Source organism: Pteropus medius, unplaced genomic scaffold (assembly GCF_902729225.1).
Source record: "Pteropus medius unplaced genomic scaffold, Ma_sr-lr_union100, whole genome shotgun sequence".
In the NCBI taxonomy this organism is placed as follows: domain Eukaryota; kingdom Metazoa; phylum Chordata; class Mammalia; order Chiroptera; family Pteropodidae; genus Pteropus; species Pteropus medius.
In genome coordinates this window covers 2527291-2599379 of record NW_024352949.1, presented here as the reverse complement: position 1 = coordinate 2599379, position 72089 = coordinate 2527291, and the positions used below count along the sequence as shown (strand labels likewise).

At 33.6% G+C, this 72089-nt stretch overlaps 2 pseudogenes; one reads left to right on the top strand and one right to left on the bottom strand.

Annotated features, from left to right (window-relative positions):
• Window positions 1-35138: 35138 nt before the first annotated feature.
• On the top strand, window positions 35139-65613 carry LOC120592729 (60S ribosomal protein L14-like; annotated as a pseudogene).
• On the bottom strand, window positions 40126-40244 carry LOC120592747 (uncharacterized; annotated as a pseudogene).
• Window positions 65614-72089: the final 6476 nt, after the last annotated feature.

The window sequence follows — 72089 nt, the reverse complement described above, 5'->3', positions numbered from 1 at the left end:
TACACATTTAACCATAGTGAAAAATTTTACATATAAATACAGAAAGTTACATAGTTGTAAGAAAAGAAAATAATTTTCAGCTCTTTTGATAAAGAAAACAAGTTTTCTTAAGTAACTGAAGACCCGATAAAGACAACATGAAGCACAATAAATTGCTCTGATAAAACACAGAATCTTGGCTTTATAGGCTGATTACTTAAAAGATAAAGGAACTTCTTGTCTAGATGGCAGAGTAGATGGATACTGCATTTGCTGCCTATCATGACCACATTATAACTGCAAATAAATATGGAATATTCAACTGGATGAACCAACTAAAGATTAGATTAACAGAAGTCCTATTAACTCATGATATAAAGAAGCCATCCTGAGTCTAGTAGGAGGGGGAGAGATGCAGAATTGGTTGGCTCTGTACCCACAAGTGGTGGTCTTGAATTGAGTGAGATATCTCAGCTGCAGAGGTCCCTTCTGAGAAAGAGTGGTCTCAGCCTCACAGCAATCAAGGTTCAACTATAGGAGGAAGGCACAAACAACCTACACAAGAGACATTCCCAGAGCATTCAGCTCAGATAACCAGGGAGACGTCACCACTGGGCCCAAAGGACTACTCTACATAAGGAAACACTGCCAAAACTGGTAGATATAGCAGATAAATCTAACACACAGAAACAAATAGAGAGGCAGCCAAAATGAGAAAACAAAAAAACATACTCTAAATGAAAGAACAAAAGAAAACTCCAGAAAAAACAAACTAAATAGAATGGAACAAACAATCTACCAGATATGGAGTTTAAAAAATGGTTATAGAATGTTTTAAAAACTCATAAACACAGATAATATTTTAGTGATTACTGTAAAGAAGAGGAGAGGGGAAGAGGTAGATAAGGGTAAAGGGGCATAAATATATAGTGATGGAAAAAATTTAACTTTGGGTGGTGAACACACATTTCAATATACATATGAAATATTATTAAATTGTACACTTCAAACCTATATAATTTTATTAACCAGTCACCCTGGTAAATTTAATAAAGAAAAATTTCAAAAAGATGGAATTTTCCTAATCTCATTTTACAAGGTCACCATTTCCAGGCAAAGACATTACAAAAAAAAAAAAAAAAAAAAAAAAAAAAGAAAGAAAGAAAGAAAAAGAAAAGAAAGAAAGAGAGAAAAGAAAATAATAGGCCGTTATTTCTCACGAACATAGATGCAAAAATGCTTAACAAAATATTAGCAAACCAAATTCAGCAATACCTTAAAAAGATTATACACCATGACTAAGTAAGATTTATTACTGGGATGCAGGAATAAATTCAAGGTTGAATATTGAATTAAATTCAATCTTAAATATTGAATTCAAGGTTGATTCAATATTCATGAATCAATTAATGTAATACATTACATAAATAAAGTAAAGGATAAAAATATAATGATATCAATAGATGCAGAAAAAATCATTTGAGAAAATTCAGCATTTATTTATAATTAAAAAAAAAAACTCAACAAAGTGGAAATAGAGAGAACATACCTTAACATAGTAAAGGTTATACATGACAAACTCACAGCTAACATCATACTAAACAGTGAAAAGCTAAAAGTGTTTTCCTTATGGTAAAGAGCAAGAGAAGACTGTCCACTTTTATCACTTTAATTCAACATAATATTTGAAGTTCTACCACAGTAATCGGACAAAATAAAGAGACAAAGGGCATCTATTTGGGAAAGGAAGATATAAAACATTCATTACTTGCCAATGACATGATATTTTATAGAGAGAATTCTAAAGATCTTACCAAAAAATATTAGAGCTGATAAATGAATATTGTAAAGTAGTAGAATACAAAATTAATATTCAGAAATTGGTTGCATTTCTATACACCAAAAATGAATTATCAGAAAGAAAAATTAAGAAAACAATCCATTTACAATTGCATCAAAAATAAAATAAAATACCTAGGAATAAATTTAACCAAAGAGGTTAAGTCTTGTATTCAGAAAATTATAAGCCATTAAAGAAAGACATTGAAGAAGATGCAAATAAATGGAAGCATGGACTGTGCTCATGGATAGAAAGAATTAACATCATTACAATCTCCATACTACTCAAAACAATCTATAAATTCAATACAATCCCTATCAAAATACTGATGGCATTTTTCACAGAACTAGAACAAATAATCCTAAAATTTACATTGAGTCACAAAAGATCCTGAATAGCCACAGCAATTTTGAGAAGGAAGAACAAAGTTGAAGGTGTTATAATACCTGATATTAAACTATACTAAGGGGTTATAGTAATCCAAACATGGTAATGGCATAAAAACAGACGCACAAGATCAATGGACCCAAACAGAGAGCCCAGAAATAAACCCATGCCTATATGGTCAATTAATTGATGACAAAGGAGGCAAGCATATAAAATGGCATAAATATTATCTGTTTAATATATATATTTTTAAATTGGACAGATACATGAAACAAAATAAAATCTTATTACACCATATACAAAATAAATTCAAAATGGATTAAAAATGTAAATGTAAGACCCAAAACCATAAAACTCCTTGATAAAAACATAGGCAGTAAACTTTTCTGTTTATTGTGCCATTATTTACAATAGCCAAGTTATGGAACCAATCTAAGTGCACATCAAAAGAAAACTGTGGTACATATATACAATGGAATATTACTTGGCATAGAAATTAATGAAATATTACCATTTGAGACAGCATAGATAGCCTTGAGAAGTATTATACTAAATGAAATAAGTCATACAGAGCAAGAGAAATATCATTTAATCTCACTTATATGTGGAACCTAAAGAACAAAATAAACAAACAATACAGAAACAGACTCATAGATGCGGGGAATAAAACTGATGATTGTTGGATGAGAAGGGCATTGAGAATCAGGGTGTAAAAGGTGAAGGAATTAAGAAGTACAAATTGGTAGTTAAAAAATAGTAAAGGGGTTATAAAGTAAAGCATAGAGAATATAGTGAATAATATGATTATAACTCTGTATAGTTCCAGGTGGATACTAGACTAGTCAGGGGATCACTGTGCAAATTACATAAATGGCTAACCATTATGCTGTACACTTAAAACTAATATAAAGTAATATTGAATATCAACTGTAATTGAAAAATCAAAAAAAAAAAAAAAAAAAGGAGGAAAAGGTGAAAGGGGATAGAGGTTCAAACTTTCAAACTTCCAGGTCTAAAACAAATAAGTCATGGTGATGTGGTATACAGCATAGGAAATATAGTCAATAATATTTTGATAGCATTGTATGGTGTCAGATGGTTGCTAGACTTATCATGATGATTACTTCTTTAGGTATACAAGTATTGAATAACTATGGTATACACCTGAAAGTAATATAATACTGTATGTTGGCTATATTTTAATAAAAAGTTTTTTAAAAATTTAAAATTCAAAATCTCTTATTATCAAAAGCAGACTAATAGTCCAAGAAAAATTTATTCTTTTATCAGAGAAAATAAAAAATTCTAAATTTATACCAGTGTACTTTTAATATTAAAACTAATTTTTAAGAACTTACAATTGTTTTAATTTTAGCTAGCTAAATAAAGCATAAAATTTCTTTCCCAAGATTTCTTTTTTTACATATCTTCTACTATTTCGTCCTTTTTTCCCTCTCTCTTAGTTTTGAACAATTAATCATTCTATTTTCCTTAGCTATTTTTTTATCAACAGTTGTTATCTTTTACTCATATTTTTTCTAAATAGCTTTAATCACATATATTGATTAAAATTCTTACAGCTTAGACTCCTTAATTCCTAGTGGAAACTAAGAAGTACGCAATTGTGGACTGTTACACTAGCGTTTTGTGGACTGACAGATTTATAAATACATTTTATAATTTGTAGATGTACATATTCTTCTTCATAATGTTTTTTTCAATTTGGCGCAAAATGTGTTTACATGTTAATAGACCCAAATATATTTTAGTCTTTTGTAAAAGAAAACAAAAAGTAAATAAAAGTATGTTGAATGCTTAGTTTTTCAGTACTTTATTTTATTTAGAAATAATCTAGATATTCAATAAATATCCATCATTTATTTTAACTTAGCAAAACTCTCAGATTTTAAGTTACCAAAAAGATTTGTGGAAACTATTTAAATAGATGTACCATAAAATACAATTATTGCAAAATGTTTACCTAGAGACTTTTATCCCAATGACATGTATTTAATTTACATGTTTGGGGAAATTATGTTTAGATTACTCATGAAAATTTAGTCAAAGTATTTTTCTCAACAAATTTTGTATCAGAGATGATTTGAACTTATTTGACTTTTAATAAACTTAAGGAAGTATTACATTTAATGCTGATAAATCTTAAGGCATCCCTATTTTAATTAAACCAACAAACTAAAACTAACTTTAATACTGAGTATTTTCTCAAGTTACATGACCTTTAAAGATGTTTAGGTTAGTTTTAATTATATTTCTGAGAATTTTAAGACTTACTTCATATAAACACTTACTTCAAGCCAATTAAATAGAGCCATTTCTCAAATTAATTTTAGCAATACCATTCTGAGGCAGAAAATATAATGCATTTACTACGTACATATGTAGACAAACATACAAACAGACACAGAGACATAGTTTTCATTCTGACTTTAGCCATGAATCAGTATAATAATTCAAAACTCATTAGTTATAAAAAATGTATACAAATTGTGTTTTTGACAGATGTAATAAGTTAAAGGTGCCTGCTCAGATGGCTCAAGCTTTTTACTAACATTTGTAGAGAAAACACTTCAGATTTTTTATTTTCCTAAGTTTCAAATAATATTTTCCCATTTCATTTTTTCTGATTCAATTTTTCTCTCTAAAATTTACATTTCAAAGAGATGGCATAGAAAAGAGTTCTTGAAAAAAAAAACAGATAGAACACTTACATCTCAAAGTCACAGGGGAAAATCCAACTTACTCCAAGAAAATTTTTTTTTCCCTAGGGCCAGATTTTTTTTTAATATTTCAAGGCTTTTAAGCTAAATAAGCCAGGTTTTGAAATTTTGTTAAGAAAAAAAAAAAAAGAATAGATGGACTGAATTATTTCTAGAGCTGTATTACTGGTTTTGCAAAGATCTGTCAGATGAGGACAGTTGCTTTTAATTTATTTAAGAATTGGGTTACAGTCTAAATGATATCAATGGGCTGATCTTCTAATCTACCTACATTATCTTCAATCTGCTTGTTTATATCAGGGAAAATATTTCCAACTAAGATGGCAAAGATTTTTATGTTTTAGTTTTAGAGTTCTGTGTCTTTAAAATGTTTCAGTAAACCTTTCCGCAAAGGCTTCAGAAGGTTTTTCTTTTCCTCTGGATACATAGTTTTATTATAGTTGAGAGGAGAAAATCTTAAAAATGTACATATATTTCTACCTGATTCTGAATATCAGCTTCCAATTCAGCCAATTTCTGACCATGGAACTAGTAAAAAAAAAAATATATATATATATATAATCTTGTCAGGTTTCCGTCAGGACAAACTGTAAATATTCCTGATATTATTGAGTAACTTTTTCATACTCGAGAGGCATCCACGAAGAGGGTGCAAAGTATAGTTTATTGTTTCTCCTCTCTACTTGGGACCACAGAGATCTGGAAGAGCCGATTCTGGTGAGAATTCTCACCCTTAGCCGACTTCTTCCAGTTTTCCCAGAATTCCGTCTATGGGCTTTGAGTGGGTTAAAGCAGAGAGTATAGCTCCGATATCTATCAGAACTTGACAAGGTTTTTCATTAACTTTAACTTTAGTTTTCTCCTTAGCTATTTAAGGAAATAAAATAGCCATTTACCAGAAAGTTCCTCAGAGTCCTAATGACTCTGGGCGAGGGGCTAATGTGAGGGCCTTCCTTTGAAAGTAGATATGGAGGTGTCAAGATCACTAAACTTGTCAGACTTTTCAACATGTTTATGGTCATCTAGTCTCTTCAGAATAGGAAGACAATTTGGATAGAGGATTACTAGAATGAGTATTCAAGTAAACGAGGATAAATGGAGCGGTAAGAGTTTCATTAGTCATATAATCTTTTCTTTTAGGTACCCCTTGTGTTTAATTTTCCACTAGCTTTGCGCTAATCTTTCAATGAAGCAATTTTGAAATTGTGAAGAATTTGGAGGCTTCTGCATGTCAATTATAATAGATATTCCACTGCATTTGATTTAGGAAAACTTGAGTTGAAGTGCATTTCTTAAATGAACAATTTTGTCTAAATAAAACATTGGCCCATACTGTCAATCATACAATTTTCCTGAGAGCTGGCAACAGTTCAGTAGGAACCTAGCCACAAATGGAGTTCAACTCACATTTCTGTTTAGCTATATTCTGGGGCCTCCAACTTGATAGCAATTAAGCCATGTTCTCAGGAATAGATTTTGCCATGTTTCATAGATATTTATAGTTTCCAGGACCATAGTTCTTAGACACAAAATGAGCAGATGTACTGGGAAATGAGATGCTCAGTTCTTAAAATTTATGGATTGCATTTTTTTTAACTAAATCTTTGGGTCTTTCTGAGGGATGTACCACTGGGTGAGGATTGTGTGACTTTTTACAGTCTACCTTGTTGCATGGATATTTTGTTGATATTATTGGGTGACCCAGTGTCAATCTGTGCCTTTATCTTAACATAAGAGTCTTAGAATTAGATAGTAAGCACTCTAACAGCTTTTAAGTGCTCAATCCATGCCCACCAATTTTATAGCTTTTAGAGGCCGTAGGTGAGTACACTACCAGATCCCAATGTCGAATTATGGACTGAACTTGCAGACAAATGGGGACTGCGGGCTTAACAAAGGCTTAGGAACTGAAGGTCAGGTGAAACTGTCTGCCAGCTCAAGCTGACCCACTAAGCCATGGACTGCAAAGCAAATTAGATTGAGATTTCAACACAAAGAGAGTAGAGGTTAGAACCTAGATAAACTAAATTGTGGCCCTCAGAAATTATGAGAAAGACAGAGAACACTAAGGATTCATGGATATCATGCCTTTCTTTCAGGAATGGCACATCACAAGCTGCTACCACATGTTTTACTATAAGTAAAGGCATACAATTTGTTGATGTGAAGTTATATTGGTCAAGCTTGTTAGAAAAATAAATGTTGTTCCAACGATTAAATGGAAAAAAAAAATACACATAAAGCACTTAGCACCTGGTACTAAGTAAATGTTAAAAATATTACTTCTTGCCTTTTCTATTTTTACTATAAGTGTTTGGTATTCATTCATAAAGATATATTTGGCCTGTCAGCTGAGTGATAATAGGCAGATATCAAGAATATGCTTTGGTGTGAGTTTAGTGGAGAAGCCACATTACTTACAAGCTTCTTATAATGAAGCATAACTTGATAAGAATAACTTTATTATCATGAAGTTATGGACTTGTCAAGAGTCATATTTAATAATGCAAAAGAATGTATAAATAAAGCTGAAATAATTGGCTTTCTTTTTTTATTTTCTACTGTAGTAAAAAATACATAACATAAATTTACTATCTTAACCATTTTTAAGTGTACAGTACAGTCAGGTTAACTATATATGTATATTGTTTTTTGCAACAACTCTAGAACTTTTTCATCTTATAAAACTAAAACACCTGTTTGCATCCTCCTCCAAGTCTCAGGTCAACTCCATTCTAGTTTCTGTGTCTAAGAGTTTAGCTATTTTACCTCATCTATGTAGAATTATGCAGTATTTGTGACTGAATTATTTCACTTAGCATGATGTTCTTAGGTTCCACCTCTGTTCATCATATGAAAAGATTTCTTTTTCTTTTTTAAGATTTTATAATATATCACATTATTTTTATCCATTCATATATCAATAGACATTTAGGTTGTTTTCCTAGCTTGACTATTAATAATGTTGCAATACACATGAGTATAAAATATGTCTTTGAGATTTTGTTTTAAATTATTTTGAGTATATGTCCAAAAGTTGATTTTGTGAATCATATGTTAATTTTATTTTTAGTTGTTTGAGGCACATACCATCTGTGTGTTCTTCTAGGAATGTTACGGTTTCAGAGTCTACATTTAAATATTTAATTTATTTGGTTAATTTTTGTGAGTGATATAAGGTAGGGGTCTAGTTTTATTCTTTTACATGTGAGTATCCAATTTTCAACACTTTTCTCCGTTGAGTATTCTTGGTACTCTTTTCAGTATTTCAAATTTTAGTTTTAATATGCTTGGAATCAAGAAATGTTAGACTACTAGTTTTGTTTTTTCTTTCTCAAGATTGTTTTTGGTTTATGAGGTCTTTTGAGATTCAAAATAAATTTTAATATTTTCTTTCTGTATCTGCAAAAAAATACTACTGGGATATTGATAGAGAATACATTGAACCTATAGATTGCTTTGGGTAATATTGACATTTTAACAATATTGTTTTCTAATGTATGAACATGGAGGGTTGCTTGATTTATTTGTTTAATTATTTCAGCAATGTTTTATAGTTTTCAGTCCTTTACAGATTGTTTATTGTTACTGTACAGAAAGACAATTGATTTTTGTGTGTTGGTTTATATCCTGTAACTTTGCTAGATTTGTTTATAAGTTTTAGTAATTTTTGTTTTGTAGAAGCTTTAGGATTTTCTACATATAAAATTTTATCATCTGCAAATAAAGATCATTTTCATTTAGATGCCTTTTATTTATTTTTCTTATCTTATTGATTTGCTTAGGATTTCCAGTACTATGCTAAACAAAGTGCAGAGAGTGAGCCTTCTTGGACTCTTGAGGAAAAGCTTTCAGGTTTTCACAATAAAATATGATATTACCTATGAGTTTTTGGCATATGGCATTTATCATATTGACTTATTTTTCCTTTTATTACTAGTTTGTTGAGTATTTTTATAATAAAAGACATTGAATTTAAGAAGATTTATCTATTATTTCTTCATATAATCTCTCTGTCTGTTTCTTCTCTTTCTGAGACTCTTATGATTTATTTTCATTGTGTGAGTGTGTGTATGTGTGTGTGCTAGAAGTCTTTTTTGCTTTCTTCACTTTTCTTCATTCTTTTTTTTCTTTTTATTCTTCTGACTAAATAATCTCAAATTGCTCATCTGAGTTAACTGATTCTTTCTCCCACTTGATCAAGTCTTATGTTGAAGCTCTCTAGTGAATTTTTCAATTTAGTTATGCATTTTTCTCTATAATTTCTGTTTGGTACTTTTAATATTTTCTGTTTTTCTGTTGATATTCTCATTTTGGTCATGTATTATTTTCCTAATTTCATGTAGTTGTTTGTCTGTGTTCATATGTAGGTCACTGAGATTACTTAAGACAAAAATTTTAAATTATTCATCAGGTAATTTATAAATCTTCATTTCTTTTTTAAAATTAAAATTATTGGGGTGAGATTGGTTAATAAAATCAAATAGGTTTCAAGTGTACAATTCAATAATACTTCATATACATATTTAACCTCAAGTTAAATTCCCTTCTTTCACTAAATATTTGACCCCTTTACCCTTACCTACCTCCCTGTTTCCTCACTTTCTTCTGGTAACCACTAATGTGTCCATGAATCTCTATTTGTTCGCTACGTCTGTTTGTTACTTTCAGCTTTCCCCCCACCATCAGAAACAGAATTTGATTTTTTTTTAAGTTTATTGGGGTAATATCCGTTAATACCATTATATAATTTTCAGGTGTACTTTACAATTTGACACCTATTTATTCTATTGTGTTATTATTACCCAGAGTCCAGTTTCCTTCGGCTACCATATATTTGATCTCCTTTGCCCACTTCACCTTCCCCCAAACCCCCTATATTTGAACCCCTTTACCCTGTCTACCTCTTCCCTCCTCTGCCATCTCCTACCCTCTAGTAATCACTAGTCCATTGCCATGTCCCTGAGTCTCGGTTTGTCCTGTTCATTTGTTGCTTTTAGGTTTATATCCCACATATAAGTGATATCATGTGATTTTCAACTTTTTCAGTCTGGCTTACTTCACTTAGCATGATTATCTCGAGGTCCATTCAGGTTGTCACAAATGGCAGTATTTCATCTTTTCTTATGGCCAAGGAATATTTCATTGTATAATCCAATCATCCACCAAAAGACATCGGTTGTTTCCATGTGTTGGCCACTGTTAATGCTTCTATGAACATTGGAGTGCATATATAAATGTTTTCAAGTTTTTCTGGTAAATACCTAGAAAAAGGATTGCTCTAAAATTTTCATTTCTTTACATCTATTTTCTGAAAATTTATTTTAGTCCTTTGATTGGACCATGTTTTCCTGTCTCTTCATAGCTCTTGATACTTTTTACTAAGACTTAGGTATTTGAAAAACAGTCACCTTTCCTAGTCTTTAAAGATTGTCTTTATATAAGGGAAGACCTTTAACAATTAGCTTGGCTAGAAATCATGGAGACCTTTTTTTTGTAAGGAACTCTTGCTCTTCCTAGTATTTGTCTGCAGTACTGTAAGAAATTCAACAGAGTCTCTGGTGCTACAAAAAGCCTCTGAGCTCTTCTTTGTTCTCAGTGGCTCTCTGACATTCAAAATATGCTAGTTCTGTCAGCACTCTGAGTCAGATGAAAAAAAAACTAATCACTCGGTTGGCCCCCCTTAAAAGCCAGAACATTAGGTATATGTTCCACTCTTCTTTCCTCTAGGGTAGAAACCATGAGTTGGATATTTTCTCCTGATTACATTGAGTTGTACTATCTTGGGCAAGGGTTATTGCTGTGAAATACAACACAGCACATATCAGTGCAGTTGTGCACTTGCCTGTAGTACTTAGACTTTTTAACTTGTTTCTGAAGTTCTTATAGGCTTTTTAGACTGTCTATTGTCATATATCAGTGTCCCTGAGGGGGAATTAGATCTGGTAATTCCTATTCAACAATATTGTTCAAAATTTATTAATAAAAATGTCTTTCTTGTAGAGAGAGAATAATACTTGTGCTTTTTGGTTTCATATCAGAGGACACAATAGATAGTATATCTCAGGCTTCTAGGATAGCAGACATAAAAGAAACCTGTGTGATAGGAGACACCTAAGTGTGGAAAGAAAAAGTGAACTTCACCAAGACTTGTGCCATATTTTTGTTGCACTTCAGTTCTCTCATCTCTGTAATGGGAAGAATAATGGATACATATCACTGAGAAGTCATTACATGTCTAGAAAATATTTATAAAATATAACATTCTAATTTATTATAAGAAACATTGTTACAAATCTGAAATTAAAATCAGTTGTCTTTAAAGTGTAGCAACTGAATTACTAAAACATGATAGAAATCATTACCCAAGGCTTCAACAAATCAGGAAATTAATTATAGAAAAATTATGTGTAGAAAAAGGCAAAGTGATTTCACAAGCAATTTACCATAATTATCCACATCATTAAATGCAGGTGCTTGCAATGAAAATAGCTTTACTTAATGCTTTTCAATTCAGAAAAATATAAATTACTGAAGTTCATCTTAAATTGAAAAAACAATCTCCAGAATCCTCTATTACCTAGAATTATTACTTAGGTTACTGTAAGGAGTAAAAAAAAAAAAAATCATTCTGGGTACCATGGCAGGAGAAATATTTGTCACCCACATCATTTTTTTCTAACTACCAAGAAAATCATAGTCATTCATATAAAACATTTAATAGTATTCCCATAACTATTTCCACAGGAAGATACTTGAACATTTGAAAAAGTTTCTCTGTTTCTTGATTTTAGAAAAGGTACAATAGATAAATTTGCAAATGTTTGATACACACTGTAATTGGCAAGCGTACTGAGTATGAACTTGATTATTGACTTTTGTATTAAAATGTGAAGAATTTAATGTGGATTTTTTTTTACAAAAATGGCAAAATTATTCACTAAGTAGATGGTTAACTCAACAAAACTGTTAGTTTATTTTTAAATGCTTTGACTGAATGACATTTCACCTGAAGATAAAGTCTAACTTTTAAGCATTTGACTTTAGAAATTACATTCCTTCAACAGGGTTATAGACTCAGCCTTTTTCTGAATAATCTCATTGAATCTTTGCGTTTTAATAAATGACTATATAGTGATGACTTCTAGATCCACATTCTCAGGCACAGCCTTCAAACTTTAGATCCAAGCATTAGGTAACTAGTCAGACATGAATGACAGAGGAACGAAGGAATAGGGGCCAAGCCTAGAGATCACCCAAAGAACACCCTATTGGTAGTTAGAGAATCCCTGCTGCATCCCAGAAAAAAGGGACAGAAGGGCCATAATCTTAGCTGATTTAATCCAGCCATAGATGCCTCTGTAGAAGATACTACCCTAATCTGCTCACAATCTAATATTTATTATACTGTCATTTAACCTTGTTTATGCCTGGAATTTCATGAATCTAATTATAACAGACTGAAATCTGGGTAAGTGCATGCACACTAGGCAAAGTGTTATACAGCAGCCAAGTGTCAATCAAAATGATCTCACATGCCAATCATCTAGGAATTCCTTTGAAACTACCCATCATGGCCAAAATGTAACTCAGACATTCCCACTTCTTAGGTTGTTACAGCTCTCTTTGCTAAAACAATGTTTCCCCTTGGAGTGTGCTTTGTCTTCCTAAAATATACTTTTAATAAATCTTTTCTAAATCTCACCTATGATTCTTCACTGCATCGATGAGAAAGAACTATGGAAAAATGCTAATTACACTTCTGTGCCATTATCCGCCACCCCACCTCACCCCCGTCATTAGGGCAACACCAAAGTTAAAATCTCCCCCTAAGGTAACACAAAGGTTTTTTGGATATCTTTACTTGGATGTTACATAGTCTCTTTAAATTTCTTCTGTCCTTGTCTCCAATCTCAGGAAACTGGGACCTTATTACACACACACACATGCCCTCCCTCCTTATCTGAACAAAGCACTCTCAAATCCACTAGTTCTACCTACTAAATTCTGAAACTTTACCCTCACAGTTAGAGTTTAAGCCTTCCAGATTCCTTGTCAGAAAATTTTCAACTCTCACTAGTCTCCTTGCCTTGTCTGAACAGCTTCTTTCTATTGAAGGGAGGAGGCAAGAGAACTAAAATTTTAGATCAAGCTACATTTAGAGACTGTAATATGCTGATCAGCCCTGCAGCCAGGTCATGAGGACACCTTCAGAACAAAGGAAGATTTCTGCTGGGATTGCTAACAATCCATTTCCCACACCTGCGAAAGGGGAAACAAGAAAAACAGTCTTAAAGTGGTCCCCTACACAAATAAAATCCATTCATTTCCTATGGCTAAAACTATAGGGAACCTATGGATTAAAGGCTGGGAACTGCCAGCAGGCCTTTCACATTACATACTCTTCCCCTTCCTCACTGTATGCTCATATCAAAGGAAATGAGTAAACGAAAATGACAAACTTTAAACTATAACTCACAGGAACTAAAGAATGATGTATATATAAATTAGATCCCCTGACCTTCAGGGGCTATTTTTTTTGTATTAGGTTTTTGTCTTTGCTTTGGCGTGTGTATTGAATTCTTTCTATACTCTCCTCCGAAGAACCCTCTTCTCTCAGTGCAGGGCTTAGTTTCCCTCTACTTGGGGAAATTTGCCCTGTCCTACATCATTTCAAACTGCTGAGGAGTAAACAATTTGTATCTTTTGCCTGACCAGTGTACCCCCCGTCCACAAGAGCCAGTTAGGGCTCTGTCACTCAACTCTACTCTTTAAGGATGAGTGGTTAAGGGTTTCTGGAAACTACTTTTGATGACTCTGTTAGCTTGATCACCTGTTTGGTCCATGAATTTTATTCTACAGTGGTATATAACTGATGATACAAAACTCTTGCTGCTTTAAAAAAACAAACAAACAAACAAACAAACAAACAAAAAAACCTTTCTGCATCTTGTGCACATAATATTAACAGCATTAGTGCAAATTTGAAACTCACTCTTACCACTCCAACCTGCCCTCAAATTCTGTACCCTCATGCTTGAAATGACTTTCTCAATACTGATCAACCCCTGTTCCCCACATTATCTTCTCATTTGCACAGGAGAACTCAGAAACTTTCTAAATGGCTTCCTATTTAGGTTACTACTTTAAACCTTCTTCTAATAGCACCTCTTTGAATCAATTTTACTGCCTTTCTTTTCACAACTTATTGTAATTATTGGTCTATGTGTATTTTTAATATTAATAAAAATCCAATTATATTTCTCTTTTTATTACTTGAGACTGAGAATGATACCTGAATGATTTATCAAAAATTCTTATCACTGATTTTTAATTAAAAAAAAAAAGTTTTTTCTCTAAATTGCTGAGCATGATAATAGAATTCAGAATCATCAGATAGGCTTAAGAACAAAACATTTTCTACGCATCCAAGAAAATATTCATAACATGAAATGGATCTGGGTGACTAACATTTTGGGAAGAAAGCAAAAAAAAAACAAGAACTTCTTGAATCAGAGAGGAACTCGAGAAAGGTTGTAATGTCCATGATCATGAAGAGGCATTAAAAATAATTTTATTGGTTTTCTTGCTGTCATTGTAAATTTTTATGATTGTTTTCCCCAACTGATTGAGCCAAATGACTGTTAAAGGAAAATATACTAAAAGGCTTCGAAAATAACCATCACTTCCTAGACAGGTTTAATGTGCAGGAATTGTCATAAAGCCTGGATTTGTTAATCTATGATACACAGAGGTCCAAAGACTGAAAGCTTGATACATAAGTATGCAAAGCCTTTCTTAGAATATGTGTTTCTGAAAAGAATGTGGACTTTATTGACTATTTATTTTACCACCTTCTCTGATAATCAAAAAGAAATCTTTAAAGTTTACAAGATATAGCTTGAAGCTAATGGAAATGTCACCATTGGGGCAGATCAGAGTTCAATGTTGCCCCAACTATAAGGGGAAGGAGGAGGGATAATGATGGCGCAGATGTGTAGCCAGCATTTTCCTTGGTTCTTCCTCAAATGACATAGTGAAGGATCACAGCTCACTGAGATTTAATAGTTTTATTAAAAATATGTTTTAGAAAGACAAAGAAGGCTCCAAGAAGGCACATAGTCCCAGTGCTATAACCAAACAAAGGGGCTAAAATAGCCACCAAAAGGGCAAAAAGGCTACAAAAGGCCACTAAAAGGAGAGAGAACCCAGAAGGACAAAAAGGGCCTATAAGTGGGAATGTCTGCCTTACCTTTGGGCCGTGATGGGTGGTTCCAAAGGCAATCCTAGGTGTTTGGCAAGTGAGATCATTTTGATTTACACTTGGCTGCTATAACTTTGACCATTGGAGTGTTCATTGGGCGGCCTCTAAGATGGACTCCTATTCCTTTGTTCCCCCTTGTCACTCATGTCTGACTAGAAAGGAACAACATATATAATCAAATTTGACACATGGAGCTGATAAAAGAATGTGATTTACTTAAATTAAATATTATATTATCTAGTTCTCCTTTATGAATTTTTTTTTGTTGATTAATAAGAGCAGGTAAATATTAGAGATCTCGAATTTATTATAAGGTAATCATTTAAGATTGCATAAACATATGCCAAAAACATACAATACATTATTTGCTAGGAATATATAATACATTATTTAATTTAATATTTCCAAAACTCATTGAAGTTTAGAGTAAATAGTAACTATTAAAGTATCAGGAAAAAATAAAATCATGATCTCATAGAGTTATAAAAATGAACATATGTTAAAAATATGTTTATTCATATAATATGATGGAACCAGGAAAATGTTATTACATATTCAAAGCAAAAGTAAAAATATCAGAAATTTATATGGAGTAAAAGAATGTTAAAACAATTGCAGATAGGATAAAATTGGTTTTCTTCAAGTGGAGAATGTCAGTAAAAATCACTACCAGGCAAGACAGAATCTGCATATCTGCAATTTGTAAAGGTCATAAAATCATTCAAAGACTATAATCAGATTAGAATTTAGTAAGTCTAAAGGGGATACTTTAAAAAGTGCATAGTTTTACATTAAAAAATAAAAAAGTTTATTCCACATAACTAAAGAGATTATAGAGCTAGTACCTAGAGGTAAAGAGATGAACCCAGATTGAGCCTCCACTTTTGCCCAGATTATTCATCACCATGATTTACAAAAAATATATATATAAGTAGATGGTTCCTGTGATATTAATATAGTATCATGTCTTTTTTGTTAGTTTGTTTCCTCTTGTAACATTATTAAATTTTTGATAGATTTCTAAATGTATATCTTCTTAGATATAATCATATCCTTTATGTAGCTGAAATTAGTGACGTAAATGATTCTACAATTCCTGGTCTACATTAAACAAATATAGGAGAATAAAGGAAAGAACAAATCGAGGATAAAAAGTATGATGCAGATACTAAGTATTGCAAGAAGACCAGGGATGAAGAAGGCTAAAGATTTTCTAAGACTGTCAACTCAATTAAAAATGAAGCCTGCTTCATGCAGACTAGGGGCTTAAACTTGCCCTTCACAATTAATTACTTAGAGTGTGGGAGAACACACAGCAAGGACTGAAAGATAAACTGGGGAACACCAAAGTATATAGAAGGCACCATATTAAATACTATACCAGAAAGCTTTTAGATAAAGAGTAAAGAATCTTGAAAATAATATAGGCAGGAGGCAAGATAATTAAAATATTGATCAAGGAACATTCAGAGACTGCAATATGCTAATCAACTCTATAGCCAGGCCAGGAGGACACCCGAAGAACAAAGGAAGATTTCTACTGATACCGCTAACAACCCATTTCCCCACACTGGGTAGAAAGAGAAATAGGAAAAACAGAATCTTTAAGTGGCTGCCCTACACAAATAAAATTGTTCATTCCCTGTAGCTAAAATCATGGGGAACCTATGCATTAAAAGCTGGGAACTGCCAGCAGGTGTTTCAGGCTACATACTCTTCCCCTTCCTCACTATATGTCCACATCAAAGAAAATAGAAACTAATTAAAAAAAAAGAAAGAAGGAAGGAAAGAAAGGAAGGATGGAAGGAAGGAAGTGAAGGAAGGAAGGAAGGAAGGGCTGAAGGAAGGAAGGCTGAAAGGAAGGTGGAAGGAATATGTGAAGGAAGGAAGGAAGGAAAGAAGAAAGAAAGAAAGAGAACAAAAGAAGAAAAGAAAGAAATGTTGAAAGAGAGAGAAAGAGAAAATATACAGAAAATATTGAACAAAAGAAATTAGAAAGAAAGGAAAAACAAAGTTGAAAAGAAAATGGAAAGAAAGGAAGGAAGGAAGGAAGGAAGGAAGGAAGGGGGAGAGAGAGAGAGAGAGAGAGAGAAAGAAAGAACAAAAGAAAAAGAAAGAAAGAAATGAGAACTAAAGAGTGATATATATGCTGAATTCCCTGAACACTTGGGTTCCCTCACACTCTCTGCCTCCGAGAGGAGACCACACTCTGCGAAGCATTGCCTCTTTTCTAATAAAAATTTCTTTTGACTCTAACTCTGGTGTGTGTGTTGAATTCTTTTTATGGTCTCCACCAAAGGACCCTCTTTTTCTCTCTATGCAGGGCTTATTTTTCCCACATTCAGAGAAGTTCACCCTGTCCTACATCAAAAGGAATTTGAAAACACAAGGTGTTACTTGACGATGCTGAAAATTTTTGTGCCTGTCATAATTTTGGATTGGTTTGCCTAGGACAGCCAATTCCTGACTCTTGAAAACTTCCTTAACATTTTCCTATCCTCTTCAGCTTGGCTCTGAATAAAGTATTGAAAGGAAAACTTCTCTACCAGTTTAGGTCAGACTGATTGGGGGCCTTCCAGTTAACTGAAAATAAACATATTAACTGAAAGAAAAGGCAAAGTTCATTTACATATGCACATAGGATACTCAGTAATGAGTAATTCTCTGAATAGCCAGAAGTAAAAGTTTATATATGAACTGAGCAAAAACTGAGTAGGGGAGCGATTTAGGGGTTCAATGAGAAAGCATAAGAACTTCTATTTCGCTTTTTGATACTAATAAGCAGCTGAATTTGCACTTCTTGTGTTACCGGAGAGCAGGGATCCTCTCCTGGCACGTTGTCTAGGTTCTTGATGTCTCAAACAAAGAATTGAGCAAGACATCGAAATACAGTAGAGAAGAAAAGCTTTTTAGAAGGGAAAGTACACTTCTAAATGTGAAACGGGCCTGAGCAAGAGAAGCTTGTTCGAAAAGGCCTGGTGGCAAAGCCTTCGGGGTTTTTATTCCTATTTGCTGTGGGTGGTCACTTTTCTTAGAGCAGTGGACTTCCCTGATTGACAATTAAGACTGAAAGGACTCGGTGATTCATCATTTGCTTTCTGCACATATTTGTTCCCAGAATTCAGTCTGTTATAATGATATTAATGAACTTCTGGGCATATGCATCATATTATAATGATGGTATAATGAGGCTCAGGTGAGTTGAAGGTCATTGAGGTCTTCATTGCACAGTGACTGGCAAAACTGGTACCCAGTTTTCTGCCTACTTGTTTCCTGGTATGAGTTACTTTTAGCCCCAAAATGCCTCCTGGCTTGCTTAATTGTGGGCAGGCTGGGGCAGACCCTTCCTAGAATAGGATGACCTCAGTGTTTTTGCAGGCAGACCCAAAAACCCCTATCTAACTTTCCTGCCTAACCCTTTTCTAAGAGCCATGAACCCCCTTATTATTAGTATGGACGCTGAGGGACAGGAGGTCTCTTCTTCTGTATCTGCTTCCTGCTGAGAAGGGTCATTGTCCTTGCCTATTGAGGTTTCATGGAGCTCTTTCCCTTTCTGCCTTAGTCAGGGTGGGGTCTTGGGTTTCCTGCTGAAGTGCCACCTCAGACCCTAGACAAGAAAAAGAAAATACAAACTTGTTAAATCATATATCTATTAATTTCTATTATTGATCTGACTATTAAGTGAGTAAAGAAAAACAGGCTTGGTTAATATATTTCTTAAAGAACTAAAAAAAAAAAAAAATCTTTGGTGTAAAGTCCCCTCCCCTCTCAGAATCTAAAGACCTTGCCTGGCCTAGGGCCATTCCTGCATGCTGGTTCGATAATTCTTATAAAAAACGGAGGACCTGAGTTACCAGTTTCAGGGGCATTATCTGGATTTGGAGGAGAAGGCCATTTTCCCAAAGAAAGGATGAAAGAAAACTTAAAAGTTTACTAAGAAAAAAAATTAAGAACTCTGCAAGAGATGTTCCATATCATTTCTCGCTAAAAGATTAAGAATTTTACAGGTGATGTCCCATATCACTTGTGCTGAGGGTCAGTCTTCTCCTAACAGGGAACTCTCTCGAAGCGGGGTTAATGGCAGCTATGTTTTTAGACAGGCTCTGCTCAAAATTAAGTAATATTTATTTCCATGGCTGCAGACTGTTTAGATATTTTCAGTTTAAAGTCATTTTTGTCATGTTCCTGAACTGTTAATTTCTTCATTTCTCCCTTTTGAAATTTCCCAAGAAATTTTACAAAGGAGCTGTTTCTGTTTGCTTGTTTGCTTTTTGGAGAGAAGACTAAAGTAAGGAGGTAAGGCTGTAGCAAGGAAGGGAAAGAATATAGATTAGAAAAAAGATGAATAAGCAAAAAAAAGAACAAATCTGAACATTGTCCCATAGTCTGTTGAACCAGTCTTGGGAGTAAAAGCTACTTCCTAGATGGCAAGAGTAATCAGGAATTTAATAAGGGGAATTTCTACAGGGAAAATTTTTAAAATAAATTAATGGTTGGAGTAGCTTATAAATTCAGCTTTTGAGTCCAGAATGCAGCCAGTCAAGAACATGTTTAAAGGCTGGGTTTAAAGTGTTACCAGTTTTGGGGAGTCCTATAATTCCTGGACCTTAGTTCTTGGCATCTGGTCAACAAAGAATTGAACGTAGATGCCCAGAAATTGAATGTATGCGAGCTAGTTTTATTAAAAGTAAAACATACTTTTAGAAGAGAGAATAGGCAGCCAGGAGTGGTCAGCCTTGAAGACAAAGTAAGCTCACTCTTAAAAGGGAGAGCAAGCTGCCAAAAGTAGTCAGCACCAAAGACTTCTGCCAAGCTATAGTATTCTCTCAGATGGAAGAGCAGGCAGGCTCAAGGGAAAGCTGCTGCACTGTCCTGATGTGGATTTGGGGATTTTATCCATTAATTTAACTAAAGAGTGGAATATCCATGATTTTGGATGGTTACTTCATGGGAAGAACTTTTTTTTTTTTCTAGAATTAAGGAAATGCCCCTTTTCTTACCATGTATGAGCTTTTTGGAACCGTCATGGAGTCAGATGCATGATGAGTATAGTTTTAAACACAATGCTAATTTATTCTAATGATTGTATAATGAAACAAAGGTAAATGTTAGGTCACATCGGATGTCCCTCTTCATATACTTATGCTGGGAATTTTCCTTATCTCCTTTATTTTCTTCTTTAACAGGAAGTTTTAAACTACAAAACTGCTTCACTACTATCGTTCAAGGCTGTTTTTCATTTTAATGGCTCTGGAGAGAGATTCTGATGTAATTCTTACCTCCAAAGTATTTTTAGATGATTAGAGTGAGTATGGCAGTGGTAATCTGAAGAATGTCCTGGTTTTCAGTTTGAATGTATTTGATGACAGCATAGACATTAGTGTTACAATAATGGTTATTTCCCTGAGTAGAGCTGGTGTTCCAGAGAACTTCTTGAGTGGCCCAAACTGTTGTGCTGGAGTCTTTTAAAAATTTCTATTAAGTCATCCAGGTTTAGTATGCAGAGCTTCAGGAAAAGGGCAGTTACACTAAAACAGAGAGTCCCGATAAGAATTTGACAGTCAGATTTAATATTTTTATCCTGGTTAAAGATCTAATGGAAGTTCATTATAAAAAAAAAAATGCAATTGACAAGGGAATTTGGTTGTTTTTGTGACTTAAAACATTTCATATAATAACTATAATTGTAACTGATACCATTATCCTGTTGTTAGCTCATATCACACAAGGAAGTATCAGGACATATGAACACAAAAGACATTTATACATTTCTAGGAATTTCATGTAATTCTTGAAACATTTATATTAACAGCATTTATTTATATAAAATGTTCCCCTAGAGAAAGTTAAGCATATCATTAGTTGACAGTGCTTTTCATGTAATTCAACATATCACATAAGCCTAATTATGTTTAACATTCTCTTTTCACAAGGTGAAAGAACAAACACTTGATATTTCTTAGGGAACTCTAGGAAATTTCAAAGACAATTTGTGATCAATATTTCGTTTGAGATTTGTTTGTGGGAAGACAAAATATCAAAATCTGTTAAAATATCAAAAGGTTTGAACACTTACTTAAATAGGATCACAAGTCATTTTGAAATAATATCTATTTATTCAGCCATAGTGACAATAAAATATTTTAAAAGTAAATATAAGAGGTTAAAAAAAAAAAAAGCTCTCAGCTCTTTAAAAAGTAAGAATACTTGATTTTTTAAATAATCAAAGAAGTTTTTTGATAAAGTCAACAAAGGCTATTATACTGATAAGAATCAGAATTTTTGTTTCCTAGGTGAAGAACTTATTTTAGTTTAGGTAAATATTTATGAGAACAAACTTAAATTTTTAACAGTTATTGTGATTATTGATATATTTGGATTCTAAAGTGTTTATATTTGAAATGTTATGTTTTCAACTTACTGGGTTTCTTTTCCAAAATCAATTTATTTTCACGTTTTCTGTCTATTTTTTTTTTAGTCTGGTTGTTTTAACTATTTTAATCTTACTAATCTGAAATGTGTATATTATGTTTCTACTTTTCTACCTTTCAATTTTCTAGTAATATCTAGACCTATTACTTAGAACCTTCCCTGCCAAACTTGAATATAGAAACCAGAATATACACATTTATTTTTTATCCACTCTAACCACTTGACATCCAATGCTGTTACCTTTATTAGTTTTAGATTTTTGTTTATTGTTACATTGATATGCATTCAAGCCTAACAAAATCAGGCTATTACAATATGGAGAACATTCATTAATGAGGACAATCTCAAAGAAAAGGAACAGAGCACTAAGGTCTTCAAGGGCAGATACACAAGAGAGTTATAAGGAAGTATGGAGTCAAGTCTTACTTGGGATTATGTGTGGGCAAGGTGTTCTTTTATGGTTAGTCATTTCCTATAACACAAATTCTAGAGTAATTTCCTAACCATTGCTGTTTTCCAGAAGCACAGGTATCAGATAAAGTTAAGCATTGTCATATGGGACTAAAACTCTAAGGCTAAATTATTTTTAACAGTCTTGCTTCTAATTTTGAAGATATTCTATAGTGTCTTCTTGTATTCACTGTCCCTTCTATTTTCTTATATGTATACATTTTAAACCATAAAACTTATTATGGCTTTTATAGCACAATAATACAAAAACAAATAATCTAATTTAAAAATGGACAAATAATCTGAATACAGATTTCTCCAAAGAAGATATGCAAATGGTCAATAAACACGTACAAAGGTGCTCAACATCTTTAGTTATTAGGAAAATGAAACTAAAAGAGAGAGAGATAATTCTGCATACTCACTAGAATAACTGTGATTTTTAAAAAGTAAGATAAAAAATATTGACAAAGATGTAGCAAAATTGGAATTCTCATGCACTTCTGATAAGAATGTAGAATAGTGCAGTCATTTTGGAAAACTAGTTTCTCAAATAATTAAACACGGTATTACTATATGAATCAGCAGTTTCTAGATACATCCCAAGAGAAATGCAAACATGTTCATACAAAGACTTGTACACAAATGTCGATAGCAGCATTATTCATAATACTGTAAAAGTAGAGATAATCCAAATGTTCATCAATTGATGGATAAATAAGTAAAAGGTGGTATATCCATACAATGGAATGTTATTCATGCATAAAAATGAAGTACTGATACATGCTACAGTATATATAAACCTGAGTATATATAAATCTGAGTTATTATTAACATGAGGATATAAACATGTTATAGTTTCACTCTCTGTCAAATGGTTCTTTTTCAGACTATCACGTGCCTCAATAAACCATTTATTTTAGAAAAACATTTGGCCTCTTAGGTTTTTGTTTAACAATACCAATAAATATTCAGCTGTGATATGTTTAAAAGTTATAGGACCTGCTTTCTTAACCAGATGTTCAGAGGCTTCATGAGCTCTAAAGACAGTCATTTGGGATTAAAGAAAAAAGTATTAGAAACTCTGGGTCTATTTTTTAATATTAAAAATAGGTTTTATAAATAATGATATATGTGTCAGAAATACTCATATCTCATATTTTATAGGAATAATTGTAAGAAAAAGTGGGGGTCCCATAATAGTAGGTTTAGCTTTTCATGAACTTAAAGCCTATTAAAGTTTACTTATGATCAGTTAGGTTAGAGTATAGAAAATATTGTTTTGAATTCTCATAAGATTGACTATGGTAATCATTTAGACTACACAAATTTTTATTGACTTTTTCTTAAACACATTACAAAACATTAAAAAATATAATTATTTTAAGCAAAGAGAAAACAAGTGATCTAAATTTACTGATCTTTCCTGTGATAAATAAAATTCAAAAGTGTGCCACATAGCAATCACTAAAAAAATAATGACATCAAATCGGTCTCTTTATGGTAAGGGTAAAATTTTAGCACTAAGAAAATTGCTAGCTTTGAGAAAAAGTCATGATGCAGAGACACAATTTAATTATTAAATTTGTGAAATGTTTCCATTATTATGTGATTTTTGTTCCTGTAAACAATGTGTTTGACATGCACAGAAATCTTTCGTATCTTCAAAATTGCAAAACTTGTGAATAAAAAATTTTAAACTATTTAAAGTCTGTTCTAGATGAGGAGTTTCAGATAGTTTGAACACACTTGTTAAACACATGAATATATAACATTCTATTAGTTTTCAAAAAACAACTACTTGACATCAGGTATTATGAAAATTTACAAACTAAACATCAATGATAACTTTGGCATAATTGACAGATGGACTTTAACCACAGACATCAGGATCTAGTAATCACAATCAACAATGTATTCAATGCATTTGGATACTTCTGTAATGAGAGAAATTTTTTTTAAGTACTGAAAACCATTGATACCAAATACTAAAATATATAAAGCTTATTGCTAGACCTTCAAAAGTATTTCTATGATGACTATTATATGTTAAATAAATAAAATAGCTTTTTTTAAGGGAATGGAGTTCTGGCTTTATTGAAATATAATAAACAATTAGTTTATTTGTATTTACATTATACAATTCAATGAGATTTTTTTCAATTATAGTTGGCATATAATAATATATTGGTTTCAGTTTTATAGCATAGTGATCAGAGATCCATATAACTCACAAAGCAATCACCCGAATCTAGAAACCCTCTTTCCCCTTACATATTTATTACATTATTAACCATCTTCCCTATGCTACACTCTATGTCTCCATGTCTATTCTGCAACTATCCGTTTGTACCTCTTACTCTCTTTGCCTTTTTTGTCCCCCCCAACACCCTTTCCATCTAATAGCCCTCAAAATATTCTCTGTATCTTTGAGTTTATTTCTACTTTTGTTGTTGTCGTTTATTTTGTTCTTTAGATTCCACATGAATGTGAAATTACGTGATATTTATCTTTCTCTATCTGACCAATTTCATTCAGTGCAATATCCTCTAGGTCCATCAAGACAATATCTTTTTCCATCCCCTCCTTTTTAGTCTGTGTGTCTTTTAATCTGAAGTGAGTCTCTTGTAGGCAGCATATGTAGGGGTTTTGTTTTCTTTTTTATTCAGCCACTCTATCTTTTGATTGAAGCACTTAATTCTGTTCCATTTGAGTTACTTGTTGAAAGGAATGTAGTTATTACCATTCTTTATTCATGTTTTTGATACTTTTTTTTATTATTATTCTTAAAGAAGACTCTCCAACATTTCCTGTCATACTGGCTTGGTGTTGATAAATTCCTTTAGCTTATTTTTGTCTGAGAAGCACTTTATTTGTCCTTTGACTCTAAATGAGAGCTTTTCTGGATAAAGTATTTTTGGTTGTAGATCCTGGGTTTTCATCACTTTGAATATTTTGTGCTAAGCCCTTCTGTCCTGCATAGCTTCTTTTAAGAAACCAGCTGCCAATCTTATGGGTGCTCCCCTGTAGGTAACTGTTTTTTTTGTCTTGCTGCTTTAAGATTCTCTTTGTATTTAACCTTTGGCATTTTAATTATCATGTGTCTTGGTGTGGGCCTCTTTGTGTTCATCTGTTTTGGAACTCTCTGAGCTTCCTGGGGTTGTATGTCTATTTCCTTCACCAGGTTAGGGAAGTTTTCCAACATTATTTCTTCAAATAGCTCTTTGACTTCTTGTTCCCCTTCAGGTAACCTTATGATCCAGATGTTTTTACGTTTAATTTTGTACCATAGGCTCCTTAAATTATTATTATATTCTTGGTTACATTTTCTTGCCATTCTGATCAAGTGTCCTTGGCTTCCCCATCCTCTATATCGTGGTTTGATTCCCCATCCTCTATATCGGTGGTTTGATCCTCTTCTTTATCCACTTTGTTGATTCTAATATACTTTTCATCTCATGTGTTCTTCGTTTCTGACTTGTTCCCTTTTATAATTTTGATTTCCATTTTTAGGTTTTTTTTTTTTTTAATCTCTTTGTTAAGGTTCTCACTGAATTCATCTACTCTTCTCCTAAATTCATCAAGCATCCTTATAACCGGTGTTTTGAACTTTGTATCTGTTAGATTGCTTGACTCCATTTTCTCTGGCGCTCTATTCTTTTCTTTCACATAGGTTCTGCTTCTTTGTTTTCTCATTCTGGCTGCCTTTCTGTGTTTGCTTCTATGTACTAAGCGAAGCTCCTAAGTCTTCTGCTCTTGTTAGTGTGGCTTTATGTAGTAGATGTCCAGTAGCATAGTCCTGAGAGGGGTTCAGCTGCAGGCCAATTTTAGCCCCAGCCTGTGTCCCTCCAGGGCCACTTTTTAAGATTCAGCAAGCAATTCACAGATATTGTGCCTCAAAAGGTCATGCCAGAAGCTGAGGCCAGTTGTTACCAGTGTGAGTATTGGAGTTGTCTCAGCAAGGAGCACCAGACTCCTGATGATACAAGTGGATGTGGCTTGGATGGGGCCATGAGTTGGGGAAGGTGGAGTTTCAGGGAATCCTCTAGGCAAAGTGACCTCTATCCAGTTCGATGACATCCCAGCTATGGCGATGCTGTGTCTGCACACTGGGAGTGAGGAAAGCTCAATGGAGGAGCAATAGATATCACCAGAACTTCTACCCAGGAGAAAGCCTCATCTCCAGCCCTCATTTCAACAACTCAGTGCCCCCCTGTAATTTCTTGTGCCCCTAGAGCAGCTGACCAGGCACTGGTGCTCAGAGAGAGCAAGTCCATCACTAGGATAGTCTTAATATTTATGAATTGTGTAAGAGTGTAATAGATTAAAAAAATACTTATTTCTTGTTTTTACTATTCTCTTTTCCAATATGAAAGGACAAGATAAATAAGATCTACTCTAAAAAGTGCCTTAAGCTAGATACTTGATTAAAAGAATAAATCAAAACTCTTCAAATAACTTAGAAATAAATATTTTCTCTAAAGTTTATAAGATTAATTATAAATTTGAATTGAACAATTAAATTTGAATTGAACTCTTTTCTGATCACCAAAACCAGACCTTAAATCTAAAACTCAGTGACTGAGAGTAAGTGAAGGACTCAGTATTGTGGTTTTCTTAAAAATGAGTATTTGTTTATAGAAAAAATAACATAAAAATGTATATTCTTGCCTGAGCTAATTATCAATTTCAATTTAGTACTGATTTTACTTAATTGAAAATCAAAATTACTTTTACATATTTAAAAACACTTAATATTAGTCATGTTAGAAGTACAACTGAACTGAAATGAGATGTATATAACTTAAATTCTATTTTACAAACCAAAAAAAAAAAAAATCCTTTACAGAAGCAAAATATAGGTATATGACAGTAATACTTTTCAACATTTTAGAAAAATAAAGAAAACTACTGTAAAAGATTAAGGGTAAATGGAAATTATTTTCTCCATAAAGGGCAAAGACATTATTTTCCTATTCTCCCTTTATTTGAGTGTTTCCTTAAGGAAATAGTGAGTCTGAGTCTTTATTCTAACCCTTAGAATAGAGATAACTCTCTCCTGTATTAAGCCCAATTATTTTCCTATTCTCCCTTTATTTGAGTGTTTCCTTAAGGAAATAGTGAGTCTGAGTCTTTATTCTAACCCTTAGAATAGAGATAACTCTCCCTGTATTAAGCCCAATCTCCTGTATTAAGCCCAATCTCCCTTAGAATAGAGATAACTCTCTCCTGTATTAAGCCCAATCTAACCCTTAGAATAGAGATAACTCTCTCCTGTATTAAGCCCAATCTCCAGTTTTATAGTTTAAAGGTATTTCCAAGGTCACAGGTCAAAAGTACACTATTCTGTTGATGGACATTTTGGTTATTTTCAGTTTTTGGATCATTATCAATAAAGTTGTGACAAACATTTTTGTAAATGTCTTCTGATGGACATATATGCTTATTTCTCTGGGTTATAAAACTTGAGATAAAATTGCCAGATTACAGAATAGCAATGATTTAGCTTTAATAAATATAATGAAAGAGTTATCTAAGATAGTTAAATCATTTTATATACAGTCTGAGCACAACCACTAGCCATCTATGAAAATTCCAAATCCTTGTTAACACTTGATATTGACATTCTTGTGAATTTTAGACTAATTGGTACATAGTGATATCTCATTGCTCATCAGGGTTTTAGTTTGCATTTCTCTGTTGAGGTACTGTATTAAATATCTTTCCTTATGCTTATTAGACATTTAGATATCCCCTTCTGTATGGGCTTATTTAAATCATTCTGGCTTTTTTTTTTTAAATGGGTTGTCTTTTTATTATTGATTTTAAGGTATACAGTCTGAGCACAACTGCTTCAGTAGATATTACAAATATGATTTCTCAGACTGTGGTATGGCACTTTTTACTCTCTCTTTAAATAATTGTTTGATTTTCAATTACAGTTGACATACAATGTTATATTAGTTTTAGGTGTACAACATAATGGCTAGACATTTATGTAACTTATGAAGTGATTGCCATAATAAATCTAGTACTCATCTGATAGCATGCATAGTTATTATAATTTATTGACTATATTTCTTATGCTATACTTTACATTATCATGACTATTTTGTAAATACAAGTTTGTACCTCTTAATATCATCCTTTGTTCCCCTATCCTTACAACCATGCTCCCATCTAGCAACCATCAAAATGTTCTCTATATCTATGAGTATTTTTCTGTTAAGTTTGTTTATTAATTTTGTTCTTTAGATCCACATATAAGTGAAATCATGTGGTATTTACCTTTCTCTATAAGAATTATTTTACTCAGCATAATATCCTCTAGATTTATCCATGTTATTGAAGATGGCAAGATTTCATTTTCATTTATAGCTGAGTAATGTCCATTGAATAAATGGACCACTTTTTTCTTTATTCATTCATATCTTGATGAACATTTAGGTTGCTTTCATATCTTATCTAATGCTGCAATGAATATATGAATGAATATGTCTTTTCAAATTAGCGTTTTGGGTTTCTTTGGATAAGTACACAGAGCTGAAATTACTAGGTCCTTTTAATGTCTCTTTTTATAGCCTTTGTTTTAAAGTTTATTTTGAAAGATATAACTATTGCTACTATGCTGTACACCTGAAATAAATATAATATTGTATGTCAACCGCAATTGAAAAACAAACAATTATTTAAAAAGAGAGAGTAAAAAATGGCAAGTCACAGCCTGAGAAACATATTTGGAATATCTACCCAAGAAGTTGTGCTCAGCTTTCATGTTTGTTTGTTTCTATTTACACAAAATATCTTTCTCCATTCCTTTACTTTCAGTCTGTGTGTGCCTTTTAATCTAAAGTTATTAAACTTTAAAATAGTTGTTGATAGATATGTAGTTATTGCTATTTTATTATTCACATATTTGATTTTTTCTTCTTATTATTAAAGACATTTCTTTAACACTTTTTGTAATAGTGGTTTGGTTTTGTTAAAGTTTTTTAGCTTTTTCTGCTCTGGGAAGCTATCTATCCTTGGATTCTAAAGATAGCCTTGCTGGTTAGAGTAATCTTGGTTGTAGATTCTTATTTTTTGTCACTTTGAATATTTCATGCCAATTTCTTCTGTCCTGCAAAGTGTGTGTTAAAAAAGCAGCTGACAGTTATATGGGAGTTCCCTTGTAGGTAACTACATGCTTTTCTCTTGCTTCCTTTAGGATTCTTTTTTTTTTTTTTCTTTGACCTTTGGCATTTTCATTATGATGTGTCTTTGTGTGAGATTCTTTGGTTTCATCTTGTCTGGGACTCTATGCTTTCTGGGCTTTTATGTGTATTTCTTTCACCAGGTTAGACAAGTTTTTGGTAATTATTTTTTTTAAATAGGTTTTCAGTTCCGTGCTCTTATTTATTTATTTATTTTTTCCCATCTGGTAACTGTCTAATGAAAATGCTTTTCCCATCTGGTAACTGTCTAATGAAAATGCTTGTACACAAGATGTTGTACACAGATGTTGTCCTTAAACGATCATTATTATTATTTTTTGGATTCTTTATTCTGTTTGCTGTTCTGATTGGGTGTTTTCTGCTACCTTATTTTCCAAATCACTGACTCCAGCCTCTGCTTCTTGTAGTCTATTGTTGATGTATTCTTCATTTCAGTTATTATATACTTTATCTCCAAACGATTCTTTTTTTAGGTTTTCTATCTCCATTTTTACATTTTCTATCTCTTTGTTGAAGTTCTTACTGAGACAATTGAGCATTCATATAGCTAGTGTTTTAAACTGCATCTGATTGTTTATTTCCACTTCTTTTAGTTTTATTTTTTCTGGAGTTTTGTTCTGTTCTTTCATTTGAGATACATTTCTATGTCCTCTTGTTTGGGCTGCCTCCGTATGTTTGTTTCTATGTATTAGGTAGAGCTTCTATGTCTCATTGTCTTGCTAGTGTGCCCTTATTTAGTAGATATGCTGTGGGATGTAGTGGTACAGACTCCCTGGTCACCTGAGCAGGGTGCTCCAGTTATGTTTCTTGTGTGGGTTATGTGTGCCCCATTGTAGTTGAGCCTTGATTGTTATTGGCACATCAGTGGGAGGGATTGACCCTCAGGCTGATTGGTTGTAAGGACTGGCTATGATTACAGTGGAGAAGCCATTTTGCAGGGGTTGACCTTATGGAGCAGAATTTGCTTTAGCAGGGCTCTAGTGCCTACTGAGTCTGTTGTTTGTGGAGGTGGTTGGGTGGTGCTCCAGTATGGTCTAAAGCTGGTCACTGAGTGTGTTGGTTCTGGTTCCTCTTGGTAGGAGTTGTGGTGCAGCCCAATATCAGCCAGTGCCTTTCCCCTGCCTGGGGACACTTGTTCTGGGCTACAATATGATATGCAGATGGTTTCCACTTGTGCTGGGTTTAGAGGTGCCTAGGAGAGAGGCTAAGCTGAAAGCTGAGGCCAGCTTCTACTTGAGCTGGGCTTGGAGATGCTTAGCATAAGGTATGGGGCATACCATGATCAGATTTCACTTGTTTGGGGTTTGTGAATCTTTAAGTTGTTTTAGGAAAATCTACATCATGAGCCAATCTTTAAGTTGTTTGTATAGAAAAGCCACTGGAAGTGGTTTGTGTGGGCCTACAAGTTGGGTAGGTTGTAGTCTCAGGGAATCACCAGGGCAGAACAAAAGGTGTTAGCTAGGTTTATGGAAACACACATATGGCACCCACCTGTGCATACACGCTGTGCAGTGGGAGAACTCAAAAAAAGAATAATGGCCTCTGCCAGCACTTCTGCCTGGCAGAAAGCTGCTACTCCAGCCTTCACCATGAAGCCATAACTTCAGTTCTTTCCCATATGCCCTTGGCACCTTTGAAGCTGCTGCCCTAGTGCTGGAACTTGGAGTAAGTGAGTTCATCATGATTAAGTTATTGGATGGGCCCTTTAAAATGAACACCTAGGACTTCAGCAGCCCTTCTTCTCATTCAGCCACAATCTCTGCTAGTTTTCAGAGCCAGAATTTGTGTGATGTCTCTTCCCTGCACTGGAACCCTGGGCTGAGGAGCCTGATGTGGGCCCAAAACCCGTTACTCTTCAGGGGATCCTCCACAGCTGAGTTATCCTTCTCAATTTTTAACTGCCACACATGGATGTGGGACCAGGTCTTTCATATCTCCACCTCTCCTGCCAGTCTCAAGGTGGCCTCTTCTGTTATAGGTCTTCTGCTCAGTTAGACTTCGGGCAGTTCTCAGTGATGGTTGTACTGTGATTTAAATGTGGTCATGGGGGCAGACAAGGCCAACGTTTGCCTACTCCACTATCTTTACTTTCTTAAGGGTATCCTTTTAGAAACAAAACTTCTTTACTTTAATGGAATCTATTGTAATAAGTCATTTTTTTTTTCAGTCTTATTTAAGATCATGAAAGTTATGGTGCTTTTCTCTTATGCATTCTTTGTTAAACATTATTGTTTTATCTTATACATGTAAGCCTATAGTACACCTTTAATTAATCGTTAATTAACTAATTAACAATTGTATATAGTGTGAAGTATAGATTATGTTTTAGATTTTTCTACATGGAAATCCAATTTCTCTAGTGAAACTCTTAGAAAAGATCATATTTTTTTCCTTTTTGTGGGTATTTGATAATTTAGGAAAGACATAATTAAAGACTGAACTAAAGAAGTATAAAAATTGAAGTATGATACACACTTAATCTATCGAGGATATACAATTGACTGCACTTCATTAGTGATTTAGTGTCAGTTTTAAGGAAGAAAAATCAAAAATGACTCAGAGTTTTCATTTTGGCAGCTGTATAGATAGCTGTGTCACCTACAAAGATGGAAAGTGCTGGGGGGCTTGGTGGGCAGGGGGAGGTTATACAAAGACATTCTTTTCAGAAAATTAATTTAGAGCTGTAGAAGGGAATGCATGTTTTAGATGGCAATACATCAGGCAAGTTTAAGAATGCAGATGAAAGTCACCCAAAATAGAAGTAAAGTCACAGAATTGAAAAGAAGACATTATTTTAGAGAGATATGACTCATACACAATAAGCTTACCTACAATTTAGATATTCAGGGCCAGCACGTGAGAAATGGAATAAAATATTACAAAAAAGTAAATAAAGGTTTTTCCATGGTTGCACAGTACTGCACTCGAAAAAATTAAACTTTATGTAAATCGCTACCAAAAAAGGGACATTTAACAAAATTTAATTAGGTGCGGAAAAATGTATGGTATGATAATACACAAGCACACAAAAGTCCCTTGTATAAATGAAAATTGTGACATGAGATTGCAAAGTGGGCATAATGTCCACAGTGAGCAACTGTCCTTGTGTCTTCTGTTAGGTATTGAACAGCAATTCTGTGGTCTTCAACACAGCAACTGCAGACTATTGGGATCCTATCCTCTCCTCTGCTGCACACCTTTTACATTCATGTTGCTTTGAACTTGCATCATCATTTCAGTCAGGACGCCTCTGACTATAGAGGCGTTAGAAGAACACAGAGCACAGGTGACTCCAGAAATCAAAGAGGTCTCAGACCAGTAGAATTAGCCCACAAAGGCCTTAAATTGCAGATTGAATACACTGACATCTGTAGTTAGTTCAAAGAAAATAACGATGCTAAGGAACTGTCTTTTTTTTCTAAAAGTAGCTCAATCCCAATGTCACTGCCCCAATAAACACTTTTTAATGAATCCTCGACTTTTTAAATTTTTTGTCAACATGAATGATTTCTATTTATGCAAAATGTTGTAATCAAAGCTAATTTACATAATGTTTTGCTCTGTTTTTAAATGAATTATTATATAAATGTTATATTAATATATAAATAAAACAATACATTTCTGATTTTTCTTTTAAGGACTGCATATTTCATCTAAAACGTAAATATTTAAATTACTTCTATTTTTTGTGCTTATGGAAACATTTTTATATTTCTAGCTCCTCTAGTCTCATATATAAAATTCATGTTCTAGAATGAAAAAAATTAATCTTGGTGAAGAAAATAAACTCATTCAGAGGGAGTGACAGTGCCAGATTACCAGCCACCTGCTCACTCAGAGTCCTCAACTGCTCACTCAGGGCCCTCATCTGCTCACTCTCTCACCTACTTAGTTAGTATCTCACATCTACTCTCACTTTATGTTTTTTACCTGGTCATTCAGGGTTCCTCATCTGTTCATTCATTGTCCTTCCTTGCTCACCAAGTGTCTTCACCTGCACGATGTCCTCACCTCCTCAGTCAGGGTCCTCGTATGCTTACTCAATATCCCTCATCTGATCACTTGGGGTCTCTCACCTGCTTGCTTAATGTCCCTGGCCTGCTCACTCAGGATCCTGTGCCTGTTCACTTAGGATCCTACATACTCCTAGTTTATGGAAAGTAATTGAAGTTTAATATCTGCCCCTCCTCCCGCCAGGTAATTCTTCCTCCACATCAATGTATATTCTTGGAGCCAATAAAACCCTTATTTGCTCTAAAACTTTTGAAGTCAGTAAATGTTTAAAAATTTTATTATTTTAAGTTTTAAAATAATTTTCTTAGAGAGAAAGAAATCTGACTAAAATGCATTAAAATGATTAAAGTTACTGACAGAGCATGAGCATTTGGCAGAAGCTCAGTTTGTCTGGTTAGTTAGCGGGACCAATTCAAACTAGCTTGTTTGTGAGACATCTTCTTCCACTTTGCCAAGAAGCTGTGCCAAATGCTATGAGGTCCTTTGATCTAAGCCTAACATTTATCTTACACTGGTATTTACACTTACTGGAAGAAAAGCTACAAAATAAAATAAATACCTGAAAATATTGTCTCCTTTTAGAGTTAAAAAAACATATGGATTTCATAGGTACATTAAAATTCCATGTGTACAAAGTATTATAAAAAACTATAATGACCAGCTTTTCATTTATTTCAGTTGTTTCGGGGATGTTTTATAAAATATTCAGTACTATTTCTTCCTTAAAAAGCTGATTTTTTTTTTTCTTATAAATGCTTGTGAGAAAGAAAGGTGGCTGTAGTCAGGTAGTAAGGCTCCTTCCTGACACCCGTAGCAGCTAACTTCCAAGTGGAAGTGACTCAGCATTTCTCCCCTTATGTAACCATGTGCCCAGTATGCATCATAGGCTTCCATTACCTGGCAGTGTGCCACTATTGTTCAACCTGTATGTAAAAGGCACTGCTGCCCTATGAGGCTGGCCATGCTCTTGCTGGAATAAAAAGCTATGTCGCAGTTGCCTATGGCAATTTCTTTCAACTGCCTGAGCCTCGTTATCTCTTACCTCAGAACCTTGAACCTACAGCAAAATACTTGGTGTAGTCATGAGCAGGATTCCCAGGTAAGGGAGTCATCGGCCCCACTGGAGGATAGGAGACCATGTGGCCCCCACAGAACATGTGGTATCCTGTGGCAGCGGTATTGATGACTTGGACTACATCTGAGTCGTGGAAGGCAGTTGATAGGTCCCCGATAAGTATTGAGAAGGTGCTCCACTCCTTGAAGGAGCCACCACTGGAAAAAGCACGAGCTGAGGCAGGCCAAGTGATCTGGGTGCTTTTAATGGCTTTGAAGCAGAATATGGACAAAGCTCTAGCAGAGGCTGTGAAGGTACAGAAGCTTCAGCAAAAGACTGATGCATTGATTGCAAAGGTACAAAAACTGGAAGCTGAGCTCCCAAAAGGTCCATCTCTGGAGTCTCCTTCAGAAGTAGGGGAAGACGTCCCATAGGAAGTCCACCCACAAGTACTGCCCATAATACGCCAACAGGTGAAGCATGAACAAACCCTGGGTCCAGGTGGAGTGCCATCTAGCAGCCCCACGGTGACAGAATTCAGATCGTATACCCTGTTTAGACCTTCAGAATTGCAGGATTTGGGGAAACAATGTTGACAGCAACCTGGTGAACCGTTGCAGCCTGGTTGCTGTGTCTTTGAGATGAGGGGGCCGATAGTATCTTATGCTCCCCTACAAGATGGATAAATTGGCATCCATAACTGTACAGCCCTCGTTACAGCAGCATCTGAAGAACAGTCGCCATTTGATTTAAGGTCAGGGGAACCATGTCGATGGAATGGCTTACTGCCAATGTGGGGACAGTTTTGAATGATGCCAGAGAACTCCCAAACCACATCAGTAAATGGCAAACGTATGCTAAACTAGTGCAGATTATATGTGACAAGCTATGTTTAATTTGAATATGTGGGGACCCGATGATGAACGGTTTATGACTAACATGTGAGACCTATTGTTAGGGACTGCCTCCTCTACTGCCTTTGGCTCATTTGTTGCTATCCTGGCTCCCAATGTGGGGAAATGTATACATGAGGTGACTACAGCAATGGCTCCTCTGAAGAATGAAGAGGAGACACTAATGAGGCGGAGGGCTGAAGCGTCCATGCGGTAATGCCCAGAAACCCGAAGGGCGAGAAGTGACCAAGACGCAAATGTGGACTGATGTGCTAGCTGCAGGAGTTGATCAAGACAAGATAGACCGCCAGCCTAAGGCAATGTTAGTAGAACGATAGCGGTAGTTAAAACCTGAACAGCTATTCAGGCGTTAACAGAAACCTCCTGCAGGAAGAGCTAGGCCTGTGGCCTTGAAGCCTTTTTGAAACCCCAGAACTCTCTGTTGATCTTATATGATTAGGGAGAAGGCCAAGGTGCCCATTCAGAGGGGATAGACAGAGATTAGAGGCCACATGTAGAATTGGCAATCCACTGGTCCCCACATGACATTCAGAGTCCTAGCACTGGTGGATACTGGTGCCAACTGCAGTCTTATCTAAGGAAATCCAAACAGATTCCCTGGACCAGCTGTCTACATAGATGGCTATGTGAGTAAGACTATGAAGACCAAAGCTGTGACTTTGCTTCTTGGAATAGGACTTTTCTCCCCATGTCTGTATAAAGTGTCTGTTTCTCTGGTGCTAGAATATATCCTAGGAGTGGGTATGTTGTGAGGGCTCTATCTACAGACCTCTGCAGGTGAATTCCGTCTGCGAGTCTGGGTGGTAAAGACTATAGTGTGGGTATATACTCATCACCCACCACGGAAAGTGCCAGAACCAAGGCACATTGTCAATGTTAAGCAATATAGCTTCCCTGGTGGACATAATGAAATCAGAGATACAATTCAGGAAGTGGAGAGAGCTCAGTTTCTGTGTCCCACACATAGTCTGTATAATGCCCCTGTGTGACCCATGAAGAAGTCTCATGGCTTATGGAGAATGACTGTGTGGACTATCAGGAATTGAATAAAGTGACTCCCCCACTACATGCAGCAGTACCATCCATCCATGATCTAATGGATCAACTGACGATAAGGCTGGGAAAGTATCACTATGTCTTGCATTTAGCTAATGTTTTTCTCTCCATAGATTTAGCCCCCAAAAGCCAAGACCAATTTGCCTTCATGTGGGAAGGAAGAATAGTGGACTTTTGTGGTACTACCTCAAGGCTACCTACATAGCCCAACTATTTGCCATGGGTTGGTAGCCCAAGACTTGGCAACCTGGACCTGACTGGCAACGGTGGAATTGTTTCATTGTGTTGGTGATGTCATGTTAATCTCTGCTTCCCTGATAGATCAAGAACAAGTGGCACCAGTGCAGCACCTGGAAACCTGCGGCTGGGCGTAAATGCAACTAAGGTTCAGGGACCTGGCTTATCTGTCAAATTTTTGAGTGTTGTCAGTCAGGTAAAATGAAAGTTATCCCTGATGCTATCATTAATAAAAAACAAGCGTATCCATGACCCTCTATGGTTAAAGAATTGCAGAGTTATGTGGTCTTTTGGGATACTGGAGAGTGTGCCCCACCTAGCACAGCTAGCACGGATGTTATATGACTTGATCATGAAGGGAGCTACTTGGGACAGGGATGAAACAGTAGAGAAGGTTTTTACCACCACTTAGTAGGCAGTACAACAAGCCCGAGCCCAAGCCCTATAAGTAATGGATCCAGGTAAACCCTTCGAATTGGGTGTGCATGTCACAGCAAAAGGATATGGCTGGGGCCTATGGCAATATTTTGAACAAACTAAGACCCTGGTGGGTTTTTGGTCCCAACAATAGAAAGGTGCAGAGAGCCAGTACTCCCTAATAGAGAATGAATTAGCAGCTGTATGCGCAGCCTTGCAGGCCACTGAGGCAGTGACTGGCATGGCCAATGTGCAGGTACACAACGTTGGTTACGCACATGGGTACAGGGACCCCCAAACAAGGGTGGCTCAAACCCCTACCCTGACAAAATGAGTTGCCTATCTGGAACAACAAAGTACCATAGCTGCTAGCCCTCTGGCCATGAAATTACAGATGGTTTTAGGTCCGGCTGAGTTTACCAATGACTATATACCAAATGCTGTAGTGTCTTCAGATTTAGAAGTATCCCTCTACAAAGAAGAGAAGCTGTCCATACCCCTGCTCTGTTGTCCACAGATGGGTCCAGTAGAGGCCAGGATGCCAAGTGGGTAGCTATAGGGGTACAACCTGCTACCGACCATATGTGGTATGATATAGATATAGGCCAAAGCAGCCAATGGGCTAAATTACAGGCTGGATGGATGGTTATAGCCCATGAAGATGACTCATTGACTATTTGTACAACAGTTGGGTGGTGTTTAAAGGCCTAACATTGTGGTTGCCTACGTGGAAACCGCAAACCTGGCTAATGGGCCATAGGCTCTTATGGGGACAAGCCATTTGGTAAGACCTCTAGGAGATAGGGCAAGAAAAGGACATAACTGTGTATCGTGTTACAGGTCACATCCCCTTGGTAACTGCAGGAAATGATGAGGTGAATGCTCTCACATGTGCAATGGCTAGAAAAGGCTCCGGCCACTGACATGGTGCACTGGCTCCACAGATAATTGCAGCACATGGGTGCTAAAAGTACATGGACAATAAAGCAATAATGGAACCTTACCCTAAAGTGAGAAGATGTCACAGATGCCTGTGTCAAGTGCCCAATATGCAGATAGGTAAGTGCTTCCCCTCTGTAGGAAACGGGAGCATGTGTAAATAATAAAGGGAAGGATCCCATTGACCATGTGGCAGATAGATTACATAGGACTTGTCCCAAAATCTCAAGGGGCAACTTATGCCCTTATAGCAGTAGACACGCTACTGGGTTATTGCTCTCAGGGCCCTGTGCAGCTACAGAACAAAAACATACTATTCAAGCTCTCAAACATTTATGTGCCTTTAACAGTAGCCATTAGTAATGAAAAGTGACCAAGAGATTCATTTTACTGGGCATGAGGCCCAACCATGGGCCAGGCAAATGGACATTCAATGAGTATTGCACACCTCATATAATCCCCAGGCAACAGGCATGATTGAGCAGTACAATGGGCTGTTGAAACAGCATCTACGAGTAACCATCAATCCCCTGGGATTATGAAATTGGGTATCCCACTTGTGAGACATGTTGTGGGGCCTGAACGAGTGACCTTTAGCTGGAGGTCCCTCCCCAGTAGAGCTGCTATTATATAGGGCCACTGCCCCAATTTAATTATAGGTAACTACCACTGAAACTCTGTTGAAACCTGTTTGCGGACTCAGTGGTAACATATTCCTACCTGCCCCTAATTGTCTGAAAAGGGGAGAAACAGTGCAATGGACTTGGTCATGGAAAATAAAGGCCCCACATTGCTGGTGGGTAAGTCTAATAGCTCCATGGGGCAAGGGACTAGAGGCAAACTTACAGGTCATTCCTTGGGTTGGCTGACTGGCCACCACAAATAACTGAGGGATACCCCACAGAAGAGACAGATGAAGAAGAACATATCATCTTAAAGGGAACCTTTCTGTTGTCACTGTGATGAGTTCTCCTATCATGAGTTCTCCTATATTGTGTCACGTCGACATGGTAGGATCAGTGCTACAAGGGGAATGAATATGGTACTCACAGCCCTTCTTGCTCCTCTCAGTGGTGACAACCTTACAACAAGATAAGACACTGGGATGCATCTTGCCTGATGGAAAAGACTTACCTGGGCTTATACCGTGTCCAACGTTTCTTTACAATATTAGACCACTTTATGAGAATACCATGGTTGAGTAGGCATGGTATTATCCCTTAGCCATCTTTCTGCCTGTGGCAGGTGATGTGGTAGTGGAAATGCAAGTGAAAGCTTTGGCAAAATATAATTCTTGAGCCTTGAATTTTACTCATAAAGCCCTCAGTCTGGTAAATGATGAAATAGATCAAATTAGGAAAGTAATATTGCAAAATTGGATGGCCATAGACATCTTAACTGCCGCCCAAGGGGACACTTGCGCCGTTCTCCACATTAAATGTATCTATATCCCAGACCACCTGCACAACATCTCACTAGCCAGGTCTCTCCCAGGAAATATAGAAAGTCCAGTGGCTCACTGGGGATCCTTTGCAGGAGTGGTAGGCAGGCCTAATGTCCACTTGGTACTGGGTCTTCGGAGGTTGAGCCTGCCCCCTAGTGGCATGCTGTTGTTCCCTGTATTGTTGTTGTGGCATAAGTGTACAGAGCTCTGCTCTCCTGTATTGATCACTTCCCAAGCCTCAGTAGGTAGACAGGAGGAATCCTGAAGGGACATATACATTGTATGAAAATAAACATACATATCCCAGAACAAATACAGATTGTAGTACAAAGAGCATTGTAAGAAAAATCTCGGAAATAATAAAATAAGAAATAAGTTTAGACTACCTAGAAATGCTGAGGAGAGGTTTTAAAATATATATTACCAGCAAAAAGGTGAAGAAGTAAAATTATTGGAAAAGATGAGACATGTTGAGGGGGAAAGTAATGAAGTGAAGCCAAGGAAGGATAAAAAGACTGGGAAATGGCATCCAGCTATTATTAAGAATTTAATCACTGGCTCTCAGTGACAATTTACTTAGCTCTCACAATGCCGTTAAAAGTTGTATCTCTTCTAGCCTTCCAAGGAAGCACAAGGGTTGTTATTGTCTAAGGTCACAAAGTGTCAAAGTGAGAACCAAAATTATTTTCAAATAAATGAAGTGAATTGCTGACATGTTTTTATTTTTATTTTACTTTATTTTATTAAGCCTACAGCACCTGGTATTCCTAAGTGCTCTCCCATTCAAGAATTAACCAGGCCCAACCCTGCTTAGCTTCCAAGATCAGACAAGATCGAGCATGTTCAGGATGGAATGGCTATAGACAGTTTTTAACAGGATAATGGGAGAATTATTTTCAAAGAGAATAAATGTAATTAGGATAAAATGGTGGGTTTGGTAATAAATTTTCAACTAGAATTAAGAAGATATTATTTAAAACTAAGCACCTGTGTTGAAACTGTAATAACTACGTCCTCACTTGCATTCTAAATAACTTGAGTTAAGAAACTTTGTTTTGTTTTGTTTTGTTTTGTTTCTAATAATTCTCCAAAGATTTGATGAGTCATTTTGGAGACAATGATTTTCACATTCTTGGAGATGTTGAGCAATGGCAAAAAAAGATAAATTATACTAAACATATTCCAGCATCGAATGGGTTTCAATATCCTGAATCTCTTACGGTGCTGTAGTCAAGTGATTTTCAAACATGAGCATGTATCAAAATCATCTGTATTGTTGGTCATTCTATCTGAATGACACGTACAATACACACTGCTGTGTCAACCATTTTCTGAATCGTGTTATCCATGGCTGGATGTGACAATTTGCATTTCAAAATTCCTCGATGATGTTATGCTCCTGGACAAGAGACAGAATTTAAGAAGCTCTGCTCTATCATGTAACTCTCAGTTTGGCAGGGTTAACAGTAATGAAACATGAACTTTGTCTTTAAAGAGTTAAAAATACAAGTTAGCATATACTATTAAATAAAATAACAATGTCTGCAGTGAAAAACCTTCAATAAAAATGGTGCTGTGTGTACATTATTTTATTTGTACTTCATACATGAAGTCTAGATGAGAACTTGGAATTTTTAGATGGTTACTAGCAGAATATTCTTAAAAGCTTTCATACATTACTGGGTTTAATCAAAGGCAATGAAGGTATCTGAAAACAGGAAAATCGGGGGGAAAGTTTGAAACTAAAGACTTACTCTCAATTATAGGTTTTTAAATCTTGTTATTTAGACAGGCAATTTCATTGCCAACAGTTGAAACACCTCAATTCTAGGTATGTTGGTGACAAAAGGAGACTGGTGACAGTTTTCAATATTTTGGCCCTTATACATTGCAAACAAACCTGTAAGATTAAAGTATCTTAAAAGTTTACTAAGCCAGTGATATTTCCAAAGGTCAACCTGTCTCTTGAAATCTCATTTTAGATAATAGTAAATATTGTGTTATGTTCATAGTTCATTTAAATCAGCCATCAAAAGAAGGTATAATCTAGATATGAAGGGACTGCATGTCCAGGGGTAGTAAGAATCTGGGGTTAGTGATTGTAGATTCAATATTGAGTTTGCATAGTACCTAAGATGAAACTCTGAAATTCTTTATTCTATAATCATTTTGTTTTGATCATGTCGGAAAGATTAACCCTTGGAATATTCAGAAGCACACTGTTTTTTGAATGACATTTTATTTTATCCAACTCCATGTTGTCATGGTAACAGGGCAAGCCCATGTCACTGGAGAGAAATGAAAAGACAGTCTGAGGTTATAAGATTTTATGATGTTTGACATCTTGAAGAGAGAGAAGAGATGCATGGATGCACTGATCTTATTAGTACAGGACTAGGGTCACCCTCATACCAGTTAAATTCCACAAATATAATTCTAATAATAAGATTTGGATTCACTAGAGAATTGTTTAGAGATTTGTTCCTTTTAATAAAAAAACAGCAATGTCTTTGATTTTCTCTCTGATTATTGAATGAAAAATCTGAACATATCATATTTATGAAATATATGATGCATTAGTAAAATAGATATGTATCATAAGCTATCCTTAACCATCTGGGGGCAAAACTCCTGCCAATTGGAACACAAGACTCTCCAGAAAGGATCTTTATCTTTTATTTATTGGACCCCTTCCTCAAGGCCTAGGACAACACTATGTAGTAAATATTTTCTCACTAAAATTTTGTTGAACTGAGTTATTAAATATATTAATTATACCTTGTAAAATTTTAGTAATGAAAAAATGGCTTGTTGAAATAATTTAATTAATTTATATTTATAAATATTATAATATTTAAAAAAGTAAATTATATGAACCATGGTTTGTCAATCCAGCCATATAAATTCTGATGTAAATATTTCAATTGTATGTAGAATTGTCTTTGCTTTGATCTGCATAATTGAGTTTAGCTCACATTTTTTAAATTATGTGAGTCTAATCTGAAAATGTCTTATTTTTTTCTGAAGTTTGATATTATTAAGTTTCCTAATTTGAGCACGTCGAGATTAATTTATACATATATTCAACTACCTGCCAAATTGTTGAATCCACTAGCAAGCAGCATGCATTGCATGGGATAAAATGATCAGTTTGGGAACACGTCATTTAAATTGAAGTATTCTTTTTAAAAATCAATATGTTTTTAAAGGTTGACTTGTATAATTATTGTTATATAATTATAAAAGCTAGAAATCACATTCAATTAAATTTTAATGCTATACATTCTTAAATATTGATTGTGGAGTCAGTTTAATTTAAAAATAGAAATTTCTCTGGGAAAATCAGAAATATAGTCTCATATTTTTTTCTTACTTGTAAAAGTTCATTTAGTTTTGTAAATTCTATAATAGCTTAAACAATATAAATTCCATACAGATTTGAGTGCGTGTATGTGTGTCTGTGTATACAAATTGATAGGATTGGAAATGTTCCACATTTTTATTACAGGATTTTAACAAAAATTTTGACAAAAATATATTTGGAAATCTTGATCACATATATATACAGTCTTAATCAGCACAATAGGAATTCATCATTCATTCATTCTCTTTCTCGATTTTATCCATTGCAGTTGATAAAATTAAGTGTGCTCTGCTTAGCTCCTAAACATCCCAAAGGCTCTCTGGGATTATTTTAAACTTGAAGTTGAACTATGGTGGACTTATAAAAGCCCTTATTTTCCAGCTAGTTTTAAAGATCAAGTTTTATTGCCTTGCTAACATGAGTGAGTCACATCAGACATAGCATTGATAAATGTACCACTGTGGAGAAAAGACAATACAGTAAGTTCAGATTATAAAATGTTCGGAACTTAAAATATTTAAAATAAAAGATTAACTTTTTTATAAAGATATACCTAAAAACAACATCCAGATTTGTAAAAAGGATGACATTAGCAATATAGAATATTATTATCCAAAAGTAGACCTTGGACACCACAATTTAGTGATGATAATTGTAAATAAAGAAATTTTGAAAAGTCCTCATCTATGTGGTAGACCAGCACTTTCTAGTAGAACTTTCTGTGATGCTGGAATTCTACACGTGCACTGATTTATATGGCAGTTCCTAGCAATACCTTAAATACAGCCCATATAATTTAGGACTGGATTTTATATTTTATTTAATTTTAGTTAATTTAACTTTAAATTAAATAGCCACATATGGCTAGTGTCTGCTATATTGGACGGTGCAAGTCAGAACAGAAAATGAGCTTTAAAAAAAGCTGGCTTAATCTATAAGGTATTTATTAGTGTATACATTAGCATATGGCAAGATAGGCAGTTTCCTACTGGGTAGCATGGAGTAGGGGTAATTTCATCATGGCAATCATATGAAAAAATATTCATGCAGAAGATTAACTTTTGCCAGTTATCAGGAGAACCCAAATCACTCTTATTAACCAAAGTTGGTCTTATCTATGCCTTAAACAATTTGACAGAATGAAATGAGGGCCCTCAGTAGGCTCGCATTACTCGTAATTCCCTTAAGGTTTTGGAAAGCAGAGTTCTGCTTTTCTAGAGCACATTCAGGTGACTAATAGACATTGTGGGGACATGCTATAGGCTAGTGTTGAGATAATCTCTCAACACTCAAATTAGAAAATTTGAGATAATCTCTCAAATTAGAAAATTCAAGTCATCTACAGGAAGCCTCCCCAGTTCCCATTGAGCTTTTGAAACTTACAAAGCCAACTGTTTATATAACTGATGAAACTTTACTCTTAGGATTATACACAATGATATAGTAATATACACCCATGTAACTATGATCAAGATATAAACCATTTGTATCACACTATGTTTCCCTGTTTATCTTTGGAATCAATCTTTTCCTCTTACTCCCAAGCAAGTACACACCTGCTTTCTGTCACTAGGAATTAGTTTTGCCTATTCTAATATTTCATATAAATTAAACCATAGTCTGTGGTCTTTTGGGTCTGACTTCTTTAAATAAGCATCAGATTTTGAGATTCATTCATGTGTATATGTACCAGTAGTTTATTCCTACTTATCACTAAATAGTATTCTTCTTTATAACTATATCACAATTTTGTTTATCTCTTCATCTAATGATGAACATTTCTTTTATTTACAGTTCTAGATTATTATGCATAACATACCTATAAAGACTCATTTACAAGTAGTATGTGTTTTAGTGTGTGTGTGTGTGCATGTGAGCATATCTACAAATATGCACACACTCACCTGTGCATTTTTAATGCTCTTGAGTTAATACCTCAATAGAATTTCTGGGTTGCATGGTAAAATATTTTTGTTGGAAATTGTGTCAATAAATTAGAGAATTTTGGTTATTTAGGAGGTAATTTAATGTTATATCTAATAACTCTTAATGCTTCTAATTTAAGAATATTTATTTTTTACATTATATTCTTATGCTTTTCTACTGTAATGGTTTATTATACCTGTGCCTTTTCATAGGTTCTGACTATTTTATGGATATAAATGCAATATAAAATAATAAAACTAAAACCAAAGCCCCAGGCTTGTGTTACTTATAGTTTTTGATTTTATTAAAATGAAAAAAATACTTTTATTTATAGAATATATATTTTGAAAAACTTAAAGAATAATTTATCATTGCTAAATATTTTCAGTGATATCACATAACTTCACTGGCACTTAATGTCACTTTATTTTATTTGATCTACTAATACAAATTATATTACATATAACATATATATTTGTATTATATACAACTTATACTAAAAAAGTTAGTTCACTTTCTAAGAAAGTATAATGATGATATTAAATGTTATGACTTTAATTAATATAATTTGACAGAAACCCTAACATTTTCAGCACAAAGAACTTCAACAATGTGAGACATTGGCACTGTAAATTGGCTTTCCTACAGAGAAATCATAGATGGTTGTCCTTGATAGGGAGAACTACCTCAGGAGATACAAGAAGAATAACTAAATTATTTGTTGAAGAGTCTTCAGGCTGTGCGAATGACAGCAGTCTCAGTTGTTTAATGCAGAACTTTCTACTTCCTGACAGCTGGCTAATTTGTATCCCAAAGATGCCTGTTTTATCTTGGCTCCTATCTTTAAATGACATCATATTCACATTCTTAGGATTAGAAGCAAGAAACAGAAGATTCAGCTGCCAAAATTTTAGACATTTCAAAGGCAAACACATTCTGGATGTGCTTCGAATAAACAAAATTACTTGTCTTTCTGTACAATCAGCACTACATTCATCAACTACTCTCTTAATTCATTTTTACCTATACATGTACAATTCTGGTCATTTTTTAAATGCTTCCTTTCTTTCGTTTTTATCTGGACATTCAGTCAGGAAATGGGACAAATTCACTTTGTTTTTCTAATTTACATATGGGCCTTTTTGTGCAAAGTACATTTTAAAAGATTTAAAGTTAACATTATTAAAAATAGTAAACTTCAATTTTAAGATATCTTACATTGTAGGAAAGGACACAAATTAATCTGGAAACTTTATGTTACACAAATGTCTTTAATTGATGTATATAAAATAAGATTAAGCATTATTTTTTCTCCATCTTTAGTTTCATGTTTGTATTATTATTATTATTATTTTATTATTATTTACAAAAAGCTAGATTTGTAAGAGCCTACAGAAAAGCAGTGGAGTGGGACCAAGCATGGGATATAGTCTCTACGTTAGAACAGAACCAAAAAAACTTTGTAGAACCAGTAGGCCTTAAACACTCTTATTCTTGGAAGTCTCATCACTATGTCAAATTATTTAAGTTCATTCCATCTGACATTAAACTATAACTTATATGCTTTTATTTAAGAGTTGATTAGTTGACATAATGAAATACTATATGGACATTTAATTAAATATGTTTAATTTTGTGTAGTTTTCTACTTGTATTTTGGAGCCCTTTTTTTCCTCCTAGACCCTTAAAAAAACTCCTTGGTCCTGGGTACTGTGTTACTTAAAGTCTAATGAAAAAAACAGGCTCTAAAGATGGGTACCAGGAATAAAATGATTATCAACACATACATAATTCATCTGCAGGGCAGTAATGGTGGTTTCCTTATCTTTCTTATTTGATCTCAGGTATTACTTCTTTGAAGACTTGTGGTAAAATACATATAACATAAAATTTATTATTTTAACTTTAAAGTATACAGTTTAATGGTAATAAGTACACTTATATTGTTGTGTAACCATCGTCATCAAACAATTGTTCTCTATCTTCTCCTCTCTCCAGTCTTTGGCAGTTATCATTCTTCTTTCCATTTCAATGAGTTTGACTATCCTAGGTACCTCATATAAGTGGAATTATATGGTATTTGTCTTTTGTGACTGGATTATTTCACTTAACATAAGGTCCGCAAGGTTCATCTATGTTGCAACATAAGTTAGATTTACTTCCTTTTTAAGACTGCATGGTGTTCTATTGTATGTATATACCATATTTTACTTATCAATTCATCTGTTAATGGAGAGTGGATTGCTTTCATCTTTAGGTTATTGTGAATAATGTTTACAGATATAAATTTCCCCTTAGAACTGCTTTTGCTATGTTCCATAAATTTAGGTATGTCGAGTTTTTATTTTTATTCATCTCAAATTTCCTTGGTGATTTCTTCTTTGATCCATTGATTGACTAAGAGTACGTGGTTTAATTTCCACGAATTTGTGAATTTTCTAGTTTTTTTTCTGTTATTGATTTTTAACTTAATCTTGTGATCAGAGAAGATACTTTGTATGATATGTATCTTTTTTTAAATCTGTTCAACATTAACTTTTAGCCTAACATATGATCTAAAGATCTGGAAAATATCTCATGCGCATTTGGGAAGAACGTGTATGTCATCGTTGTTGGGTAGAGTGTCCTGCATATGTCTGTTAGATCTAGTTTTTTTATTGTAATGCCCCTACACTATTGAGAATGGGATATTAAAGCCTCCAACTATTGCAGGAATGTTTATTTCTCCCTTTATTCTATCTATTTTGGCTTCATCATCTATTTCGATCATGTTAATATGTAGATAATTATTAATAATTATATATTCTTACTGTATTTAACCTTTTATAATATCCTTATTTATCTCTTGTAATATTTTGATTTAAACTCTGCTTTGTCTTTTAAAGATACCCTGCTTTCTTTTGGGAGTTATTTCATTAAATATCTTTATCCATTTCTTCACTTTAAATCTATTTGTGTCTTTGGATCTAAAGTGAGTCACTAGTAGACATAAATATAATCGACTCTTTTTTTTTTTTTAATCCATTCTGCAAATCTCTGTCTTTTGATTGTAAAGTTTACTCAATTTACATTTAAGGTAACAATTGATGAAGAAAAACTTCCATCACTTTGCTATTTGTTTTCTATAAATCTTATAGCTTTTTCTCCTCATTTTTTTCGATCTTACATTCTTTTTTGTTGGTTGAGTTTTGGGCAGTGAAATATTTGAAATTATTTTTTTCTAGTAAATTCTATAGCTATTTTCTTTGCGGTTACCATGGGACTCACATATAACATCCTGAAGTTATAACACTCTAATTTTAATTTATACTATTTTAACCTCAATAATATATACACTTTCTGATCCTTTACAGCTCCATCCCAACCCCTTTTAGTTATTAATATAACAAAATTGCATCTTTAGTTGCCGTGTGTACAAAAGATAAACTAATACTTGTTCACGCATTGTTTCTTAAATTATGCGGAAAACAAGATGTGAAGTAATAAACTAGGTACAGCTTTAGACTAATACTTTTTAAATGTATTAACTTAGGATGCAAGTAGGTTCAACGTATTCAAGTTAATTTGCAGTAACACATTAATAAATTAATGATAAATATCATATGATTATTTTAATATATATGGAAAAAGCATTTAATAAAATTTAACATTTTTTAATGATATAACTCTCAAAAACTTGAATAAAAAAGGAAAATGCCACAACATAAAAATGACCATATATGATAAGCCCACAACTAACATACTCAATGGTGAAATGTTGAAAGCTTTCCCACTAAGATCAGGCAAACGATAAGAGTGCCCATTTTATAAAATATATATATTTTTTATTTTTCAGTTATAGTTGTCATACAATATTACATTAGGTTCAGATGTATGAGTGCCATTTTTACCACTCTTATGAAACAAAATCCTGGAAGTTCTAGCCGGAGCAATTAGACCAAAAATGCATCCACATGAAAAAGAAAGAATTAAAATTGTATCTGCTTGCACTTGACATTACCTGGTATATAGAAAGTCCTAGAACCTATCAAAAATCATTAAAAATAATAAACAAACTTAGCATAGCCTCAGGATGTAAAATTAACATACAGAAATTGTTTGCAGAGTGACATTAGAAGCATAGCAGCATGAGAGGACCCCTTGATCTTTCCCCTCAAAGTTATAGGTTGAACATTTATAATTCAACAAAAGACACCTTTGCTTAACATACAAACATGCTGAAAAACATCTGAGGGTGTGCAAATCGGGGCAAACAAGGAGGAAGAGAGGAAGAAGGTCAGAAATGTGTGCAGTGGATACAGCCCAAAGCTCAATCTCGGTTTCGGGAGAAGGGAGGAAACGGATTTCAATGTGCTCTCTCTATAGTCCTGAACATTCCTGCCTGAATGATCAACATAAAATACAACTGAACCCAGTGATCAGGGCAGAGACTGAATACAAAAGTGCAACAGCTATATTCTAGCAGCCACCATTGACAAGCAGAAAACAAATTCATTTTGTCTAGCCGCCTGCCCCCATCCTTCCAGAACTCACCTCCCCTTGCTCTCCCAGAGTTAAGCAGGCGGCCCCAGAGTACCAAGTTACAGAGCACAATATCTGCAGCCCTGAAAACTGGAGAGACAGTTCTTGAGTGACAGGTGCACATTGTGGTTAATCCCAGTGAAAGTTTGAGATACAGAGGTGAAGCAGCTGAAGCCTGGCAGTCACCATTACTGAGAGGAAAACAAAGCCACAAATTCACCAGCGACCTCTCTCAGCCCACTACACCCCTACCCATCACTGCTGATCTCAGTGGGCACCTGGGAAATCTCAGGCACTGCAGCACCGTGTATAGCTCCAAGGGCAGCAGTGGGATTTAACAAACTTGGAACTCTATTGCCTACCACACTCCCCCACAGGAGTGGTGCTCTGAGAACGAAGTGACCTGGTCACAGAGGAGATCCCTCCTCAGGGAGCACAAGGCATTTTCCACCACCCAGAAGAGATTGAGAAACTGGAGTAGTGGGAGAGAAAATAAAACACTTGTGCTCTAGCGCCACCAACTGGAAAACAAAAGAAAAATCTGTTCTTATCAACTTGCAGAAAAGGTATTACTCAAAAAAAATGGCAGAGTTAGAATACCATGAACGACCAAGATGACAAGGCAACTCAGTAAGAAAATTTAAAAATCTCCAGGAAAAAAAAAAAACACCTTAAAGACATGGAAATATATAATTTAAATGACAGAGAATTCAAGATTGCAGTTCCAAAAAAAACTAATCTAGATAGACTAACTCAGATAGACAGTTTAAAGAATTCAGAAATAAATCAATGAATGATCTTTACCAAAAGACCAAAACATTAAAACAGAACCAAATAGAGGAAAAAAATGAGAATTTTTCAAGAACTATATGACTCCATCAGAAAAAGCAATATAAGAATAACGGGTATACCAAAAGGAGAAGAGCAGGAGATGGGAACACAGAGCCTATTCAAAAAAAGAGTCAATGAGAACTTTTTAAAAAAAGAACTGGATTTCAAAACTAAAGAAGCAAAGAGAACATCTAATTACTTCAATCTAAAAAGAGTTTCTCCAAGGCATATTATATTAAAACTGTCAAAAATTAATGACAAAGAAAAAATTCTCAAGGCAGCCAGGGAAAAGAAGACGGTAACCTCTAAGGGAAAACCCACTAGATTATTATCAGGTTTTTCAGCAGAAACTAGAAGTTAGAAGTGATAGATCAAATATTCAAATTATTGAAAGAGAGAAATTACCAGCAAAGAATAATATATCCAGCAAAGTTCTCGTTTAGATATGAAGGAGAAATAAAGGCCTTTCCAGACACATCTAAGTTGAAGAAAATTTCCACTACAAGACTTGTATTACAGGAAATATTGAAGGGAATTATTCTATCTGAAACAGAAAGACAAAAGAATACAAAACGATGAGTAAGAAGACTAACAGACAGATGCATGAAATTGCACCTTCAATTTAGAATTGGATATTATACACTTAAATACAACACAAAGATTAAAAGAGATAAAAACATTAAAAAGAAGAGGGAAGAAAACAATAGCTGCTGCAACTTGGAAATGAACTCATAGCAAAGATAAGGATAATTAGTGACAACAAAATCATAACAGGAAAGGGGAAAAGGTCTGAATTTGCAAAGGAAAATAGAGATAATATGCATTCAGAAGTAAAAGGACTATTGTATATGTAATTTTTTGCATAAAATTAATTGCAACAACACAAAAAAATTTGGGAACTGAACAATTCCATTTACGATTGCATCTAAACAAGAAAATACCTGGGACTCAAATTAACCAAAGAGATAAAAGACCTGTTTTCAAAAAGTTATAAATCATTGAAAAAAAATTGAAGAAGATACAAATAAATGGAAGCATGTACCATACTCATGGATAGGAAGAATCAAAATAGTTAAACTTTACTTTCCAAAGCTATCTATAGATTCAGTGCAGTCCCTATCAAAATTCCAATGACGTTTTTCAGAGAGATAGAACAAATAATCCTAAAATTTATGTGGAACCATAAAAGACCCTGCATAGCCATGCAATCCTGAGAAAGAAAAACAAAATTGGAGATATCACACTACCTGATGTCAAACTATTCTACAAGTCTACAGAAATCAAAGCAGCATGGGACTGGCATAAAAATAGGTACACTGATAAGTGGAACAGAATAGAGGGCCCAGAAATAAATCTGTTCCTATACACTCACTTAATATACGACAAAGGAGGCAAGAATATACAATAGGGTAAAGACAGTCTCTTCAATAAATAGTGCTGGGAAAATCGGACAGATATACGACAAAAAGAAAAAAGAAAGAAAGAAACTGGACCATATTCTTACACCATATATAAGAATAGACTCAAAATGGAATAAAGACTTAAATGTAAAACTCGAAATCATAAAAATTCTAGAAGAAAACATAGGCAGTATCTCTCTCATATTGCTACTTGTAATTTACTTTCAGACATATCTCCTCAGGCAAGAGAAACAAAAGAAAAAATAAACAAATGGGACTGCATCAAACTAAAAAGTTTTTGCTCAGCAATGGAAACCATCAACAAACGAAAAAACAACTGACTGCATGAGAGAAGATATCTGCTCATGATAAATCTGATAAGAGGTCAATATCCAAAATATATGAAGAACTCATACAACTCAAAAACAACAACAAAAACAAACAATCCAAAGATATTTCTCTAAAGAGGAAATACAGATATTTCTCTAAAGAGGAAATACAGATATTTCTCCAAAGAGAAAATATAGATGGCCAATAGACATATGAAAAGATGCTCAAGTCATTAATCATCAGAGAAATGCAAATGAAAACCACAATGAGCTACACCTCACACCCGTCAGAATGGCCACCGTCAATGAAGCAGAAGAAAGAAAATAACAAAATTTAGAGCAGAATTAAATAAAATAGAGAACAAAAAGACTAGGAAAAATCAATGCAACAAAAGGCTGTTTTTTAAAAAAGATTAATAAAATTAACAAACCTCAGGCAAAATTCACTAAGAAAAAAAATAGAAAAGACTCAAGTAAACAAAATCAGAGATAAAATAGGAGAATTATAACAAATATCACAGAAATACAAAGGATCATGCAAGAATACTGTCAAAGACTATATGCCACAAAATTAAATAATATAGAAAGAAATGAACATGTTCTTAAAAATATATTACAATCCTAGACTGAATCACAAAAAAACTGGTAAATCTAAATAGACCAATCAACAGTAATGAAATTGAAACAATCATCAAAAACTTTCCACAAAGTAAAATTACAAGAACAGATGGCTTCACCAGTGAATTCTACTAAACATTCGAAGATGATTAAATACCTACTTTTCTCAAACAATTCCAAAATATTGAAGAGGCAGTACTTCTTAACTCATTTTGAGGCCACCTATTACCCTAACACCAAAACCCACCAAGGATAATGTGCATGCACACGCACACACACACACACACACACACACACATGCACACACACACACACAAACTACAGATTGATATCTCTGATGAATAAAAATGCAAGAATCCTAAACAAAATATTAGTAAATAGAATACAACAACACAATAAAAGATTATACACCATGATTAAGCGGGCTTTATTCCAGGAGCACATGGATGGTTTAACATATGCAAATCGATTAATGTGATACCACATAAACAAAATAAAGTATAAAAATCATATGACCATATCAATAAATGCAGAAAAAGTATTTGATAAGATACAGCATCTATTTATTATTAAAACACAATAAAATGGGTATGGAAGGTGTACTTCAAAATAATAAAAGCCATATACAACAAACTCTCAGCTAACGTCATGATGAAAAGCTAAGTCTTCCCTCTAAGATCAGGAACTTAACAAGGCTGTCCTCTATCATTACTATTATTTAATATAGTTTTGGAAGTCCTAGATAGAGCAATCAGGCGAGAGAAAGAAATAAAAGTCACCCAAATAGGAAATGAAGAAGTTGAATTGTCACTTTTTGCAAATGACATAATCTTTGTATAGAAAACCCTAGACTCCACCAAAAAAGAAAAAAAAGAAAAAAAAAAGCTGTAGAAAATGTAAACAAATATTGTAAAGTTGCAGTATATGAAATCAACATATAAAAATCCATAGTATTCCCTTATTCTAACAATGAATTTTCAGAAAAAAATGAAAAAAAATAATTTCTTTTGCAATTGCAGCAAAAATAAAAAAATAAAAAAACCTAGGAATTAATAAAACATGTGAAGGACCTATATACTGAAAACTACAAGATGTTATTAAAATAAATTGAAGAAGCCAAAAAGGAATGGAAAGTTATTCTGTGTTCATGAATTTGAAGAATCAACATAGTTAAAATGACCATATTACCCAAAGCAATACCCAGATTTAATGCAATCCTTATCCAAATCCTCATGGCATTAAAAAAAAAAAGAACAAAACATCATCAGATTTGTATGGAATCACAAAAGATCCTGAATTACCAAAGCAATCCTGAGAAAAAAGAATACGGTCAGAGATATCACACTGATTGACTTCAAATTACACTACAAAGTGACAATAATCAAAACAGTATTGTATTGGCAAAGCAAATCAAAACAAAACAAAACACAACCACACAAACCAATGTAAAATAATTGATAGCCTAGAAATAAACTCACATATATGTGAGCAAATAATTTTTGACAAGGAGAGAAGTATATACACTGGAGAAAAGAAAGCCTGTTCAATAAATGGTGCTGGGAAAATTGGAAAGCCACATGCAACAGTATGAAACTAGACTGTTGTCTGTTACTATACACCAAAATTAATTCAAAATAGATTAATAACTGAATATAAGACCTGAAACAATACAATGCATAGAAGGAAACATAGATACTCAAATTATGGACCTTGGTTTTAGAGAGGATTTTATGAATTTTACCTCAAAGGCAAGGGAAGTAAAAGCAAAAATAAATGAGTGGGACTATATCAAACTAAAAAGTTTCTGCACAGTAAAAGATACCATCAACTAAACAAAGTGGCAACCCACTGAATGTAGAAAATATTTTCTAACAATACTTTCATAAAAGGGTTAATATCCAGAATATAAAAAAATCAACAACAAAAAAATTAAACAATCCAATTAAAAACCTGGCAGAGGACATGAACAGACACTTCTCCCAAGAAGACATACAAATGGCCAACAGAAGTATGAAAAAATGCTAACTTCATTAGCAATTAGGGAAATGCAAATCAAAACCACAATGAGATACCACTTCGCACATGTTAGAATGGCTATAATTAACAAGACAAGTAATAATAAATGTTGGAGAGGTTGTACAGAAAGGGAACACTCATACACTGCTGGTTGGAATGTAAACTGACACAGTCACTTTGGAAAACAGTATGGAGGTTCCTCAAGAAACTAAAAATAGAATTACAATATGACCCAGCAATTCTTTTTCTAGGTATCTATCCCCCCATTTGAAAACATTTATTTATAAAGATATATGTACCCCTATGTTCATTGCAGCATTCTTCACAATGGCCAAGACATGGAAACATCCAATATGCCCTTCGATAGATGATTGGATAAAGAAAACATGGTACATACATACAATGAAATATTATTCAACCATAAGAAAGATGAAATATTGTCACTTGTGACAATGTGGATGGATCTTGAGATTATCATGCTAAGTAAAATAGTTAAACAGAAAAAGTCAAGAACCAGATGATTTCATGATATAAAATTGAGAGTGACAAATGAAGAAGACAAACAAACAAACAAAAACTCATAGACGCAGACAACAATTTGGTCATTACCAGAGGGAAATAAGGAGGAGAAGGCAGAAAAGGGTAAAGAGTGTCAAATATATGGTAATAGAAGGAGATTTGACTTTTTGTGAACACACAATACAATGTGCAAATGATGTATAGAACTGTACATTCAAAACCTATATAATTGTATTAAATAATGTAACCCAATAAATATAATAATAATAAAAAACAGTATCTACATGCTAACAATTAACTATATAAAAAAAGAAATAAAAAATAACCCCATCTACAAAGGAATCAAAAACAATAATATAATTAGAAATAAATTTAAGTGAAAAATCTATACATTCAAAACAATTTTACATTGATAAAAGAAGTTGATAAAGAGATGAACAAATGAAGACATTCTGTGCTCATGGATTCAAAGAATTAATACTGTTAAAGGGTCTATACTACTCAGAGCTATCTATTGATTTATAATTCAATACAAAGAATTAGAAAACATAAAAATGGAAGATAGAAAACATAAAAAAAAGTCGAAAATAAAGACAACAATTACTGAAGTGAAGAATACATTACGGGGAATAAACTGTAAGTTAAATGAAGCAGAGAATCAAAATAACACTTGGAAGACAAAGTAACAAAACACACCCAACTGAAAGTGTAAAAAGAAAAATGAATAAAAGAAAATGACAACAGTTTAAGAAATCTCTGGCACATCAAATGTAACAAAATTCACATCATAAGGGTACCAGAAGGAGAACCCAGAGAGCAAGGAATTGAAAACCTATTTCGAGAAATAACAACAGACAACTTTCTTAATTGAGCAAATAAAACAGACATACAAGCCCAAGAAGTGCAGAAAGCCCCAAACAAGATGAAAGCAAAGAAGCCCACACCAAGACACATCATAATTATAATGCCAATGGTTAAAGATTGACAGAGGATCTTAAAAATAGCAAGGGCAGAGCAATAATTTATATACAAGGGAGCTCCTATAATATTGTCAGTTGATTTCTCAACAGACACCTTGCAGGTCAGAAATGATTGGCACGAAATATTGAAAGTAATAAAAAGCAAGAACTTACAATGAATATTACTCTACTCAGCAAGGCTATCAGATTCAAAGGTGAGATAAAGAGTTTCTCAGACAAAATAAAAAGCTAAAAAAGTTTGTCACGACTAAACCAGTATTACAAGAAATGTTAAACTTTCTTCTTTTTAAAGAAGAAAACAAAAGATTAAAACATAAATAAGAAAATATAGGAAAGAAAAATATCTCACTGACAAAGGCAAACACATAATAAAAGCAGTGAATCAACAAAGACTAAAACTAGCACAAAGGTTAAAAGGCAGAAGTGGAAAAATCATGTGCAATTACAACAATAAATTAAGGATTGCATACAAACACATATACATAAAAGAAGCAAAAAATAATGGCAAAAAGATAAACATGGAGGGGTGTGTAAAACCGGTAATGGTTTTTAAAAATGTGTATGAACTTGAGCAATGATTAACTTAAAATAGACACTTATAAACATATCTTGACACATAGGAATCACATGATAACCACAAACCAAATATCTAAGAAGTGATATACAAGAAACAAACAGAAATCCAAACACAACTCTATTAAAAGTAATCGATATACAAGAGAAGAGAGCAAGAGAATAAGAAATAGAAGAAAAAAAAAACAGAACTACAAAAACAATCAGAAAACAATTAATAAAATGACAATAATTATATACCTATCAAATATTACTTTAAGTGTAAATGTACTAAATGGTTCAATCAAAAGACATAGGATGATCAAATGGATAAAAATAATAAAATAAGACCAATACATATGTTGATTGAAAGAGACTCACTTTAGAATAAAAGACACACAGGATGAAAGTACGAGAATGGAAAAAAAAAAAAAACATTTCATGCAAATGGAGATAAAACAAGCTAAAGTAGCAATATTTATATCAGACAAAGTAGACTTTAAGACAAGGACTATAAAAAGAAAGAAAGGAGAACATTTGATAATGAAAAAGTGATCAATGCAACAAGAGAAAATAACTCTCAGAAGCATCCATATACCCAACATTGGAACATTTAAATATATAAATCAAATGTCAATGGACATAAAGAGAGAGATCAACAGTAATACAGTCATAGTAGGGGGCTTTAACAACTTTTTAACTTCAAGGAATAGATAACCAGACAAAAAATCAGGAAAGAAACAGTGGCTTTAAATGAGATATTAAACTAGATGGACTTAATACTTTTGAGATACTACACACAAGAGCAGCAGAATATAAATTTTTCTCAAGTGCAGATGGAACATTTTCCAGGATATATAATACATTAGGCCACAAAACAAGTCTCAATAAATTTAATAAGATTAAAGTCATATCGAGTATCTTCTCTGAATACAATGATATGATACTAAGTGTCAATTACAAGAAGAAAACTGAAAAAGACATAAACACATAAAAACAAAAGCATTTCTAAATTCGTATAGCACAGGCTCACATCAAGAAACAAACAAACAAAAATTCAAATAAACAATCTAACCACGCAGGTAAAGGAACTAAAAAGAGAAAAACAAACAAAATCCAAAGTTAGTAGAAGGAAGAAAATAATGAAGATAAGAACAGAAATAAATAAAATAAAGTCTAAAAAATATAGAAAAGGTTGAAAACAAGAGCAGGTTCTTTAAAGAGATAAGCAAAATAGATAAATCTTTAGCCGAACATATCAAAGAGAGAGTGAGAAAGAGAGAGAGAGAGAGAGAGAGAGAGAGAGAGAGAGAACTCAAACAAATAAATCCAGACATGAAAGAGAAGAATTGACACCCAAGAAATAAAAAAAAAAGATTATAAAAAAATACTAGGAAGTTATATAACAACAGATTGGACAACCTGGAAGAAATTGATGTTTCTAGAACACGCAATTTTACAAGGCTGAAACAGAAAATTTGAACAGATCAATAACTACTAACAAGATCAAATCAGTAATCGAAAAAATCTCAACAAATAAAAGCCTAGGACTAGTTGAATTCACAATTTTACCAAACATTGAGAAAATTAATATCTATTCTTCTTAAACTATTTCAAAAACTGAAGAGGAAGGAGGCTCCTAAACTCATTGCATGAAGCCAATGTTACCCTGATACCAAAACCAGGCAAAGATAATACAAAAAAGGAAAATTATAGGCCAATATTCCTGATGAACATAGATGCAAAAGTCCTCAACAAAATATAGCAAACCATATTTAATAACATTTTTAAAAAATTATACACCATAATCAAATAGAATTCATTCCTGGGATGCAAAGCTGGTTCAATATCTGTACATCAAATATTATGATACATCTCATAAAAAATGAAGGATCAAAATCATATGATCTTATCAATAGATGGGGAAAAAGCACTTGACAAAATCCAATACCCTTTTGTAATATAAACTCTTAACAAAGTTGAGATAGAGGGAATACACTTCACCATGATAAAAGCCCATATGACAAACCCACAGCAAACATCCTACTCAATGGTGAAATGCTAAAAGATTTTTTTGAGGTCAAGAACAACACAAGGATGCCTACTTTCCCTATTTTTATTTGACATAGAATTGGATGTCCTAATCATAGCAATCAGACAAGGAAACAAAATAAAAGACATTCTAAATAGAAAGGAAGAAGTAAAACAATCATATTTGCCGATGACATGATACTATTTAGAGAAAACCCTAAAAAATCCACCAAAGAATAATTGGAACTACTAAATGAGTTCTGTATAGTAGCAAAACAAAAATTAATATTCAGAAATTGGTTATATTTTTATAATCCAATAACAATTATCAGAAAGAGAAATTAAGAAAGTAATCCCATTATATTTGCATCAAAAATATTAAAATACCTAAAAATTAATTAAACCAAGAAGGTGAAAGACATGTACTTGAAAACCTATGACATTGAAGAAGATAGATATAAATGAAAGAATATACTGTGCTAATGAATAGAAGGAATCAACATCATTAAAAAATCCATACTACCTGAAATAGTGTACTGATTCAATAAAATCTCTATCAAAATACAAATGTCAGTTTTTATAGAAATGAAACAAATAATCTTAAAATTTCTATGGAACCATAAAAAAAATTGAAGAGCCAAAGCCATCTTGAGAAATAAGCACAAAGTTGGAGGTATCACAATACCTGATATCAAACTATAAATGTCTATAGTAACCAAAATAGCAATGTACTGGCATGAAAACAGATCCACAAGTCAAAGGAGCAAATAAAGAACCCAGAAATAAACTCATGCCTATATGGTCAACTAATATGACAAAGGAAGCAAAAATATATATTGAGGTAAAGACAGTTTCTTCAATAAAGTGTTGGAAAAGCTGGACAGACACATGAAAAGAATGAAGCTGGATCATTCTCTTATACCATATACAAGAATAAACTTAAAATGGATTAAAACCTTAAATGTAAGACCTGAAACCATAAAACTCCTAGAAGAAAACACAGCCATTAAATGTTTGACATCGCTTTTAGTAATACTGTTTTTAGATATGTATCCATGGGTAAAAGTAACAAAGAATAAATAAATGGAATTAAAATAAACTAAAAAGTTTTTGCAAAACAAATAAATCCATCTCCAAAACAAAAAGACAAACTGAATGGGAGAAGATACATCTAATAGGGAGTATAATATTAAAAATGTATAAGGAATTCAGACAACTTAACACCAATCCAATTAAAACATGGGCAGAGGACCACAACAAACATTTATCCATAGACGATTTACAGATCACCAATAGACATGAAAAGATGTTCAACATCACAAATCACCAGAGAAATGCAAATTAAAACCACAATGATATGTTACCTCACACCTGTCAGAATAGCTATCATTAATTAATCAATAAACAACAAGCATTGGAGAATATGTGAAGAAAAAGGAACACTTGTGTTAGTGGGATTGTAAATGTATGTAGCCACTATAGAAAACATTACAAAGTTTCCTCAAAAAAATTTTAAAAATAGAACTACTCTATGACCTAGCAATTCTACTTCTGGGTATTTATTCGAAGAAATGCAAAACACTAATTTGAAAAGACATAAGCTTTCCTATGTTCACTGTAGTATTATTTACAATAGCCGAATATAGAAGCAACCTCAGTGTCCATTGATAATGGATAGATAAAAAAAAGTTGGTACATATATACAAAAGAATATTACTCTACATAGAAAATAAAATCTTGCCATTAGAGAGACAACATGGATGGATCTAGAGGATATTATGCTAATTGAAATAAGTTAGACAAACACAAATATCATATAATTTCACTTATGTATGGAAATAAAAAAAATAAGCAAACAAATCAGAAACAAACTCATAGATACAGAGAACATTTTTATGGTTGCCAAATGGGAGGCGACTTGAGAGGATAGGTGAAAAAATGGAAGAGATTAGGTTTCACAAATTGCCAGTTATAAAAAGTCGCAGGATTGTCAATTACAGAATAGAAAATAAAATCAATAATATTATAATAACTATGTATGGTGTCAGATGGGTATTATACTTATCAAAAGAATAACTTCATAAGTTATATAAATGTCTAATTACTATGTTGTACACTTACAACAAATATAGTATTGTATGTTATATTGTATGTTAACAGTAACTGAAAAGTAAAAAAATAAATGGTGTTGAGAAAACTTGCCATTCACATGTCAAAAAATAAAATTGAATTCCTATGTTACACCACTAACAAAAATTAACTCAAAGTGGATTAAGCACTTTGTAACAGCAATGTCTGAAAAACTTTGAGATGAAAAGAGAAATAAAATTTCTTGTCCTTGGTCCTGGAATACTTTTTTGGATATGACTTAAATAGCACAAGCAACAAAAGCAAAAATCTGCAAAAGGGATTGTATTAACCTAAAATTTTCTTCATAGCAAAATAAACAATTATCAGAATGAAGAGGCAACATGCAGAATGAGAGAAAATATTTGCAAACCATATATCTAATAAGGGGTTAACATCCAAAATTCATAAAGAATTCATATAATTCAATAGCTATATATATCTATCTATATATGTATATATATAGATAGATATATATAGATGTATATATATATATACATATATAGATAGATAGATATAGATAGATATATACACATATATTCAATAGCTATATATATATATACATATAGCTATAGATAGATAGATAGATGATATAGATATAGATATAGATATAGATATAGATATAGATATATGACATAGATATAGATATAGATAGATATATGATTTTAAAAAGAGGAGAGGACTTTAATAGACATTTCTCCAAAGATGACATGCAAATGGGTAACAGGTGTATGAAAAGGTGCTCAACATCACTAATCAAGAAAATGTAAATCAAAACTATAATAATATATCATCTTACATGTGTTAGAATGACAATTGTCAAAAGGACAAGGGTAATAAATGCTGGTGAGGAGGTGAAGAAAAGGAAACTCTTACTGTCAGTGGGAATGTAAATTTGTACAGTCATTATGAAAAACAGTATGAAGTTTTCTCAAAAAAAAACTAAAATAGTAATACCGCACAATCAAGGAGTCACACTTCTAAAGTATATACTCAAAAAAAGAGAGCTTATTCTCTTGAAAAGGTATCTACACTCTCATGTTTATTGCAGCATTAGTCACAATAGACAAGACATGAAAACAACCTAAGTATCCACTGACAGATGAATGAATAAAGGATGCGGTAAATATATGACATGGAGCATTATTCAGCTATAAAAAAGAAAAATTCCTAATTTGTAATAACATAGATGAACCCTGTTGACATAATGCTAAGTGAAATAACTTATACAGAGAAAGACAATTACTGTATTATCTCACTTATATGTGCAATCTAAAAAACTCAAACTCTTAGTAACAGTGTACAATGGTGTTTGCCAGGGGCTGAGTGGTGGGGAATATGAGGAGATATTGATCAAAAGGTAAAAATTTTTAGTTATATAGTGAACAAGTTCTGGAGATAAGGTATAACACAATGATTATAGTTAATACTGCACTGTATAATTGAAAGTTGATATAAAAGTAGAGTTTTAATGTTCTCACCATAACAAAAACAAATGTGAAAACAATGACAACAAAATGATAATTATGTGAGGTGAAGGATGCATTAACCAACCTTACTTTGGTAAGCATTTTGCAATATATATGTGTGTCAAAACATCACATTTTACCCCTTAAACTTACACAACATTATATATCAATTATATCTCAACTAAGCTGGAAAAATAATATTAAAAAAGGTTAGTATCTGTGTGAATTGATAATTATGTTGATTCACTTATTGTGGTGATTATTTCACAGTGTATGCTAAATTTTCAAGTTGTATACCAAAAATATATATAATTTAAAATTGTTGATTACATATTAATAAAACTGGAAAAAAAATAAAAATGCATTAGTCTTTTAAATCATGAAGAAAACGAGAAGTTGAAGTATAAATTCAAGTTAAAATAACTAACTTTGTAACTACTCATGTATTTACATTTATTGAAATCTTTATTTCTACATATGGCTTTGAGTTACCATACAGTGTCTTTTCATTTCAACCTGCAGGAGTTCCCTTATCATTTATTTGAAGACTGGTTTAGTGATAATGCATTCCTTCGGATTTTTTTAAACTGGGAATATCTTAATTTATTCATCACTTTTAAAGGACAGTTTTGCCAAATAAAGAATTATTGATTGATGGTATTTTTCTTTCAGCATTACATCTGCCCTTCAAAATTTCTGGTGGAAAATTGGCTATTTACCATGGACTTTTAGCATGTAAAGAGTTGCTTCTCTTATTGTTTTCAAAATTTTTTCTTTGTCTTTGACTTTTAATAGTTTGATTATAATAGTTTATTCTACTTAGACTTTCTGGAGCTTTTTGAATGTTTATTTTTATGTCTTTCAACAAGTTTGTAAAATGTATTTTATTCAAATAATCTCTCTATTCTTTTCTCTTTTTTTGCTCCTACTCATACTTCCACAATGTATATGTTGGTCTTCTTGATGGCGTCCCACAGCTCTCTTAGGCTCTTTTCATTTTTCTCCAATCTTTTTTCTTTTATTCCTCAGACTTGATAATTTATATTATCCTATCTTCACGTTTGCTGCTAAAATCTGTCTTTCAATCCCTCTACTAAATCTTTCAGCTTAAGAATTTTTTTGCTTTATTTTTAAAGTTTTCTACCTTTATATTTCTATTTCCATTTATTCACATATAACTATCATAACTTTCTCCACATCTTGCCTTAGTTCTTTGAACATTTTTAAGAGAGTTATTTTAAAGTCTTTATCTTTTATATTTACCATCTGTTCTTTCTCATGGATGGTTTCTGTTGGTTCTGTTGGCTTATTTTCTCCTTACATGAGCCATACTTTCCTTTTTCTTTGTGTGTCTTGTAATTTATTTTGATTGTTGAAAACTAGATATTTGAATCAAATAATTTGATTAAATCTAGAAATCATATTATCTCCCTTCTCCAGATTTTTTTTTTGCATTGCTACAGGCTATCTTTGTGCTGGGGATCAGTCTGGGGTATAAACTTAATGTCTCATATCTTATGAGACTGCATTTCCCTGGGTATGTACACTGACCTTATCAATTTTCCTGTACATATGATGGTTTTTCAACATCCTACATTTTAAATGTCTGGCTCTCCAAACCCAACTCAACTCCCCCCCCAAAAAAAGAAAGGAAAAGAAAAATTTTAAAATAGGGAGGGGAGAGATGCTAGCTTTTTAAATTCCTGAAAAGTCATGTCTGCCCAACTGGGAGAGATTTGGGCAGCAGAAAGTGAGGTAAAACAATGGCTGCCCATTTCTGTGTTTGTACTTCCAAGATAAGAAGAAGCAATCATCAATAAGTAAACAGTTTCTTGACATCTGGAGAACAGGATTTTTATTGTCCATCCTGGATACTGAAAAATGTGTGCAAGCTAGTCAGAAATATGCATGGCTATTGTCCATGGGACTGGGAGAGTGAGGAATAGGTAGCTTCCACTGAGCTAAAGCTGAAATTAACTGGGAATTAGTGTTCACATATTTGCCCAGAAGTTGCAAAGCTTCTAAAAGACTAATATTCCAAAAATAGTTACATATCACAGATTCTGTGAGTGTGATTGTTGTCAAAGCAGGGAGACAGATTTCTTGTTCTTCTTATTTCTCCCTCTTCCCAGAATTCCTCCACACTTGCTTTATTCTTGAGACATCTTCATCTTTGGTTGTCAACACCCCCACCTATTCAAATACTGATTGTATGCTCCATCTGCTTGGTGTCTATGTTTTGGGCTGCATATTGATTGTGATTATCTCACCATAGTGAGTTGATAAGAGCAAATAAATACTTTCTGTCAGATAGCTAATAAAAATGAATTATCTTTCTCAGTGCCTTAGTGCAGTTTTATTACTTTCTGTTTTTATGTACACAGTTTTTTGGGATGTCATTTATGTACTGTATAAAATGAAAGAAACCTTGAATAGTTATTCCACAAATCTAGCCTCTAAATAAGCGTATATGAACTATGGAGGAAACATAAGTATCAGCAAAACAAATTTAAAAAGTAAGCAGATAATCAAGATAAATGGTAATGGACTTTAAAGAAATTGAGTCTAGTTTCTTCAAAACAATTTTTTTAAACAGTTTCCCTTACCATATACGTGTCTCTTTTCCTGTATATCTTCCAGAAAGTATCATTGAACACAGATATTGTTTCTAATCTTCCTATTTGTTTTTTAACCAGGTCTTAAAGAAGAGTCAAGTAAAAAGCAAGCAATTAATTCAACAATATTTGTTGCATTCCTAACATGTACCACGATATCTGCTATCTACTGGGAATATAATAATAGATTATAGATTGCATTAGTTAGATAGAGTTCTTCAGGGAAACAGAAGCAGTAGGATATATGTGTGTAAGTGTATGTGTGTGTGTGTTTATGTATGTGGCATTAAAACCCTAATTAAGCTTCTCACTGAACGCCACCAATATGGTGTTGAGATGCTTTGTGGAGATTGGCTTATGTCTCCTTTGGGCCTCATGCTAGGAAGCTGGTCGCGATTGTAGGTGTTATTGATTAGAATAGGACTTGGGTTGATGGACCTTTCACTCAAGTAAGGAGAAAGTTTATGCCTTTCAAATGCAAAATGCATGCAGCTCACTGACTTCAAGTTCCCACACAGTGCCTGTAAGAAGTATGGTTCACAAGCCTGGCAGAAGGCAAATATCAATACAAAATAGGCCACAAGATGGGCCAAGAATATTGAAGCCAGAGAAAAAAAGCCAAGATGACAGATTTTGATCATTACAAAGTCATAAAGGCAAAGCAAATGAGGAACCAAACAATCAAGCTTGAAGTTAGGAAGTTTCAAAAGGCAGTTCTCCTGAAAGCTTCTCCTCAAAAGCACTTGCTGCTAAAGGTGAAGCTGCTGCAAAGTTTCCAGCAAAAAAGATGACCAGTGCAGACAAGAAGGCTCCAGCCTAGAAGATTTCTGACCAGAAAGCTACAGGCCAGAGGCAGCACCTCCAAAAGCTCAGAGCGGTCTGAAAGCTCCATCCCAGAAAGCACCTGCTCCAAAAGCATCTGACATAAGAACATAAGAGGCTGTTATAAAAGTAATAAAGGTTCTTTTTGACACATTGACCAAAAAAAAACCCTAATACTACAGATATGGTATTAACATAGTATATATAGTATAATATATATTATAGTATATAGTATATAGTATATATACATATGTGTGTGTGTGTGTGTGTGTGTGTGTGTGTGTGTGTATGTGTATAAAGCGACACATAATTAATGGATCTGGGCTGTCCAAAATATATAGGATATACTAGCAATGCTGGAAGATTGTAGAATCTGATAAGAGTTGATGTTACAGTTTTAGGTCTGAATTCCACAGACTGACAAGCTGGAAACTCAATCAAGATTTCAATGTTTCAGAGTTCTCCTTTCATAGGAACCTCAGTTTTTGCTCAGAAGATCTTAAACTAATTGTATGGGCCCATTCACATTATGGAAGGTAATCTGCTTTACTCAAATTCTACTTATTTCAATGTTAATCACAAAAACATACCTTCAAAACAAAATCTAGACTTGTGTTTGAGCAGACAACTGGACATCATCGTTTAGCCAAGGTGATTGTCACAGGAATTATCAGAAAATTTCATAGACATTATTTTTAGAGAGATGATGAAGATAATGATAATAATAATATAATATTAAAAACAGATATTAAAAAATAAAGATAATATTCAGAATATTTATAATTTCTGTATGTAGTTGAAATCTATATGAATTTTTATTGTACTATTTTTTGCAACTCCTTTCAGGATAAGTTTGATTTTTTAACATACCATTTTTGGGAAAAAGATATTATAAGCAAATATATTTTGAGCAAATGTAAAGTATCATATATGCAATAACATACCTGTACATGCATTCAATACTGACCAGTCCATTTTATCGGAAATGTAGTGCAGAGATCAGAAAATCTTCCCAGAAGAGTTGGGTCTTACAAAACAAAGAGTTTTTGAACAAGCAAATTGGTGTGACAAAAAGGAGTAAAAATAAGTTTTGTCATATGATCATACTGAGTAATGATTTGAGAGCCTGAATATTTCTTACTAAACAAATCTGATTCATTATTATTCTCAGCATATATATTATATTCCAAGCAGATAACAGAGGTCTTAACACATATTCAGGTATAATAAATATTGTTAGCTAATAAATTGATTTTACTTGGATCTACTACAAGATCTGTTGAAAATAAAGCAAATAGGAAGAGTAGAAAAGGTATCTGTGTGCCTTCCTGTTGTAATTGAATCTTGATTGCTGTTGGTACATCAGAGAGAGAGATTGACACTCAGGCTAATTGGTTTTGAGGACTGGCTGTGACTACAATGGAGCAGTGTTGAGTAGAGGCTGAACCTACAAGGTAGGATTTAATTTAGCAGGGCTCTTTTCCCTTCTAATTCTGCCCTTTGGGTGTCCTTTGTGGAGGTGATTAGGTGGTCATCTGGTATGGTCTGAAGCTGGCCACCAAGTATGTTAGTTCTGGGGCAGCTTGGGAGGGGCTCTATTGCAGGTCAAGGTCATCATCTGCTTGTTTTTTGTACAGAGCCACTTGGAATGAGCAAAAAAAGTGATTTGCAAATGGTTTCCACTTCTGCTTGGTATAGACATGCCTGAGAAAGGCTAAGCTGACTGCCACTAATACTTGGCTTGTTTAGCGAGAAGTATAAGGCATGCTGAGGCCACGTGCTCCTTGTTATGGGTTTGTAAAGCTTTGAGAGACTTTAGATAAGAATGCAGCATGAGCCAAGACAGGGCATTTGTATGGAAAAGCTACTGGATGTGGCTTGAGTGAGTCCACAAGTTGGGTGTGGTGGGCTCTCAAGGAATCACTATGGCGGGAATAATAATTTAGCCAGGATGATGAAGACTCACACATGGAGCCCACCTATATCTGCCTGTTGGGAGGAGGAAGATCTCAACAAAGAAACAATGGTTTCTGCCAGTACTCTGAGAGAAAGCGGCCACTTCACTCCTTTCTCTGAAGCCAGATAATTCAGTTCCTCCTCGTATGTCTCTGATGCCTTCTGAGTCTTTTCCCCAATTCTGGAGCTCAGAGCATGTGAGTTTGTCAGCATGTAAGTCAGTGCTTGGGCCATTTAAGAGAAATGCCTGAGACTCCATCAGCCCTTTGTCTCTCTATCCACAACCTTTCCTGGTTTTCACAGCCAGAAGTTATGAGGACTTGTCATTCTATTACCATTAAAGACATTTGTTAAAGAAGAAGACAAAAATATAAGTAAATAAATGATATAGTTGCACATTTATCAACAATTTCTTTAAATGTAAATAGATTAAATGTTATAAAAAGACACAGGTGGCTGAATAGGTAAGAAAACAAGACCCTTACATATGCTGCCTATGAGGGACTCACCTCAGATCTGAATAACACACAGACTAAAAGTAAAGAGATGGAAAAGAAAAGTAAAAAAACAATGCAAAGGTAGCAATACTTATACGAGACAAAATAGACTTTAAAATGAATGATGTAACAAGAGACAAATAAAGACCCAGCTTCTGAATATTTATCTAATTAGAATATCTTTCTATTTCTTTGTATCTTCTTCAATTTCTTTTAGTAAGGTGTTATAATTTTCATTATATAGGTCCTTCACATATTTCATTAGATTTATTCCCAGGTATTTTATTATTTTTGTTGCAATTGCAAAAGGAATTATTTTCCACTTCTTTTTCTGACACTTCATTATTACAGTATAGGAATGCTATGGATTTTTGAACATTGATTTTGTATCCAGAAACTTTACTGTATTTGCTTATTGTGTCTAGTAGTGTTCTTGTGGAGTCTTTAAGGTTTTCTATATAGAGAATCATGTCATCCACAAATAGTGACAGTCTGACTTTTTTGTTTCCTATTTGGATGACTTTTATATCTTTCTCTTGCCTGATTGCACTCACTAGGACCTCTAATGTTATATTGAATAGCAGTGGTGATAGTGGACAGCCTTGCCTTATTCCTGATCTTAGAGAGAAGGTTATTAGTTTTTCACCATTAATCATAATGTTGGCTGAGGGTTTGTCATATATGGTCTTTATTATGTTAAAGTACTTTCCTTCCATACCAATTTTGTTAAGTGTTTTGATTATAAATGGATGCTGTATCTTGTCAAAGGCTTTTTCTGCATCTATTGATATGATCATATTATTCTTATTTTTTAATTTATTTATGTGGTGTATCACATTAATTAATTTGCATATGTTGAACCATCCTTGTGCCTCTGGGATGAAGCCCACTTGATTGTGATGTATAATCTTTTCAGTATGTTGCTGTATTCAGTTTGCTAGTATCTTATTTAGGATTTTTGCATCTGTGTTCATGATAAATATTGGTCTGTAGTTTTCTTTTTTGTGTTATCTTTACCAGGTTTTGGTATCAAGGTAATATTGGCCTCATAAAATGAGTTAGGAAGTATTGTCTCCTCTTTGATTTTTTGGAAGAGTTTGAGGAGAATAGGTATTAAATCTTCTTTGAATGTTTGGTAGAATTCACTGGTGAAACCATCTGGTCCTGGACTTTTTTTTGGTGGGTTTTTAATGATTGTTTCAATTTCTATACTGCTGATCGGTCTAGTTAGATTTTCCAGTTATTCTTGATTCAGTCTAGGAATGTTGTGTTTTTCTAAGTACTGGCCCATTTCTTTTAGATTATTAAATTTGGTGTTATATACTTTTTCATAGTATTCTTGTCTGATCCTTTGTATTTCTGCAATGTCAGTCATAATTTCCCCTCTTTCATCCCAGATTTTGTTTATTTGTGCCTTTTCTCTTTTTTTTTTTAGTGAGTCTAGCCAGAGGTTCATCAATGTTATTAACCTTCTCAAAGAATCAGTTCTTTGTTGTATTTATTTTTTCTATTTTTTTATTTTGTTTTCAATTTCATTTATTTTTGCTATAATTTGATTATTTTTTCCTTCTGCTGAATTTAGGCTTAATTTGTTATTCTTTTTCTAGTTTTTTTAAGATTAAAAGTTAGCGTGTATATTTTGGCTTGTTCTTGTTTTGAGAGATAGGCCTGTAATGATATGCAGTTTCCTCTTATGCCCACTTCTGCTGTGTCCCAAAAGTTTTGATATGTTGTACTATCATTATCATTTGTTTCTATGTATCTCTTGAGCTCTCTTTTTATTTCTTCCCTGATCCAGTTATTCTTCAGTAGCATGTTGTTTAATCTCCATGTATTTGTGGTTCTTTCTGATTTCCTTTTGTGGTTGATCTCTAGTTTCAAAGCATTATGATCAGAGAATTTGCCTGGAATGATTTCAACCCTCTTATATTTGTTGAGGCTATCTCTGTGTCCTAGGATGTGGTCAATTCTTGAGAACGTTCCATGTGCACTAGAGAATAATATATAAGCAGCTGCTTTGGGATGGAAAGCTCTGTAAATGTCAATTATGTCCAGTAGGTCTAATGTGTCATTTAAAGATGTTATTTTCTTATTGATTTTCTGTTTGGATGATCTGTTCATATCTGACAGTGGAGTATTTAGGTCTCCTACTACGATAGTGTTTTGGTCTGTTTCTCCCTTTAGTTCTGTTGGTAATTGCTTTACATATTTTGGGGCTCTCTGATTGGGAGCATAGATATTAAGATGTGTTATGTTTCCTTGGTTCATGATTCCCTTTATCATTATGAACTGTCCCTAAGTATCTTTCTTTGCCTTTTTAATTTTGTAATCTATTTCATCTGATATTAGTACTGCTTCTCCCACTTTTCTCTGAATGCCATTTTCTGGTAATATCATTTTTCACCTTTTCACTTTGAGTCTATATTTGTCTTTGGAGCTGAGATGTGTCTTCTGGAGGCAGGATATGGTTGGGTTTTGTTCTTTGATTCAATCTGCAATTCTGTGCCTTATTATTGGTGAGTTCAGTCCATTTACATTTATGGTTATTATTGAAATACGAGGTCTTCTTATAGGCATCTTATCTTTTGCTTTCTGGTGACTCACTGTTTCCATTGCTTCCTTGTTCTTGTGTTTCTGTTATCTTTATTTTGGTTGGCTTTTGTGAGTTTTCCCTCTGGTCCTTCTTGTTTTATGTTATATACTTCGGTTCTGCATCTTTGGAATGTGGTTACCGTTACAAATATATAAAGAACAATTTGCCTTATCTCCATTTCCCTTTGCGAATTTGCATCTTTGTATTCTCCCCTTTTCAGTCATTGATGTCTTTACTTGTCTCTATGTATGCTGAACATTCTTTGTTATCTTGTTATATCAAATCTCTTCTATTTTTTAAGCTTATAATGCCCTGTTCTTAGTAAGGGTTGCATGCCTCTGCTTCTATTTGCCTGATAGTCACTTTATTCCTAATTATGTATTCTTTTTATTTTTCATTTTGTTTTAGGTGAGCTGACTCCTTTCAGTATTTCCTGTAGTGCGGGCCTCGTAATGGAGAATTCCCTCACTTTTTGTATGACTGGAGAGGTCTTTATTTCTCCTTCATATCTAAAAGAGCGCTTAGCTAGATATATTATTCTTGGCTGGTAGTTCCTTTCACTTAATATTTTGAATATGTTATCCACTCCTTTCTAGCTTGTAAGGTTTTTGATGAGAAGTCCTAAGATAATCTAATGGATTTTCCTTTATAAGTTACTATTCTTTTCTCTCTGGCTGCCCTGAGAATTCTGCCTTTTTTGTTGATTTTTGATAATTTTAATACAATGTGTCTTGGTGAAGGGCTTTTTAGGTTGAGATAATGGGGTGTTCTGTCGACTTCTTGATTTCCAAGCTCCAACTCATTCCTTAGATTTGAGAAATTCTTTTCAGTTATTTATCTGTAAATGCTTTCTGATCCATGCTCCTTTTCCTCTCCTTTGAGAATTCCCATTATTCTTATGTTTTCTCTCCTGATGGTATCAGCTAGTTATTGAATTTCTCCTTCATTATTGTTCATTCTTCGGTTTCTCTCTTCTTCCTTCTGATTTATTTCTAGATTTCTGTCTTCGATTTCAGTGATCCTTTCCTCTATTTGTTCGATTCTATTTCCCAAGCTTGCTATTTCATGTTTCATCTCTTGCAGTGTATTTTTCATCTCCAGAAGTTTTTTGGGGTTTTTTGAGAGTTTTAATCTCCTTGCTAAAAAATTCATTCTGCTCATCTAGCTGTTTTTTTCCAAAATTGTTGATATAAATTGTTTCGGATCTCATGGAGTTTTTTCAGAAGTGCCATTCTGAATTCTCTGTCATAAGTTGCATATTTTTACATATGTAAGCTTATTTTCTAAAGATCTTTCTCTTTCTTTCTGAGATGCCTTGTCTCCTGGGTTTTTCGTGGTGTTTAATGGACTATTTCTCCTCCTGGGCATTAATAGAAGTGTATTCTGCTTTTTTTCCAGAAAGAAGATTTATTATATAAAAATGTCTCTTTAGCCTATTGCAAAGAAAGTGTTTTTCTTTTGGTTTCCAGTAGGTTGTGTCTAAGCCTCTTGTTTCCTTGCTTTATATAAAGTCTTAATAATGTCTTTTGTTTTCTAATAGATAT